The 65309-nt window shown below is 48.2% G+C and overlaps 3 protein-coding genes across 3 annotated transcripts; 1 reads left to right on the forward strand and 2 right to left on the reverse strand.

The window, feature by feature from the left end:
* Positions 1-21620: 21620 nt before the first annotated feature.
* Positions 21621-22076, reverse strand: LOC136471345 (uncharacterized). Its single transcript, XM_066469074.1, has one exon. The coding sequence runs from the start codon at positions 21946-21948 to the stop codon at positions 21679-21681; it is 270 nt and encodes an 89-aa protein (XP_066325171.1). The 5' UTR covers positions 21949-22076; the 3' UTR covers positions 21621-21678.
* Positions 22077-22579: 503 nt separating this feature from the next.
* LOC136468699 (classical arabinogalactan protein 9-like) lies at positions 22580-23590 on the reverse strand. Its single transcript, XM_066467175.1, has 2 exons — positions 23402-23590; positions 22580-22810 (listed from the first exon to the last, which is right to left on the reverse strand). The coding sequence occupies exons 1-2, from the start codon at positions 23588-23590 to the stop codon at positions 22580-22582; spliced, it is 420 nt and encodes a 139-aa protein (XP_066323272.1).
* Positions 23591-38998: 15408 nt separating this feature from the next.
* On the forward strand, positions 38999-44966 carry LOC136468700 (uncharacterized). The gene is made up of 8 exons (XM_066467176.1): positions 38999-39055; positions 39462-39479; positions 40374-40698; positions 40871-41425; positions 42716-42780; positions 43072-43471; positions 43559-43627; positions 44458-44966. The coding sequence occupies exons 1-6, from the start codon at positions 38999-39001 to the stop codon at positions 43144-43146; spliced, it is 1095 nt and encodes a 364-aa protein (XP_066323273.1). The 3' UTR covers positions 43147-43471; positions 43559-43627; positions 44458-44966.
* Positions 44967-65309: the final 20343 nt, after the last annotated feature.

Here is a 65309-nt window from a genome sequence, read left to right on the forward strand (position 1 = left end):
GAAAAAATATTTAGAAAATTCTAAAAAACTATCTAATAAATGAAGCGTGCTCTAAAAACTTTCCATAACGAGACTAGCATGAATGCATTCACCATTAATGTATATTGCATTCATACTTGGAGCATCTCATATTTTTGTTGTGAAATATTTTAAAAATGCATTTAGTCATTGATTAAAATGCATTTAGACATTTTTAAAATGAATTTGATAAATTAGAATTTATAAAATCTTGTAGACATATTTTCATGAATTCTAAACCCTTTATTTGAGTTTCTCATGTCCCAATCTAGAATTTTTCACTAGCTTAGAGATACTTTTAGTGGTTTTAAGTAGTTTATTTGGGTTTCTCATGTTCCAATCTATCTCCAATTTTTTCCCAAAAATTTTACAAGCTTAGAGACTTTTTTATGGTTTAAAACCCTTCTTTAAGTGTTTACCGTTATTTTGTTAAACTAGATATATGCCCGTGCGTTTCATGGGTTCACGAATTTTTGTCTACGCCTACGATGATGCATATGGCATGTGGCTTTGATGCCAATGATGCGTTGGGAGGCACATCCATCAACTGTGGGTGCTCGATGTCCTTCCCCTTCGACGTAGCTGACTCTTCCACTTGGTTTATTTTTTTTTACTCTTTCCGTCTTGAAATATATGGTATTGAAGGGTGTTCGAGGTGAATTAACTCCCCAAAAGGTTTGTCTACAGCTAAAGGATGGTTACATGCATAATTTGTTTTGCCTCTTAATCTATACTAATTTGCTAGAATACTTATTTGATCCATAATCTTTATCATTTATATTGTGCGGATCTATCCTAATAAAATTGGTTTCACTTTTTCCAATTAATACTTGTATGAATTATTATTATGCATTTTACAAGTTTAAGCTGATTTTATTATTTTTTAAAAAAATAGTAAATAGAGGTAATAAACAATTTTGTGTTGAGAACCCTAAAGTAATTTCAAATTTATTCAGGCTTTCTCTATTTTTTTAACAATTGACAAGAGGCAGACCAAAAATTGAAGACGCAAATTTGATCCTAAATTACCTTTTTTTAGGAAATGATCCTAAATTACCTGTACTGCATGCACGTGACTCCACCGAACCAAGGCCTAGCAGGCTAGCAGCCGGTTCGTTTATTTTTTTTTTATTTGGGAGGAGTTGACGCCACAACGTAGAGGGTAACGCCTAGAAGCCATGTACTTCGTAGAAGACCCGTAGAAGATGTGGTTTAACGTACATAGAGGGTAACGCGGCGCGCGCCGGGGGGGGGGGGGGGGGGGGGGGGGGGTGTGTTAAGACGATACGCTTAGTTATTTTGTAGGTGTAAGTGTGTGTAGAATGATAAAACCACCTTTAAACCCACTTATAGGAATTGTAAGGAGGAAGTTTGAACGGTTTTGAAAGTCGAGGGAGGCTGTTTTCTGATTTTAGAGTTCGAGAAGAAAATTTAGACTATAGCAATATTTTAGGGAGACAAAATGACATTTTTCCATTAAAAATGTATCAAAGTTGAGCAAAATTACTATAATCTGTTTAGTATGGGCATGATTGGTTGCTCCGAGGTCGACGGTCCAGGATGGTGGCCCTGTCCAGGCTCTTCTGAGCTGGCATCAAAGCATTCATCCACCTTTGTTTGGTTTGCTTTAGCTTAGCTGTCCTGGATGACAATGATTCTGTTTGGTTGCCCCCATTGATCGTTTTGCTGTATGAAGTGGTGGTAGCGTTTGTGTTTGGTTGGGCGCACGGCCTGGGGTGCGAGCACCTGTGTACCGTTTTGGTGTGGTTACCACCAGGTATTGTAGAATGAAGAAGAATAGAAGGAAACATAGAAATTTTGCCTCAGTTCAACAAGCTTGGCATTGACAATGACCTTGGAGCTTCTAATGACATAAACATGACAATAGTACTCCCAGCAAATCATGAACAAGGGCGTGACTAGTTGCCCAAAAGTCACAGTTCCTCACAAGGTCATTGTCTCCACACGTTTTCATGGCATTTTAAAACATCATAGGCAATATGAAACAATTAGATGCACCTACAACAATGCTTAGCAATGAAGAACTCAAGCATCATCAAAATAAATGACCAAACCAAAGCAATAGCCAGTAACCAAGGTATTTTAGGGCTTCATTTATTGCCCGAAGCACTGTAAGGAGGCATTTTAGGGCATAGACCCCAGGCTCCTTTCCCCGATAGGTAACATACAAAGCCATGGCATTTTGAGCATCACAGACAGTTGTAGCAACGAGCAAGAACGAACTACAGGAGCACCAGCAACAGAAAAGACTGCACCACAGCCACAACAAATAACATCGGTTTCTTTCTGAGCACCTTTGGTGGAGGATTGACAAAAACTTTATCATCTTCACAACCCATAAACTCTAAGTATGATGCTTCTGTCTCTTCTTTGTTAGGGAAGCTCTTGTAGCTGTTGTTTTTAAAACTAGTTACCTGGGCATTACATCTAGCCTAGGTTGCATATACCCCAGAAACTCTGCCATGGTACACAACATACCAACCCATTTGCCCCTTAAAAACACATAAAAGCAAGTATAAGATGTTGATAAGATGAGGGGTAGTTCAATCGATTTGCCTCATATTTAATTGCCTTTTCATTTGACCTTGAACTTGGAGCTTAAGAAACATATACAGCAACAAACCTCAACACAGATAGTAGAAAACCAAGATCATGACAGGCATGAAACCATGAGAGGCATCCAGCCCAGCCATTAGATCATCAAAATTGTCCAGCTGTTGCTTAGGCATGGATGTCTCACATGGTTTGATGACAGCCATGAGAAGCATAAGCAGAAGATAGAAGAAACAATGCTCCAGTACCTCACAAGTCCAAGGTCATCAATGTGCATAACCCATTACTCAAAATGGCATTGTTATCTTCATAGGCATGAAAAGGATCTCATAATTGTATCAGCCTCAGTCAAAAACTGCAATCATCCTAGGTGGCAAATAAGAACACAAATTGCTAAGGCAAGTTCATGACTCCCATGGAACCATGGGACACGTCCATCCTAGCCATCTAGTAGGCATGCCTACAATAGTTGCTTGGGAATGGATGTATCCCACGGTTTGATGAAAGACATAAGAAAACACAAGCAGACAATAAAGCAACAACAGGAATAATACCCACAGCCACCTTAGATTGCTATAGTTTGCATCATCGGCCAAATAGAAACTCCTACAAGAACAATAACATCATCTGAAATGTATTAGGTGAACTAACAATCAAAGGTATTTTAGGGCTCAGATCAACTAAGTGACAATCCATCACCCTTTGTTAATGTCTACACCACACAGATCAACAAAGCCTCACATCCATCACCATGGCTCCTATGCTATTCCAGACTAGGTGCAGCCTTGGTTAGGCGGCAAATGGTTCTTTGTAACATCAGTTGAGGTAAGTGCTACACATCAAAATACTTCCTACAACATAAGACAGTTAGCATGGCTATATGCAAAAGTGGAGAGGCCAGCTAGTATGCATCTAAGCAAAGTAGGTTGTGCTCAGGTAGGTCCTAAGCCACAGGATCCTATGAGCCTCTGTCATCTGAACAAAGCAAAGTCCCTCGGCCTTGTTCTTCAGTAGGTAAACCAGGGCAAACATGAGTGCCTCCTGTGAGTATCTAGGGCAGTCCATAACACAGCCATAAAGATCCTGATGCACCTCATTGTGCTGTGGAGTCTTGAGGGCATCTCCTATAAACTCTACAGCCTTGATCATTCCATTCATGAGGTCTATTTTCTCTAGGGCAAGCTTCCTTCTCTTGCCACCCTTTTCTCCTGGCCCTTGGCATCGGAACCCTTAGAGCCTTCCATACCAGAAGGAGTTCTCTTTCCAGACTCAGCCCCTGTGCCACCTAAGTCAGTGTTGTCCTCAGTGGTATCAATATCACCTTGGCCAATATCGGTTGGAGTACCTAGAGGCTCATTTGAGCCCATTGCATACCTGCTTGTTGCCTGGTTACCACCAAAGATGGCCTCCATCTGAACATAGCTCTCTATTGGTGTGTTTAAGAACTTACCATTAGTAGGATGGTCCTAGTTAGTGAAACAGATATAACTATTAGACATAGGGGAGCAAAACAAAAGAGAAGGGATAGCTGAGGTGTTATCAAAACAAAAGACATAGGGGAGCAAGTCAAAGACCTAGAGGTATGCCCAAGATAGTAGATTATCGGTAGACAGATGCGCAAGCTACAAACAAGATGGTGATACAAGATAGACATGAGGTTTTATCTAGGTTCGGCCGCCGTGAAGGTATAATACCTACGTCCTGTGTCTGATTGTATTGCTGTATGTCAATGAGAGATGTTTTTAAAGGGGTACCCTATCCGCCTTATATAGTCTGGGGGCAGGGTTATAGATCCAAAAACTAATCCTAACCAGTTACAATTGCCATAGATGGCCGGATAAGGATTCCTATTCTAACCGACTAGGATCTTGCTTGATCTCCAAATCTGCCTTGATTTCTTACGTAGGACTCCGAACAGATTGGTTGGGCCACGTGTCATCTTCTAGTGGACCAGACCCCCTGGTCTGAGTCGGCCTAAGCCTAGCCATAAGGGTATAGGGGTTAATACCCCCACAGCTAGTCCCCGAGCACCACGTATTATGCTGTAACACGCCGTTCGATTTCTTTTGGCTAATGCGATCCGTCTTCATGTCATCTCCAACTAGTTGAAACATTGACCAAGCAAATATGCCAGTATTCTAGTCAGAACAGAGAGCAGTAGACCACGATTATAGCCAAAGATTCCGGTTGTCCGAAGAATGCACGGTGCTCTAAAGAAAAAAGAAAAAGATTTGTTTCCTGATCAAGTGTGCCCACTTGTATTTCTGAAAAGAAATATAAGTGACCCTTGTACAATAGTAGTTATGGCCAACAGTTAGAGCGTAGGGGTCGATAAAATAAGCACATTCACCGTAAGGTGAAGTGTGCCCACTTAGTCCTCGAGCCTGGTAGTAGGTGACGTACAAGCAATACGAGATGCACCATCAGGTGCATCGTACCGATATAGTCCCCGAGCTTGCTGGAAGGTGAGGTATCATCCTTGTAGCAAGGTCTAAATAAATGCCTCTCGACTATATGTGAGTACAAATCACATATAGCCGAGGAGAGCGGTCTTTGAGCAATGTTCGGAGAGTGGTTAGGGCAGTCCCCGAGCATGAGAGTGGTTGGAACAGTCCCCGAGCATATTGGTGGTCTGGACAGTCCCCGTGCATGATAGTGGTCTGGATAGTCCCCGTGCACGATAGTGGTCTGGACAGTCCCCGAGCACGATGGTGGTCTAGACAGTCTCCGAGCACAATGGTGGTCTAGACAGTCCCCGAGCACAAGGATAGTCACGACAGTCCCCGAGCACAAGAAGTGTGGCGAAAAACCATATGCCACTTGTACTATTATTTTTTGTATTTATTTATTTACTTGCTCTGTCAAGTCCAATCTGACACGTCTGGTCAAAAAAGTAGACGGGTATAGTATGTCATACTGTCTTTTTGTCTTTTCAAGCAAACAGTTGCGTGGCACCTGTAAGTAGGTGCGTCAGCGTGGGCCCTCACACTGGCAATGAAGAGGCACATATATTGGCATAGATCTCGAGGCTGTGAAAACAACCGTCTGCGACACGTGCGCACGTCACCCAATAATCTTGGGCAGATGAAATGGCATAACTCTTGGGTTAAATACAGTATAGGATAGGTAAGTTACTTTTTACTAAACCCCATTGTCATTCGCAGCCGCAGCCATCTTCTTCCTCTCACCAACCCTAATACCTCTGAAATCACCACCAATCAATCCTCCATGATTTCCTCGTTCGTCAGCAAGGCCAGATTCATGACGAAAAGTGATGCGCAGAAGAAAGCAGGAGTCATGGCGAAGGAGTGGTGGACATCGAGAAGCAACGAGCAGACCATTGAAGACCTCATCACCATGGGTGTACTCCACAACAAGGAGCTCGTAGGATGGCGTGCGCTAGAGAGCGAGGGGTACCCCGATCCACAACCTAGTGAGATCATGGTGTTCGAAGACTTCTTTAAGCGGGGATTTGGGGTTCTGGAACATCCTTTTCTTTAGGGGCTCTGTCTTTACTACGAGATTGGGATTTGCAATCTGCATCCCAACTCGATCCTCCTTGTCGCCACTTTCATACATCTTTGCAAAACATATGGCGGCTTCCAGCCCCATTTTGAATTTTTTCGCCATCTTTTTTGTCTGCAGAAGAAAGGAAGCGGCGGTTCAAAGATAGTCGGGGGTGTGTACCTCAACCTCTGTGATGGCATGAAAGCCCAGTACCTGCACTGCCCATAGAACATGTCGCTAGACGACTGGTACAAGAAATGGTTCTACATCCACGAAGAGCCGAACATGATTACACTGTGCGACGTGGGGTACATTCCAGAGAAGAGGACAAGATGGTCAGAGAAGCCTGAGCACCTAGAACAAATTCCAAAAATATTTGGAATGATCCTGTGGAAAAAACTAGATGGTCCGAGCATGGTCGAGAACTTCATCAGCCGACGGATCCAGCCCTGCTAGAGGAGAGTACATCCTGGCTATGAATATCAAGGTAGCGCGGATCCGATGAGGATGAGGCAGGAGGCGCTTGACAAAATCGAAGTCAAAGCCAAAATTGGAGAGCTATTTAACTTAGCTTATCCAAATTATGCTAGATTGAACGACATCAAGCACGCTTTCAAGCTTACCCGACCTTCCCCAAAGGTAACTGTCTTGCCCTATACCCATGGTTTTATATTGTGGTAGGATAAGTGGAAACTTACTGTGTTCACCCATTTTTGTTACCCAGGTTAATGATCAGGATAGAGCGACAGTGTTTGTGTCGCCACCCCCCTGGAGTGGAGTGGCCATAAGGAGCTGGTCCCACCACCTAGACCAGCGTCGAGATCGAAGATGAGGATGTCGACTGGGCGGTGCTCGGAGCTAGAGAGGAGGCAGTGGCCCTAGCCGCTGGTAAGTGGCCGGCTGCCCCCCAAACAGTCAAAGAAGAGATCAGCAACCACCCTACTCACCGAAGGGGCACTAAGTATCAATGAGCCCAAGGGGGCCTCGAAGGAGAAACCGGCCAGCAAGCATCGACAGACGATTTTTGCCTGGTCGAACGATGACGTAGAGGAGGGAGAGGATATAGACACCTTTCGACTTGTCCCTCAAAAGAGGAGGAAACAACTGGAGTCGATGGAGCAAGGTGTCTCCTCCACGCCTATGGGACCCACATTGCCGATGACAGTGAAGGATGCAGCCGGGTCGACCTCGGGAGTACCTGGGCAAGGAACGCGACCGGCGACGGGAGCGACAACTCGACCGAGAACGCCACCGGCCACTGCAGCGCAAAGGACAAGCGGCGGAGGGGCCGAGCACCAAGGCCTAGCAATAGTGTTGGATGTAGAGGGAGACCAGGAGTCACCCGCATAGCACGTGGAGCAAGCACGGCCGAAGAGACACGCCTTCGCCACATCATTCCGTGCTTCCAACATGTAAGTATTTGTAACCTTGATGTAAGCTAGCAATTTGCGTTGAATATGATTGCCTTCTGAACTTATCTTAGATGTACTAGCTCGATGTCCACCGAAAGTCCGGACCAGCTAGCTGGAAGCAGCGTGGCGCCGCTAATAAGTGCAGAGCAGACTGCCCAGTGGCCGACCATCGAGGAACCCATAGCAGAAGATCTGTCGAGGCCTCAGCAAACAAATAGTCAGACAACAGTCCTCGAGCAGGGGGTCAAGGGAAGAGCCGAGCCAAGCATGAGTGCTTTGAGCGCTAAACCTGTTGAGGGCAACACCTCAGCATCAGGGGTAACGGAACAGACCGAGGAGCAGCGGCTGGAGGTGAGAGCACAGACCATGTTTGTCGATGCTGTAGCCCGTGGGAAGGCCATGGTGATTGCAGAAGCTGCTAACGCCGGACCAGCACCGAGACCCAAAGAAGAGCCCAAAGAGGACGAAGTGGAGGAGGTCCTAGGCCGTCCGCAGGACAAGCGACAACATGTGTATGTGTCGCGTTAGCGGAACGACCAATGGGTTGTCCATGAGGAAATCTCAAAGGTCAAAGAAACCAAGAAAGTTGAATGGGCGGCGAAACGGCTGGTGACGAAAGTGCAGGTAAGCTTCGCTTCACCCCCTGATATCGCTGTCTAGTCGCAGCTGTCTTACTTAGCAATCTGCACACAGGACTTAATGAAGACTGCAAGATACCATAAGAAATACTTCAACTAGATCAAGGGGATCACTGCTAGCAACAAGGAGCTGACGATAGAGGTGGAACGCTTGCACCAGCGACTTGAAGCCGCCAACCATGAAAAGACGGTGCAAGAGTCCCAGAACCAGAACCTGGTCGTCCAGCTCAGTAATAAAGAGCGGGAAAGAACAAGTAAGTAGCCACTTTATCATAATGACTACTAACAAGTGCTGTTGTGTTGTTGGTAGTAACAGCTATAGTGCAGGCTTAGAAGTCGAAGTGGTCCATCTCTGAGAAGAGAACAGTCGTGCGGTCGTAGAGTGTGATCGCTTGAAAGAGGACAACATAAAACTAGCGCAAGACCAGTCGTAGCTCTAGGACCACATGACCAAGATGACAGAGGAGCTAAAAGGTAAGTTTTCCAAACCCCTTTGCTCATTTTTGTTGCCTACCATAGTTTGGCATAGTATAGTGTCTTAACAGCATGTATGGTTTGCAGTTATAAAAATCAATGCGAAGAAGCATCTGGAGGCCGTGATAAAAGACCGTGACGGCTGGAAGGCGCAGTGCCAAGAGATCACCAAGGATCGTGACACCTGGAAAAACCGGTGCTAGAAGGTGGCAACGGGCATTTTGCCGGTCCTTAACCTCATTGATCCGGTGCTAGCAGAGGATGTGCCAAGGACGCCATAGCTGGGATTGATCGAGAGATGCCGAAAGGCATGGGGATAGTTCTAGGAGTTTGTGAAGGAGGCGGGTGAGTACACAGGCGCACATGTGCTAAGCATGGTATGTGCTCACTACCCCTTGATCGATCTCAAGCACTTGGAGGCTAGATACCCGAAGGAGGTAGATCCAGACAAGGCTGAGGAGCTACGGATGACCCAGCTGGACTTATTGGCAAAAATAATTAGCGACATTAACCTGTGTGGAGGCACGACACCACCTATACAGGGAACGCCATCAACAAGTCAGCTGGAAGCGCTGTTATTTTTAAGCCAACCAGCAAAGCCTGCGGTCTCGACCAGCCAGGCATCGGCGGGGCCATCTTCTTCAGCTCCATCAATGCTAGAGTCCCGAGACCCTTGCACGATGTCAGGCCCAGCGAGCGGCAGGGTGCCACGTGCCCCCGACCAACCAATAGTATAGGCTATAGCTATGGAAGAAGATGTAGTTGTTGTGTTTTATTGTTAAACGTAGACCTTTTCAGGCACGTCTTATAATAACGTAACTGTAATATTAGCATAAGATTGTTTGTTTTGTTAGAAGAAAACAGTCTTAAGCTTGGATATCATGTTGGTGTTGTTAACTAGAGTAGCGACTATTGTTTAGCGTTCTGTAGTTGTTACCAGTTTTAAGTCGACACGTTCAATCCTTGTGAAGGGTTGCCTATGGCCCTGCGTTATTCTTGTGGTCGGAGTCTGAGTGTGCGTAGCCTAGTTGTGCACACGTAGACACACATAAGTTCAAACCAAGAGGACCTATCGATCACCCATAGCGTTAGAGAGCACCGGCTCCCTATGCACATTGGGAGGAACCGGGAGGATACCGAGAAGATAGGGCCTGCTCCAAAAACCCGGAAGGAATGGTGGTTCCGTTTTAACTGGTTGAAGTTTGAATAACAATAGACTTCAAAGTGACACATTAAAGTGGTTGGAGAAATCATAATAGCTTTATTGAATTAAATTGAAATTACAAGAGGAGTACATATCTTAGTAGTTAAGCATAGAAATACCTAAGCTTGTCGATGTGCCATGAATTGGGTATGTCTGTACCATCCAGGTGAGCTAACCTGTAAGATGTTGGTCGTATAACCTCCTTGATCATGAAGGGCCCTTCCCATGGGGTTGCAAGTTTGTGGACGCCAGCCTGATTCATCTTCCACTTTAGGACCAGGTCCCCAACCATGAAGAACCGCTCCTTGATGTTCTTGTTGTAGTACCTACGCAAAACAGCAAGGTATTTGACTGTACGTACGCAAGAATTAAGCCACTTCTCTTCTACACTATTCACTTCTAGCTCCCGTACTTCATTGGCCTTGTCTTCATCGAAGTTCTCTACCCATGCTGATCTGAAGGCTATATCTGCTGAGAGCACTGCCTCAGCGCCATAAACCATAAAGTATGGTGATACGCCGGTATTGCGACTGGGCTAGGTTCTGAGACCCTAGGCCATGGCTGGTAACTCTTTGAGCCATTTTTCAGGAGCTTTGTTATTTTCTCTATACATCCTCTTATTAAGTGCGTCCAAGATCATACAATTTGCCCGCTCGACTTATCCATTAGCTCTAGGGTGCGCCATCGAGACGTATTTTACTACTATGCTCCTTTCATCGCAGAAGTCCCAAAAAGCGTTCCCGGTGAACTGAGTACCCAGATCAGTGATGATGCTGTTGGGTATGCCAAAGTGGTGGATGACCTGGTCGATGAACGCAACAACCTTTTCTAAAGATGCCTTGACCAGGGGCATGTACTCTATCCACTTGGAAAATTTGTCGATCAGCACAAAGACGCATGTAAATTTCCCAGGGGCCGGTTTGAAAGGCCTGATCATATCCAGTCCCCAGCATGCGAAGAGCCAAGAGGCTGGTATTGTCTGAACCTTGTGTGCTGGTACATGGATTCTCTTAGCGAAGAACTGACAACCTTCACAATGGCAGACTAGCTTCTCTGCATCGGCTACGGCTGACGGCCAATAGAACCCTGCTCGGAAAGCCTTGCTAACCAGCGTTCTCGAGGCCGCGTGGTTGTCATGGGAGCTAGAGTGGATTTGGTCCAAGAGATGTTCACCATCCTCCTAGGTTATACACTTCATCAAGATTTCCTCCTTCGCGTTCTTGCGCCATAATTTGCCATCGATGAGCAGATACTGCTTACTGCGATGCATCAGGCATTCGTTTCTATCCGATCAGTGTAACCGCTACCATCTATTAGGTACTTGATGAAAGGTACTCTCCAATCAGGCTCCTTAGTGGTTGGAGGTGGTTCGGTGATGTTTGATGCCGGAACCATAGCCACCAATGGCTGGTCTGGAGGCTTGTCGACCGCGGGATCTTCTTCTTCGATGGAAGGCGTGAGCAGGTCTTGAACAAATACGCCATGTGGGATTTTGGCTCGGGATGATCCTAACTTTGACAGCGCATCTGCTGCTTGATTTTTATCCCGGACCACATGTGTGTACTCGATGCCATAGAACTTGCCTTCCAGCTTTCTGATCGATTTGCACTATGCATCCATCTTTTCACTGGTCGTATCCCAGTCCTTATTGAGTTGGTTGATGACCAGAGCTGAGTCTCCATAGACATAGAGACGTTTGACACCGAGCTCGACCGTAATGTGTAGACCATGTAGGTATGCTTTGTACTCGGCGGCGTTATTAGACGCTGGGAAATAAATCCTGAGGACATATCAGAGCTACTCCTTGGATGGTGACACAAAAAGGACTCCTGCTCCTGCACCGTCGATGTTAAGAGAACCGTCGAAGTACATCTTCCAATACTCATTGGGCCCCTGAGAGGCAGGTGTGCTTAAGTCCGATGCGCCCATTTGCATCCTTGTTGCGAATGATGTCTCCTAGAGGGTACTCAGTCATGACCACCACACGATATCTATCGAAGTAGTGTTTCAACTTTCAGGATGTGATTAGTATGGCATAGATCAGTTTTTGAATCTATGGGTACCTGGTCTTGGATTCAATGAGCACCTCACTAACAAAATAAATTGGTCGCTGTACCTTGTAGACATGGCCAGGCTCATCGCGCTCGACCACCATGGCAGTGGAGACCACTCAATTAGTTGCCGCAATGTAAAGCAGGAGGGTTTCATCTTCTCTGGGAGCAGTGAGGACCAGAGGTGATGTAAGGAATTGTTTTAGCTATGTAAAGGCAGTGTCTACTTCCTCCGACCACTCAAACTTCTCAAATGCTTTGAGCAGCTTGAAAAACGGTAGTCTTTTTTCACCTAATCTTGATATGAAACGACTTAGGGCAGCCATGCATCTGGTAAGCTTCTGAACATCCTTCACCTTTTTGGGTGGCTTCATGTCCAAGACAGCTTTTACCTTCTCTGGGTTAGGGCGTATGCCATCGTGACTGACAATGTTGCCGAGCAATATACCAGATGGAACACCAAAGATACACTTCTTTGGGTTTAATTTCCATTGGAATGTGTTAAGAGCTGCAAAGGTACGTTCGAGGTTGTCAACAAGGGTGTAAGCTTCCTTGGTTTTAACAACTACATCATCAACATAAGCCTCGACGAGGTCGTCTTTTATCTCATCTTTGAGGCAGGCCTGTATGGCACGTTGGTAGATAGCCCCGGCGTTCTTGAGCCCGAACGACATGGTCGTGTAGCAGTAAGCGCCAAAGGGCGTGATGAAGGATGTCTTGATCCGGTCGTCCTTTTTTAGAGCAATCTGGTGATAACCAAAGTAGCAATCAAGAAAGGAAAGCAACTCACAACCGGTAGTTGAATCTATGACCTCGTCTATACGAGGTAAGCCGAAGGGGTCTTTAGGACAGTGTTTGTTGAGATCAGTGTAATCAACACACATTCTCCATTCATTATTCTTTTTGCGTACAAGAACCGGGTTGGCTAACCACTTCAGGTGATACACTTCTTTGATAAATTTGGCTGCCAAAAGCCATGTAACTTCTACCCTAATAGCCTCCTTTTTATCGCGAGCGAACCATCGTAGCTTCTGCTTGATAGGTTTGGCCTTGCTGTCGACATTTAAGGAGTGCTCGATCAAGTTCTGAGGTACACCAGGCATGTCAGCGGGTTTCCATGCAAACACACTCACGTTGCTCTTCAAGAACTTGACGAGCGTGTCTTCCTATTTAGGATCCAGGTTGGCCCCGATAAGGGCCGTTTTGCTAGGATCACCGTCGACCAGCTGGATCGCTTTGTGCTCTTTGGACTTGATGTTCTTGCATGGGGCTTCGAGCTCTGGGATCTCTAGGTGGTCGGCTGGGGTCTTCTTAGCGTCGAGCATGGTCTTGGCCATGTGAATAGAGAGGTCATGAGCCTCTGCTATTTTAAAGTTGTCATCCTCATAGGTATAAGCTGCGTATATATTGCCCCTGAGAGTTAGAACCCCTTTCTCGGTAGGCATCTTGAGCACCAAATAACTGTAGTGAGGTATGGCCATGAATTTGGTGAGCGCTGATCGACCAAAGATAGCATGGTAGGTGTCGTCGAAGTCAGCGACCACAAAGTTGACGCAGTCGGTGCGGAAGTGGTCCGGGATACCAAATTGCACAGGTAGCGTGATCTGCCCGAGAGGTGTGGAGCTCTATCCAGGGAGAACACCCCAGAACTGTGCCTCGTATGGTTTGAGATCAGCCTAGGTTATCTTCAGGGCTGGCAAACTGTTCTTGAATAGTATATCGATGGAACTGCCACCGTCAATCAGCACTCTATCGAACTGAACCTTGTTGATACAAGGATCGAGAACCAAAGGAAAATATCCTGGCTCAGGTATTGCAGCCCATTGGTCCTTTCTGCTGAAGGAGATCTTGCGGTGAGACCAAGGAGGGAGCCATGGATCGGCAATGAGGTTGTCGACGTTGGCCATGTTCAAGCAAGCATGGGCGAGCAGCTTGCGTTCTCGTTTGGTCTCGATTGACACTTTGCCTCCAATGATGGTGTGGACGCGATCAGTTGGCTTGACATACTTGTGATAGGGATCTGCGTCTTCATCGTCGTTGTCCTCGTTATGCTGCTCCCCTGCATCGTTAGGCTTGTCGGATGTATCCGGAGCCTGTTGGCGCGTATAGATAGACTTGAGAACATGGCAATTCTCCATGGTATGGTTTGACTTGGGATGGAGCTAGCAAGGTCCTTTCAATGCTTTGGCATAGTCTTCTTCGTAGTTGCGACGTCCGCCACCCTTATTAACGGTGTTGACCTCGCCATCGTCTTCCCAAGCACGCTTGGCCCTGTAATCGTCACGGTGATTATGTCGCTGGTTACGCTGGTCGCGGTGGTCGCGGGAATCGTTGCGCTGGTTACGGTGATCAAAATTGTTGTTCCAACCATGGTTACCACGGTAGTCGTTGCGGTGTGGGGGGTGGTCGGAGCATGGAACCCTTGCTGCTTCTTCGATGATTATCTTTTTAGCATCATCGGCATCCGCATATTTTTTAGCAGTGGCTAGGAGCTCTATGACTGATTTAGGTCTCTTGCGGAGGAGCTTATCCCTTAGGGCATCGTGGAAGCGGAGACCAGTGATGAAAGCCTTGATTGCCTCGTTGTCAGAGATTGACGGGACCTTGATGCGCATCTCCAAGAAGCATCGGACGTACTTGTGCAGTGGCTCATCTTTGCGATCTCGAATCCGCTGCAGATCATATTTGTTGCCAGGTTGCTCGCAAGTAGCAATGAAGTTGTCGATGAATGCTTGCTTGAGCTCTTGCCAAGAATCAAAGTAGTTCACCGGTAAGCTGACCAGCCATTGGTGGCCTGCATGGCCGACAGCGACTGGGAAGTAATTAGACATGACGTGCTTGTCAACCATGGCTGATCTACACGTGGTTTCGTAGAGCATGACCCATAATTCAGGGTTCTCCTTGCTGTCGTACTTCTGAAGTTTTTTGAGCTTAAAGTTCTTGGGCCATATGACTTGGCGAAGGTGTGGAGTAAACTGCTTCAAACCCAGAGGGCCGTGGGTAGTATCATATTCCATACGGCGATAGCTTTCATGGGATGCATGATCGTTGGCTCTTTGGTTAATGCGATCGCGCAGATCATGTTCTCCGAGGTAATGGCGGAGATCGTTATTGCCATCACGGCGATCCCGGTTGCCACCCTAGTTAACCCTACAACCACGGTTATCACGGTGATTGTCGCGGTTGTCTCGGCGGTTGTCGTCCCAGTAGTCACGGTGGTTGTCGTCCCGACCACCATCATGGTCACCGTTTCTTCCTTGACGGTTGTCTGATGGGTCGTTGTTGCGCGAGCCATGTTGGTTGGGTGGCTATGAGCGACTTGAGTACTGGCGGCTGTGGCTTGATTTGACTGAGACGGATGGAGCCCAGGCTTGATTTATAATCTCTGCAGTCTGGGCCATAGCAGCCGTCAGGTAAGCTTATATATCATCACGAACTGCCTGGGTTTCTAGGGTATTAGGTAGTCGTTGCATTGTCACCATAGCAACAACTATGTTGGCGCTTGGAGTCCTGAATACCTGCTTGTCCCCCACCCTGTCAAAGGCATTGTTAAGGTCGCATGGCTGGACCCTTATGCGTCGTGCCTCCTCTTCTGCCTCGGCTTTGATTTGTCGGCGATTAAACCGGTCAATATTGCATGCTTCGCATGCTAGCCTTTCTTGTTCTGTTTTGCCAACTGTCGGTGGTTCGTCATTACTGACAACATTGATCAAGTCTCCTCGCCTTGGTGGGAAGGATGGGAATCGTGGGAATCTCGGGGCGTGGTCTAGGATATCCAGATCGTATTCAACGCCTTCATTGTCATGATGCTGGAGCTCGGTGTGGATGGAGCCATTAGATGCGATGTCGGACGAGGAGCTTGAGCCACCCTCTTGAACTGTGTGGATCGATTCTTCTTGATAATCCTCAATTCGGACCATGTTGATGAAGTTGCGCAGGCCGTAGGGTTGGGCCTGGTAGTTCTCCATCGAGGCTTCGTACTTGGAGAGCCGAAGACCCGTCGCGGGGGCTGGCCAACGACAAACGGAGCGCTCTTTAGGAGTAGATGTGACCACGAGATCCGTATCGAGTCGTGCAGGATGACTGGCCTGAACTGGTTGGATAGATCTATTGTGGGTAGTGGTTACCTACTCATTAGGTTGATTTTGAATCGAACTTACTAGAGCTAGGGTTTCAGCAAGTTTGATGCTGACCCGATCGATGGAGTCGAGCAGGTCGGTGTTGTCGATCTGCCTTCCACTATAGCGAGGAAGCGGACGATGGGTTGTCGGCGTGGCTGAAGACGATGCTGGCGTGGCCAGAGCTAGATCCACCGTGGTCAGAGCCGTAGCCGATGCAGGTGAAGCAGTAGTCGACGTAGATTGAATTCGCGCCTCCTCTGTGGTCATGGCGATGAAGTCGTCGGAGCCGATGGTCTAGGTGATCTAGCCGATGGTGAACGTGAGGCCGTTCGGCGTAGCCATGGAACCAGGGATGATGACCATCTTGTTCGCCTGGAGAGCAGTACGCACACCCCCTACCTGGCGCGCCACTGTCGACGAAATATGGTCGGCAGTCTACCTAGGAGTATGCCCGAGGTAGTAGATTATCGGCAGACAGATGCGCAAGCTACAAACAAGATGGTGACGCAAGACACACATGAGGTTTTATCTAGGTTCGGCCCCCGTGAAGGCGTAATACCTACGTCCTACGTCTGATTATATTGATGTATGTCAATAAGAGATGTTTTTTAGAGGGGTCCCCTGCCCGCTTTATATAGTCCGGGGGCAGGGTTACAGATCCAGAAATTAATCCTAACCAATTACAATTGCCATAGGTGGCCGGATAAGGATTCCTATTCTAACCGACTAGGATCTTGCTTAATCTCCAAATCTGCCTTGATTCCTTGCGCGGGACTCCGAACAGATTGGCCGGGCCACACGTCGTCTTCTAGTGGACTAGACCCCCTGGTCCGGGCCGGCCCAAGCCTAGCCGTAAGGGTATAGGGGTTAATACCCCCACACTCTGTATGTCCCTCTTAGCCAAGGGACCATAGGTGACTGAGCGCGAAACTTCAACTCTCCTCCTAAACCACATGAAAAACCAAGCCGCCACTACAACAACCACAACAACGGCAACCCTTCGTCTAGCTTCAAACGCCATGTCTACCACAATAGGATGGAGGGCAACATTAGAAAGCGAGCATGCAATGTACTGCTTAGCAAGCAAAAAACAGACAAAATGAATAATGAAAGACACTGCTGCCACACCAAAGGGTGGTCCTCCAGCGTATACTATTAACTAATCAACATCATTGACCTTTATGTACTTTGCTTAGTGTGTACAACAAAATAGGCATCAGCATGTACAAGATCTACACAAAACATGAGGTATAAACCAAAAACGAAGCATCATGTACAGATCTGAGCTAGGAACAGGTAAATCAGGTATAGCATCGTACAGATATGAGGATGTCAAACCAAGAACCCTGATTTCTTGGCATTTCAAGCAAAATCCACCAACAAATCAACAAAAAACGATAGTGAAGAAGAGAAGGGGAAGAGCGCAGGTGGCATATATATCGTCCAAGCGCCGGAGGACCGAGAGAAATCTGCCGGCGAGGGTCGCCTTGGTAGGGCTACCGAGGTCGAGGGGGAGCAAGACGGGAGTTCGCACCGGAGCAATGGCAGAAGGAGAGGCGAAGAGTGAGGGTGGTAACCCTAGCCGAGACCCGCGCGCGTGCTTTATGGCCCGGACGACCTCATCTCCCACGCTCGGCGCGAAGGTTCCCGCCAAACACCGAGCGAGCCTGCACCGAGAAGGAAGTGAGGATCGAGAAGACGGCTGTGTCCGGAATAGAGGACCGAATCTGCACGGGAGGAAGCATGGAAAACATGTGAGTAGGGCAAACAAACACAACCGAATGCACCAAAAAATACAGAATGAGCCAAATGACGGCCCGGTTCGAACAACCAATCACAGCCTATGAGTATCAGTATACCCAGCATCCGAGGTATCGCGGGATCAAATTCTTATCGACGATAGGTTCACTTGGCGAGACTTCAAAAGTTAAATATCACGTCATAACGATAATTGTAGATGATGTAAAGTACTATACCGGGCCTTGTATGCAGCTTATTATATTGTATAAAAGACATGTGACTCGGGTCAAAAGAAACCTTAGTGCCGTTTGGATATTTAGAATTAAAATTCATTCTAATAATTACTATTTAGGCACAAATCAAATAAAATAATATGATTCCTGCTATTATTTATATATTACTGTCGGTCACATGAGAAAGATAATTATGTGTTTCACTCTTTGTTAAGCGTGCTATAAGTTGCAAAGCACAGATATAGGATGGGGATGTATAGAATCAGTTTCTATCTCTCACCCATAAATTTAAGATACGTTTATATCTAAACTTGGGAAAGTGAAATACCGTATCCCCAGACAAATAGCCTACTTCATAAGGTAGATTCCAATTGGGGATGAAGATAAGCTACACGAAGAGATTATGATCAATGAATCAGTCATAACTCACTAATCCTACCATAACCACTAGTTCCTTACCATACACTCCGTTATTGTCCATTGTCATAAACAGTACAACATAGAAATTATTCCAAGAGCATCGTTGGTTAGCATGATCACATACAGGGATAGGCTACAGAAAGCGTTGAGTAGTTAGTTGGTGTAAAATAAACCGGAGGTCCACTTATGACCGAGTACGGAGTAGTTGGTCGCGATTCTTGAAGCAATAATAATTATATGAGCCTCAATAATTAGTATTTGGTCTGCCTTGTAATGGTAGTAGGAGTAGCTTGGACGTCCTTGTCATTGCATAAATGATCCATCTAATCGTTTGTTCCGTCCGACTCAAACCGAATCCAAATCACGAGTCACGGGATTATCAGCAGAGCAGTGAGCACATGAAGATAGATAGAAGAAGAAAAGAACAATCCTTCAAGAAAATTAAAAGCGAGCCGTCTCTTCTTTATAAGTATGATGATAAGATAATAATTATAATAATTACAGCACCAAGGAGGTCTCCAACGCCGCTGCCAACACCTCCAAGGAGGTCTCCAACGCCTCCCCCGCCCCCGCCTACCAAGAAGCCTAGCAAGAGGCCAGCCCCTCAAACGAAGAATCAGTCCCCGCCTGCAAAGAAAGCCACCGTGAAACCAAGGGCTATTCCCAAAATAATATCTGAAGAGAAGGAAGAAGGAACTGATGCATATAAAAAAGACATGTCTAGATTCTATGACAAACTTAAAATGAATCAAGAAGCAAGGAGAAACCCAGAGAAACCGTACTTCTTCGTAGCTCCGGATATTTTAAGAAAAAAGGTGACTTCTTACCAGAATCTCGTAAGCCGTCCAAATCAACGTTATCAGACTATGACCGCACTCTCACCAAGTCAATTGAGGCGGCACAGAAAAAGAAGCGGGCAGGGAAAGGAGTTGCCCAACTCGGACAACAAGCGCACCAATCAATCCCCCCGCTAGTTGTTGGTAATGAATATGGTTCGAATTTAGGATTAATGCATCAGGCAAACATACCTCCGGATGTCGATTTGGATCACCTTGGTGAATTTCTTGATGAGACTGGTCTCGACCTTTACCAGATGTTTGGTGATGGAAAAATTGAGAGTGCGGCGGAGGTTGATATTTGGAAGAAAAAATTTGTACTAGGCCAGAGTCTATACAACCCTCAAGCCTTATCTGATCTGGGGACGCAAATGTACCTGCTAAACAAGTGGTACATGCAGGCGTCTACCAGTGGAGACTTCTGCGTTGGTGTCAGAATTAGAGACGAACATTGGTTCCGTGGCGATGATGTTATGTATGTTGACTTTGCAGAATTTCATCAACTATGCCACCTTACCTCTCTGGACAAAGTTATCATTAGCTGCTATTGCCTGTAAGTAATAATTCTTTCGATCTATTATTAAACTCATCATATGTGTGCATATGCATATAAATTATCCTAACAAGTACTATATATATGCAGATTTACAATGACAGAGCTCAGAAAGGAAGGCTGCAATGAAATTGGTTTTGTTGATCCGCATATAGTATTCAAAGACCCAATTACTCCAATGACTAATTGGAAGTCTGAGTCAGAGAGTAACATCATGAACTTCTTAGTGAACCAACGCCACAAGAAGGATATACTCTTTCCCTATAACTTCAAGTGAGTGTTAATCATGTCGATCATAGCCTTAATGGCTCATATGTTGATTCTAGTTAATTAATGAGTGTTATGCGTTATATCCTATAAACACATGCAGCAATCACTGGATATTGATGGACATCGATCTGGTGAAAAGTCACTTGATAATCTATGACTCGATGAGAAAACCACAACAAGACTACCAAGATATGATAGATATTATCCAGAGGTAATTTCGGGATCTCTAGCAACTATATATACACACAAACATGATGATTAACTATATCTGATGACGTGGCAAATTTTTTATTGGGCAGTGTTTGGAAAACCTTTATTGAGAAGCAACACATGGAAAAATGCAAAGCGCCACTGAATGTAATCCCATTGAAAGTAAGTCCCCTGAATCGCATCATCTTTATTAATTAAACATATAGCTTTCACCGGATCACCAGATTGGATGACAAATCTTTTTCTCGTAAAGTGGTGTCTGAGGCAGGAACAGGGGAACAACTACTGTGGTTACTATGTTTGCAAGTTTATCAAGGTGCTCTCCCAAAGAACTCCTACAGAGAGACTCAAAGTACGTTAAAAATACACTATATATTCATTTAATTATTATTATTGATTGTGTTACTATGTCTTTATATATATATATATATGTACATATATTAATTTATTTTCCTTTAATTCAAACCTGTAGACTCGATGGTTGGAGGAAAAGGTCATACGGCAAGACCAAATCAAAGCAATTCAAGAGTCTATAGCCGGATTTTTTAATGAGCAGGTCATCGATTCCAAGGGCGAGTTCTACTTCGACCCAACACTGCCATTGAAGCCAAGCTAGAGGATGAGAAGAAACTTGTTATGTCACAACAACTATAATGCAATCTTTTGTAATATATGCACATGAAATAATATAATGTAAAATACACATATGCATGCATGCATGTAAATATATATATGATGCATGCATATATATATATATATATATATATTTCTATGCTTGAATTGTGTGATTTAATACGTTCATTGTGCTTGAACCGAAACATACTATATGCGCATATAAATGTATAATTAGCAGCGTACAATACGACTTCGAAAACCTATTTTGAAAAGAAAACAAAAAAATGAAAAGAAAAGAAAAAAGAAAAAAACCTTTAGTCCCGGTTCGTATTACCAACCGGGACTAAAGGTGCCGGCCATCGTGGCATGTCAGGAGGCACCTTTAGTCCCGGTTGGTGTTACCCACCGGGACTAAAGGTCCTCCTTTAGTCCCGGTTCCTGACCCGGGACTAAAGGACCCCCCTTTAGTCCCGGATGCTTGCTCCCGGGTGGGGAACCGGGACTAGAGGGGGTTCCCCACCGGGAGTAAAGCTCGGTTCTCTACCAGTGCATGATGTTTAGTAGTAGGAGTAAACACTGAAATGAAAAGAAAATTAAAGGGAAATTAAGCGCAGCAGCCATGCCCCTGGACTACTCAGTGAAGTGAAGCAAAGGCTTGAGCTTCTTATTACGACATGCCCTGCCGTGCGGCGTATGCGAGATTGCGAGTATGTACAGCGCGTGCGTGCACGCCGCCGATGAGGCGAGTCCACCCGGTCGATCGGTCGACGCGGCGGGTGCTCTGGCCCGGGGCCGTGGGCGGTCAGGAGAGGTAGGTGCCGCAGACGCCGGCGCCGGCGCTGCAGCCGCCACAGCCGCAGCCCCAGCCGCCCACGAACACCGGCCCGTTGGCGCGCCGCCGCGGCTTCCCTGCTTCGTCCCCGGCGGCGCCTGAGGAGGAGGAGCCGGCCGCCGCGAAGATGACCATGGACAGGAGCGACAGGCACACGATGGCCGCGCAGAACACGACGTCGCCGCCGGCCACCGCGCCCGCGTGGGGCTCGAACACCATGCCGCCGCCGCCGCCGGCCATACCGCCCGCTCGCTCGCTCGCACGCGCCTCTCCGGGAGAATTGTTGCTGCTGCCTGCTGGGTGGGATGCGGTGGTGCGCACAAGGCAAGGCAAGCGCGAGCGAGCGGATGGAGGCGAGAGCTGCGCGCGGCTTATAAAGGCGAATTGACCGCCTGCCGCGCTGATTAATGCCGTCGGCGGCGACAGGTGACGCACGCGGAAGCTTCCACGCGTGCCGGCCTGCCCCGGTCGGATAAAACCAGGTGCTCCTCCCTCGCGCACTGCGGCACTGGCGATGATTTTCATTCCGGTTTTTAAAAAGATATATACTCTATTGTTATAATGTGGTATGAGTATATGCATTTATCTATATAACAATATAAATAAAAAGATATATTATAATAGGGTGTAATATACTGCGTGCAGTGGGCCCGCCTGAACCAATAATGGGGTGGCAGGTTCCGTTTAGCTGAATGATAAAGATCGATTTAACCCTTATATTGTATAAACGGCCGTTGATTTACTTTTTTTAGTAATCTCTTTGATTTATTGATCTTGCTAATTCCGCGCGCAGGTCTTTACCGCGCAACAGTCCAGTCCAGTCCAGCACACAGAATTGGTTGAGGCTGCTGGACTCTCCGTCACGGTCAAGCTAGTGCCGGACCACGTAAAACTTGGCGGGGCGTCCAGTCCAGCGTCCTCGCTTTGACGTGTTCCGCTTCCGCGCGCCCGGCCGGTCCAGATTCCCGAGCACCGCGCGCGCAGGCGAGGGGACGGAGCAAGTCTCTGGTGGGCTGCTGGCACGGATGGGTTGGCCGGCGGGCGCCAGGACGGACGGACGTTGCCTCCAGATCAGGTCACTCAGCGCGCGGTCTTTGGTTGACTACGCAAACTAGAGCAATGTGGGCAACTGCTGGCTGAGGACGGCGGCAACGGGCAACCATACGCCGCCGCATGATGCCACGATATGGTTGATTGCAGATTGGCAGGGCAGCCGAACGGATGGTCTTTGGTTGACTTGTGCCTGCACTGGGACTGGGAGAGGGACGGGCGGGGCGACAGCGACACGTTTTTCTCCTATCCGACGCTCCTGCAGTCCTGCAGGAACGCTACGGCTTTTGGTTTTGGATGACCTCGGGCGTCAAGGTCAATGATGTGTTCTTTCCACACAGCACAAAGGCAGTGCACTAGCTAGTGCGCAACTTTGATTTCAGAACACGATTTTTAAGATGTTACGTGCACGAAAGAGAGAACAATTTAAAAACACCGTGCTACGTACAATTTCTTCAGGCTATACAACCCAGCATCTCAGATCGGTAGTTCCTTTTTTTTTTAAGTAGAGTACACTGGCGGTGCTCAAACTTGTGTGGCTGTGTCATTTTGGTCCCCACACTCTCAAAACGGTCATTTAAATTCCTAAACTTTGTTCGGGTGTAAAAAAAAATAGTCCAAACAGGTCTAGATAGTGACTAACGGGCTCGCTGACATGTGAGCCCCACATGTCAGCTCCATCTTCCACTTCTCTCCTCTCCATCTCAGGGCAGGGCGCAGCCGGGGGTGGGCTCTCCATCTCAAAGCAGGGCGTGGCCAGGGGTGGGGGCGCCGTGGCAGCGGGGAAGCGCGGCGGCGGCGGCCTGACAGAGGGCGCGCGCGACAGCGGCATGCCGACACGGAGGACGCGTGCGGCATGGAGGCGGCCTTCGCGCGGAGAGAGAGAGGAAGAGAAAGTGGGAACCGGAAAAGTTCTAAACCGCTAACTTTGCGTTGGACATTTCCGACCAAAACAGAAGGTTCAATTTTAAATGTTCAACTTAAGTAAGGGCATGTTTGGATGAGTTTCATATTTTTAAAAACTAGTTTTTGTCTCTAGTCTTCAAAATTTGGATTCTAAGCAAAAATTGATGGGGGTATTTGATTCCCATGCATGCGATGCGAGATGCATTCACGGAGAGACGGACTTGAACGGAAGCTCCGTGCAGCCTCCAGGCCACCCGCATGTCGTCCGCTCCTCTGCCTGGTCCGCTGAGGCGCTGACGCCGCAAAGCCACGCATGTTGTCTGCTCCGCTGCCGTGTCCGCTTGCCTCCTCTCCGTCGTCGGCGATGGCGTTGGCTTTTTGCGAGGAGTTCGCGTTGGCTTCTTGGCCTGCACGAAGCCACGCATGTTGGCTTCGGCAGCCGGCTGGACGGTGCGTAGTTCCGCTGTGAAGTTGTGCGATGTTGGGTCATCGTGAGCTTAGTGCCGGGTGGATTATTTAAAGGCATACTGTGACGGGAAGATGGGCAGGTGGTGCCGTCGAGCGAGATTTTTTTTTTAATTTTAACATTTTTTTAAACTAATTTTAAATCTAACACGGTTTGTTTTTTATTTTCAAATCTAATATTTTTGGTCGCGCCTATTGCTATGTCGTGGCGAAGGCGCGGTGGGAGAAATGACGTGGCAACGACCGGAGCGCTGACCGGTGACGTGACTGGGTCTGCCGCGCCACCGATGTTGGCGCGGTAGTGACACGCCACGCCTCATGGCGTGGCAATGAGGGGTTAATTCGCGGGCGGTGCAGCAGGCCTTCCCTGTGCCGTGCGTGCGCAGAAGCGTCTTTTCAGAAACTGGCGTGCATTATTTGATGTGCTATTGTCACCTCACTGGATTCATGGCCTTACTCCATCCACGTCGTGTGGTGCATCCTATGATTCCCTGCTGCCATGGATTCTCCTGTCCTGTGGGTTTATCATGCGTGTTCTTCGTGTTGCTGCAAACCCTATGTCAAATATTTATCCTCTTCAAAAAATAGAGGGAAAAAGTCGTTTGAAATTAACAAAAAGTTTGTAGTACTACTTTATCCATGGATTAAAAAGAAATATAGTACTCCCTCTGTCAAAGAGAGTGTCGCTACGAGATTCGAGCCAGTGAAACTTTCTTAAATTTTACTAAATTTATAGAAAATATTAGCAACATTTATATCTCTAAATAAGTTTACAGTAAACTTATTCAGTGGTTTATCGAATGATACAATACTATAAATAATAATATTATATATTTGATCAAAGTTAAAAATACGTGACTGCTCTGAGAGTGAGAATCACACTGTTTATGGGATGGAAGGAGCAAGTGATACCGGTATTTTTCTTAAACAATGGAACTAGTAATATAAACCTATAAAAATGTGAAACGAAAACTGTTTATATATATCCTGTCAATGCATGGATGTATGCATAGTTTATTTACAATTTATAATAACTATTATAAAAGCATGGCCTGGGGAAAGGTCTTGTCATGGCGCATGGCTAGCTGCAAAGTGAAACGAAACATTTGTGCGGCATGCCAAATTGCCAATAATTGGAGCCCTAAAAACATTCGGAGCTACAGGAAGAAGGAGATCGCTAGCTCACGAGACGGATGGAGGACGCATGGCCGGAGACGACGCGTCAAATCGTCCCTTCTTCTCCATCAAAAGTTGCGTCCAGTCCAGCAGATCGATGCGCGCGCGCGGCGGGCATCCAGATCACTGGTCCATTTCGCGCCGGCGCTTTTGCCGGCCGGTCGATATGCGTCGGCTTCATGGCGAAACCCAGGTCGTGTTTTAATAGTTTATCTGGCAAACACTTCTCGGTTAAGCTGCACAAATATAATAAAAATGACGGTCAAAATAAGCTGATCTGATTTAACATCTACTTTTTAGTTTAAATGGAAGCTGTAAAAATAAGTGTGGCTAGAATAAATTATTAAAAACGTGACGTTTAGCTGTTGATTTTAGCGTATCTTGACCATAAACATCTTATAAGTTATACCGAACAGCCCGTGGACTAGCCGTGGAAGCTAGCTCTGGGCTCTGGCTGGCCGCCATGGACGAGCTGTGCTAGCGGTGTGCACTGGATGCTAGCTGACTGCATGTGCCGATTATGGAAACACGTGCATTGCATATTTGCATGCTAAGGACATTTTTAGATTGCTTGTATATTGGTCTTTTATTTAAGGTGTACTCCCTCCGTCACATGTTATTAGTTGCATCTTTGCTCTAGACAAGAGAATTAAGAATGAGTAAAAAAACTTGCGGTGCATAGAAAACAAGAAGTACTCCGTATAGTGTGTCGGTGTTTCGGACCGGAGGGTCCTCAACCGACTAGTGAATTTGTTCTGCGTGCTCCCGATTCCGGATGGTGATACAAAGAGACACAAGGTTTATACTGGTTCAGGCAATCGGCGCCCTACGTTCAGTCTGAGGGATAGAACTTGTATTCCTTGCACCGAAGTGCTCGTGGTAGGGGGTTACAAGCTAAGGGAGAGAGGGAACTTGTCCCAGGTCTTGGCAGGGTGTCGTGGGGCCGCCTGAGACGTTGCTCTCAAGCGGCTGGAAGGTGTGCGTGTGTGTGTTCTCCCGCGTCCCCCTTCTAAATGGCCCAAGTCCTCTCCTTTTATAGTTGAAGGGGGGACAAGGGCAGTACATATATTACTATGCGGCGTCGTGCCACCAGGGACGGCATGTCCAAGCCCTGTGGCCTGTTTCTGTGGCGGCGTGGTCGTCGGAGTGGCCCATCCTTGGAGTACTGGGACGGCGTGGTCGTCCCATCAGATCCTGTGCGTCGTGGGAGCCCCAGGAATGCCTCGGAGTGGACGTGGCGGCGACCATAAGCCGCTGGGGACGGACTGTGCACGAGGCCGAAACTTGGTCGGGGCCGAGGCTGGTACTGTGGTGGGGGGTCTCGGTAGGCGCGGACCCCAATATTGCCGAGGCCCTGATGTACAGTGCCGAGGCCTTGGTGTACAGCGCCGAGGCCTTGAGCGGGCGGCTGATCGTGGACACAGTGGTAGGACACAGTGGCCAGTAACCCCCGCCATATCCTGTCCCAGGCGCTGACGGCGGCTGATCGTGGTCACAGTGTTTGGACACAGTGGCCGGTAACCCCCGCCGTGCCCTGTCCTGGCCGGTATGGTGCTGATGCGACTTTGGGTCGCGTCGGTCTTTCTGTGACGTTGAGCCGCTGTCCGGCTGAGATCATGGGGGTGGTTGAAAGCATTAATGGGACGTGACCGGCTGTCGGGAGGGTCGGCCGAGGCGGGGGCGACGGACCGCGGGTGAGCCGGCCTCGAGCGACACGAAGAATGGGGCCTCGCGCGAGACGGGGATCAGGCTCCTTGCCGAGGCTTCGCGCGAGAGGCCTCGCGCGATACGGAGAACGCGCCTCCTGCCGAGGCCTTCTGTGGAGAGCCTCGGGCGAGGCGGAGACGGCGTTCCCTGCCGAAGCCTTCCCTGGGGAGCCTCGCCAGGATGTCGAGACCTCCTTCTCGGGGCTCGAGGCGAGGAGGAGGAGGACCCAGTGGGCCTGGTCGCGACGGGGAGGGGCCCACGACTTTCCTTTTTGCTTTTATCATCGTTATTCTTTAGATGGGACTGGGGCAACCCATTTGATGTTTTGCTTGGGGTACCCCATTCTAAGGTACCCGACAGTAGCCCCCGAGCCTCGGGGGGAGTGCGCGCACTCCCCCTGAGGGTTTACCGAGGCTTGGTTCATACCTGCCCCGTAGGAATCGGGGGCTTGTTTTTTGAGGTTCTGGTGGGTGCGCGCGAGCGCACCCGCCGGGTGTGGCCCCCGAGCCCCTAGGGGAGTGGAGTTACTCCTCCAGGGGCTTTCTTCATTTCCGTGTCTGAACGAGTAGTTCTTATTGCATTTGCCAAGCCCCCAAGCGTAAGTTCGGGTTGCAGGGGTCTCGGCGAGGCTACAGGGAAAAGGCCTCTAGCCTCTGCGCGGAGCAAGAGGTTCGTCAGGGGCCCCCTGACTTTGGGTATGATCCTCATGCTTCCTTTCACTCAGAAGGAGGGGTGGAACATGCCATGCTACCCTCGATGGGCACGAGCGTGGACACTTCCGGTGAGCTGTTAGCGGGTAGTCCGAGTGGAGGCCCGAGCCCCGTTCGCTGGGGGACGGCTAGTGGTCCAGGGACGCACTCCAAGAGTACCAGGGGGTTTCTCTAGTGGGTGTCGAGGCCGTTCGCGGGCCTCGGTGGCTCGGTGCCTCCCTACGGTGGGATCCCATTCGGATACTTCCCCGCCGGTCTCGGACACGACTTAGGACGCCCCGAGCGACCGTTCGCTCGGGTCTGGGCCATTCATAGGCTCGCCCCGATGTCGTCCCTGACTCTGTTGCCCTGGGGCGGCTGTTGAAACCTTTTGGAGGCCTAGCCTTCGAACCCCTGGACCGTAACGGGCTCGGCGCCCTTTTATCGTGTTTGTAGCGAAACCTCTAGCGCGGTTTTGGACTGTTTGTCTTTGCCTTGGGTGTTCTGGCCCTTTTATCTGGTCTTCACGTGTCCTTTTCGTTCGGGCGGAGGGTTAGTTTGCCGAGCCCATTCTGGTCTCAGCAAGGTTGCAGGAAGAGCCCCTAGCCTCTGCGTGGGAGGGCCGTCAGGAGTTCTCCTGACTTTTTATACGCCCCTCGCGCGTGAGGGTTTGTTTGCCGAGGCCCCTTTGGGTGCGAGCCTGGGCCGTGAGGTCTCGGCATATTTGCAGGAGGAGCCCCCTAGCCTCCGCATAGGGCGAGAAGGCCATCAGAGGTTCCCCTGACTTTTTATGCGACCCTCGCGCTTCCTTTTCGCTCGGAAGGAGGGGTGGAACGTGCCTCGCTACCCTCGATAGGCACGAGTGGTGGCACTTCCGGTGAGCTGTTATCGGGTAGTCCGAGTGGAGGTCCGAACCCCGTTCGTTAGGGGACGGCTAGCGGTCCAGAGACACACTCCAAGAGTACCAGAGGATTTCTCTAGTGGGTGCCGAGGCCGTTCGTTGGGCCTCGGTGGCTCGGTGCCTCCCTACGGTGGGATCCCATTCGGATACTTTCCTGCTGGTCTCGGACACAATTTTGGGCGTCCCAGGTGTTTCGCTCGCTTGGGTCTCGGCCCCGTATAGGCTCGCCCGTAGTTGCCCCTGACTCTGTTATCCTGGGGCGGCTGTCGAAACCCTTTGGGGTCCAGCCTTCAAACCCCTGGATTGTAACGGGCTCAGAGCCCGATTCCTTCCTATGAAAGGAACAGGCCGCGGGATATGTCCTCCCTATTGGTTCGGCCGTGGGTGGCGCGCCTTTTGAGGCGGTTTCACGGGGATGCGAAATGACGCCCGCTGCCATAGTGGGCGAGCGTGACGTGATGGACGGGACGTAACTGTTCACGCATTTAATGCGGGAGACATGGGCGCGTGGGCCGCCGAAATCGGCTTGTGGTTAACCGCGCCGGACGGGGAAAACCTCCCTGATTTCATCGCCCGTTCGTTTCACCTCCTCCCTGCATAAATACCTGAAGAGTCTCGCCCCTCCTTATCTTACCTTGCCTGCCACCTCCGTCGAGCCGTCGCCAGAGCAGCGGGTGCCGGGAAGAAGAAGAGAGAAGAGCGAGTCTAGGGAGAAAGCGAGAAAAAAATGAGAGCGTGGAGGGGGAGAGAAAAACTCACCGCCGCGCCCGATTCCTCCATCACATTCATGGCCGGCAACGTCGTCGTTGTCGAGGCGGACCCCTGGGATCCGTCGGATGTCACTGAGGAGATGCTCCAGTCACTTGTTGATGGTGGACTCCTCCGCCCGGTGACAGACCCTAGCAGGCCAGAGTGGATTGCTTCGTACGGCGAGCTGTAGCCGAGGCCCCGCGATGGCTACGTCGTGAGCTTCATCTCCTTCCACGAGCGCGGCCTCGACATTCCGGCGGACCGGTTCATGCGGGCGCTCCCGCATTACTACGGAGTGGAGCTCCACAATTTTAATCCCAACTCCATCGCTCAGGCGGCTATCTTTGTGGCCATCTGCGAGGGGTATTTGGGGATCGCTCCCCATTGGGATTTGTGGCTCCACCTGTTCCGGGCGGGGCATACTACCAAGCCGACGGGCACATCGGGCAAGAGGAAGGCATCGAGGGCCGAAGGCTGCACTCTCCAAGTGCGTCAGGACCGCCTGCACCTCTACATCCCGACCCAACTCGCGTCCTCCAACCGCCGGTGGTACACGAGTTGGTTCTACCTCCACAACGATGACGGGGGACTTCCCCCTTATACTGGGCGGATTATGGGGAGTTGCCCGGAGAAATGGAAATGGGGCATCCCGAAGGTCGACCAGCCCAAGCTGGAGCCGCTCCTGGAGGGGCTGGCGAGGCTGTGGAACCATGGCCTCACCGTCGCTGTGGTCGTGGCCGCCTTCCACCGCCAGAGGGTGCTGCCGCTGATGGCTCGGCGGCGGCGGCTGTTCGAGATGAGGCCGAGTGAGCCCGTCGAAGGCACCCGGATGTCTTCCTCTGCCCTCTCCGACGAGGAAATTCACCGTCGGGTGGGGGAGACGGTAGATGTGAAGTTGAGGGGCGGCAACCTGACCCCCTTCGCGATGCGATCGTCGCGGGGGTTTCTTTCGCTGGTAAGTCGAGTGCCGCTGCAGCCTCTGAGCCTCCTCAATCTCCCTTTATCCCTTGTTTCCTTATGCGTGTTTGTGGTTTGTTCAGGGGATGAGGGACGTGCGCTCCTCCCCGCTGCCCGTTCCCGAGGACGCGGGGCAGCGGGCGATTAACCGCGCTCACGCCGACACGCAGAAGAAGCGGAAGGATGCTAAGGCGGCGAAGCGCACGAAGCACATCCTTACGCGCGAGGCGTTGGATAAGCGCCGCCGTCGGCAACGGAAGGAAGGTCTCCCGTTGGAGGAGTCCCCGTCGACGTCGTTGTCGACGGAGGCCTTGGACGGGAATGACAAGGGTGAGGTGGGGCGAGGCCCCCTAGACCACCTTTCAGACGTCGAGGAGGTGGCACCCGGGGCGTCGGTAAGCAGCCCGGCACCCCCGGGAAGGGGAGAGGAAGCAGACCCGGGGTCGGCGGTGGCCCCCTCCGGGGCCGTGGCCGACACGCCCGAGGCGCGGGCGTTAGGCAAACGCGCCGTCAGCCCGGTAAGCTCGACGGTCGCGGTAGAGCTGGTGGCGGTGGAGGCGACGCCACCAGCCCCGTAGGGGATCGAAGGGGCGCCGGGGTCCGCCAAGGACCGACCGGCACCGGTGGATACGGATGCGACGCCACTGCCGCCACCTCCGCCGTTGCGGAGGAGGTTTGCTGTGGCGAAGCTGGGGCTGCCCCGTTCAAAGTAAGTGTGTTTTTGGCGGGGTTATGGTGTCTTCCATTCGCTTTTTTGGTCTCATGCTGACCCTGTAGGTTGATTTTCTTTAGTCGGAAGCGGCCTGCGGATGACCTCCCCTTGGCACCCCTTAAAGCGCTTAAGGCGAGCCCCGGCTCCTCTGCCCACTGGGTGGCGGAGGCACAAGCCGCCATCCAGCGCGGCGCGACGTCGGCGAGGGTCGACCCACAGGAACCGGCTGCCCAAGGAAGGGTTGCCGAGGCAGCCCCTACACGGTCGGATGGGGCCGTCGTGCCCTTTGTTGCCGAGGCTCCCGGGGCCTCCGGGGCTGAGGCGATGGGGGCCCCGGCGCCCATGACCGCCGAGACCGCAGTGTCCGCGGCCGGCGCTTCTGCGTCTGCCGAGGCCATAATGACGGAGGCCGGAGCCCCCGAGGCCGCCGAGGCCGTGACTACAGAGGCCGGAGCCCCCGAGGTCACCACGGCCGTCGTGATGGTAGCGAGGCCGTCTGTGCAGGAGGCGGAGATGTCGGCGGCGGAGGCCTCGGCCGTGCCCTTGGCTCAGGGCCCGCCGTTGTTGCGGGAGAGTGCCCGGGAGACGGAGGTCTATCCGATCTCCTCCGACGATACCTCCCGGGCACGGGAGGTGGTTGGCGCCGAGGAGACCGACGCCGTGGAGCAGTCGGCGCCGCTCTTAGACGAGGGAAGCTTGGCCCTTGTGCGGGTACGACCCGAGCCCCGTGGGTGGGATCACCCGCGGGTACTGTGGCGGAGCCGGGACGACCCTGAGGGGGAGCCTTTGTTCGCCCTCGAGGACACAGCTGAGGGCGGGCGCTGGAGTACCTTCGAGCAGTACCACGAGCTGGCGGAACGGTCGCTACGGACGGCGCTGTCCGTGGTGGCCGACGAACTGCCCGGAGTCGCTCAGGTTCGTGTTTTCCTTTCTCGTGCGACGTTGTTCTTTCATTGGTTTTGTCACAATCGACGACCTCTGCTCTGCCTCTTCAGGAGCTCGAGACCCGGTCCCTCGGGAAGTTGGTCTTCCTCCGGCGGGAGAGGGGAATCTGGGACCAGCTTCAGAGGCAGAGGGGCCTTCTTGCCGATGCTAACGAGCTTCTGTCGGCCCAAAGCGCGAAGGTGGAGGACCTCCGCCTTCGCTGTGCCGACGCGAAGGTCAAGGCGGCCACGGCCCAGACACAGCTCGCCCCCTTGGCGGCGCGGACCAAGGAGCTAGAGGAGGAGCTTACCCGCGCCATCAGTGACCGGGATGCCTTGCAGGTCCTGGGCTGAAGAAGCGACGACCTCGGGCAAGGCCCTCGCTGAGCAGCTGGGGGTAGAGGAGAGTGCGCACCGGCTGACCAAAGGCACTCTGAACGAGGCCCTTGCTGTGGCTGAGGCCTCGCAAATCGAGGCTGTGGTTTTGAGGGGGATGGTCGAGGGTGAGTTCGAGTCCCCTTGTTTTGTTTTCTTCCCCTTATGTTCGCTTCCTAACTTCCTCGTATGACACAGAGCTGGGGAGTGAAGCCTCCAGGGTGGCCGAGGCCTCTCGAGTCAAGGCCCAGCGGTTGAAGGCGAAAGCCGAGGCCTGCCAGGCCGAGGCCCAACGCTAGGAGCTAAAGGCCAAGGGTGAGCTCCGTGGGCTCCCATCCCTAACTTAGGTTGTTTTTTCTCTGGCTCGACCTTATTTCATTTTTCGTGGTGCAGAGTCAGAGGCGGAGGTCGTTCGGGCCGCCGAGGCTTCCAGCGCGGTGCAGACGGTGCTCGAGACCGAGATCGGGGAGCATGAGGCGCTAAGGCGTGCTGCCCTTTCCGCCTGCGAGGCCCTAGAAGTCGAGGGGGTTTAGTCGGGCAGCTCCCTGGGGAGCCGCTTGATTGCGCCGAGCAACCAGATGCGCGAGCGGCTCCGAGGGGCGCTGCACACGGGTGTCAAGCGGGCGATGGCCGTCATCTCCTCTCACTACCTTGGCGTCAACCTCCCAGCCATCAGTGATGGCTATGTTCTGCCTGATGATGACGAGGAGGCCCACGCGGCGGTTGTGAAGCTACTGGAGGCGGCGGAAGGCCCTGGCACGGCGCTGGCGACGCTCTTTGAAGATGAAGTGGTTCCTCCCCTACCCTCTGCCGGTGCTGGGGGCCCTGAGCCTTAATCTGGGCCCCGGGGGCTATGTAAAGATAGAATAGGGGTTATTTTTGTATCACAACGTTTGTGGCCGTCGAGGCTTTTATTTCTGACGTATCTGTGTTTCTTAGTTGTTTTTCTCATGTTTCCGAGCCTTTGCCCTCTGTTGCTCCTGATCCGATTTTGTTTGCGGAACACCCCTTTGGGGCCTAAGCCGTCCTTTGAGCGAGAGGTAGTGAGGGAGTGCCGTGGCCCGGGGGTGTAGGCCGTCTCGCAACTCAGCCGGCCTCTTGCTTAGGAAACAGACCTTGGTCCGAGGAGTCTCCACAAATGATTCGTCAGAGCCTGCTAGAGACTTGGCGTAGGAATTTTTTCGAAAAGCAACTAAAAAAATGGTGCGTGGGACCTAGGGGAAGTCCCCCATCTAGCCCCCGAGGGAGGCTTGGTTCTGCCAAGGCAGAGCCGAGTCTCCCTTATTGTGTTTATTGTACTGCCGAGACCTACTGTGGGCTCGGGGGGTTTCTCGAAAAGTAAAGACCAACTAAAGAGCGCTTTTTAATTGCATTTCGAGAAACGATATATACAATGCTTGGAAATTTAGGGATAAAAGCGACGTAGCTGTTCTATGTTCCAAGCGTTGGTGAAGATTTCGCCCTTCTCGTTGGCCAGCTTGTAGGTCCCGGGCTTCAGGACTTGGGCAATGATGTACGGTCCTTCCCATGGCGGGGTCAGCTTGTGGCGACCCTTGTTGCTCTGTGCTAGCCTCAGCACCAGGTCGCCTACCTTCAGGTCTCGGCCTCGGACGTGTCGGGCCTGATAGCGCCGCAGGCTCTGCTGATACTTGGCTGAGTGTAGTAGCGCGACGTCTCGGGCTTCCTCCAGCTGATCGAGGGTGTCCTCTCGGGTTGTGCGGTTGTTTTGTTCGTTATAGGCTTGTAGCCTCGGGGAACCATATTCCAGGTCGGTGGGGAGGATGGCCTTGGCCCCATAGACTAGGAAGAAAGGCGTGAACCCCGTGGCTCAGCTTGGAGTGTTCCTCAGGCTCCAGATGACCGATGGGAGCTCAGCGAGCCATTTCTTACCATACTTTTTCAACCGGTTGTGGATTCTTGGCTTGAGGCCTTATAGGATCATGCCGTTGGCACGCTCTACTTGGCCGTTGGTCCTTGGGTGTCCTACGGCCGACCAGGCCACACGGATGTGGTGGTCGTCGCAAAACGTCAGGAACTTTTTGCCGGTGAACTGCGTCCCGTTGTCGGTGATGATGGTGTTGGGGATCCCGAACCGGTGGATAATGTCAGTGAAGAACAGCACTGCCTACTTGGATTTGATTCGATTGATCGGACGGGCCTCGATCCATTTGGAGAACTTGTCGATTGATACCAGTAGATGGGTGTAGCCCCCGGGGGCCTTTTGCAGAGGCCCGACCATGTCGAGCCCCCACACGGCGAACGGCCATGTGATGGGGATGGTTTGCAAGGCCAGGGCCGGGAGATGTGTCTACCGAGCGTAGTACTGGCATCCTTCGCAGGAGCGTATTAGCTTGGTAGCGTCGGCGACCGCCGTCGGCCAGTAGAACCCTTGGCCGGTTCTTTAGGGAGTGGTGGAGCGGAGCTTGACGACTGGGCATCACCGCGAGCCACCGGTGATTTCCCTTTGTCCAAGCTCAGGCCAGACAGGTCCCCAGCCAGGGACCCCGTACCAACAGCTGGTCATAGGATATCGGCGGGGAGTGGCGTGCCGCCCCGGGTTCACGTAGCGTCGGGGTGGTCTTGCTCGTGTCGTGCCTGGCGAGCGCAGCGAGAGCGGCCGCTCGGGCGCCGCCTGCGCCTGGGCTGCCGATGCGTAACTTCATCGTCGAGCGATGGGGCTCGAGGAGCGAGGAGTACCATGTCGTACTCATGCCCTAGAGACATGAACTCTAGGCTCCCGAACCAAACTACGGTGCCGAGACGCAGTGGTCGCACGGGGTCTGCCATCCGAAACCTGCTGGGATGACGAAACTGACACGCAGACCTCCCCTACCTAGCGCGCCAACTGTCGGTGTTTCGGACCGAGGGGTCCTCAACCGACTAGTGAATTTGTTCTGCGTGCTCCCGATTCCGGATGGTGATGCAAAGAGACAAGGTTTATACTGGTTCAGGCAATCGGCGCCCTACATCCAGTCTGAGGGATAGAACTTGTATTCCTTGCACCGAAGTGCTCGTGGTAGGGGGTTACAAGCTAAGGGAGAGAGGGAACTTGTCCCAGGTCTTGGCAGGGTGTCGTGGGGCCGCCTGAGACGTTGCTCTCAAGCGGCTGGAAGGTGTGCGTGTGTGTGTTCTCCCGCGTCCCCCTTCTAAATGGCCCAAGTCCTCTCCTTTTATAGTTGAAGGGGGGACAAGGGCAGTACATATATTACTATGCGGCGTCGTGCCACCAGGGACGGCATGTCCAAGCCCTGTGGCCTGTTCCTGTGGCGGCGTGGTCGTCGGAGTGGCCCATCCTTGGAGTACTGGGACGGCGTGGTCGTCCCATCAGATCCTGTGCGTCGTGGGAGCCCCAGGAATGCCTCGGAGTGGACGTGGCGGCGACCATAAGCCGCTGGGGACGGACTGTGCACGAGGCCGAAACTTGGTCGGGGCCGAGGCTGGTACTGCGGTGGGGGGTCTCGGCAGGCGCGGACCCCAATATTGCCGAGGCCCTGATGTACAGTGCCGAGGCCTTGGTGTACAGCGCCGAGGCCTTGAGCGGGCGGCTGATCGTGGACACAGTGGTAGGACACAGTGGCCAGTAACCCCCGCCATATCCTATCCCAGGCGCTGACGGTGGCTGATCGTGGTCACAGTGTTTGGACACAGTGGCCGGTAACCCCCGCCGTGCCCTGTCCTGGCCGGTATGGTGCTGATGCGACTTCGGGTCGCGTCGGTCTTTCTGTGACGTTGAGCCGCTGTCCGGCTGAGATCACGAGGGTGGTTGAAAGCATTAATGGGACGTGACCGGCTGTCGGGAGGGTCGGCCGAGGCGGGGGGCGACGGACCGCGGGCGAGCCGGCCTCGAGCGACACGGAGAATGGGGCCTCGTGCGAGACGGGGATCAGGCTCCTTGCCGAGGCTTCGCGCGAGAGGCCTCGCGCGATACGGAGAACGCGCCTCCTGCCAAGGCCTTCTGTGGAGAGCCTCGGGCGAGGCGGGGACGGCGTTCCCTGCCGAAGCCTTCCCTGGGGAGCCTCGCCAGGATGTCGAGACCTCCTTCTCGGGGCTCGAGGCGAGGAGGAGGACCCAGTGGGCCTGGTCACGACGGGGAGGGGCCCACGACTTTCCTTTTTGCTTTTATCATCGTTATTTTTTAGATGGGACTGGAGCAACCTATTTGATGTTTTGCTTGGGGTACCCCATTCTAAGGTACCCGACAAGTGTAAGATAGAAATGTCTTGAAAAAAACAAAATATGCATTGAGAAGTACAAATGACAAATAATTTAGGACAAAAGTAGAAGATTAAAATGACTTTTATTATATGATAGAGGGAGTAGTTTTTTTTAGAATGGGGAGTAGGTTTTATTTTGGGAGATAGGTTGTAATGGGTTCTGCCTATGCAATTGGCCACGTGGGCCAAAGTCAAGACACACCTCTAGGAGGCACCATGTCTAAAAATAAAGACTCCTAGAGGTTATTGTTTAAATTGTCAGTCTCTAATAACGATCTATTTCGAGAGACGAGTGGTTTAAGTGACTACCCTCTAGAAAGAAATAGTACCCCTTCTTTCCTGGACTGCTCCATTTAGAGTAGCGAGGGATCGGGAAGGTAAAATTGTGTCATTAATTATATGTGTGTGTCCTATCTTTGAATTTGCTTCTTAATTTATGGCTTTGGTTGGTGCTTTTGACTAAAAGAGAGTTAAATGTTGCTAATATTTTCTATAAATTTAGTAAAATTTAAGAAAGTTTCACTGGCTCGAATCTCATAGCGACACTCTCTTTGACAGAGAGAGTACTATATTTCTTTTTAATCTATGGATAAAGTAGTACTGCTAACTTTTTGTTAATTTAAAACGACCTTTTCCCTGTATTTTCTGAAGAGGATAGATGTTTCACGTAGGGTTTGCAGCACATGAAGAACACGCATGGTAGACCCAAGGGACAAGAGAATCCATGGGAGCAGGAAATCATATGATGCACCACACGACGTGGATGGAGTAAGGCCATGAATCCAGTGAGGTGACAAGAGCACATCAAATAATGCACGTCAGACTCTGAAAAGGCGCTTCTGCGCACGCACGGCACAGGAAAGGCCTGCTGCACCGCCCGCGAATTAATCCCTCCTAAAGATGGCAACGGGCACAGAATATCCGCATGCCCGCGGGCATGGAACCCGATGGGCAAGGATACGGGCATCACTTCTTGCCCGCGGGCATGGGCGCGGGCACCATCCTGAACCCAGAGGATAGTTCTTCGCGGGCAAAGAAATTTGCTATCCTTGCCCGCTTATCCGCCAGACCCGCTCCACAGGTCTGACATGTCGGACCTACAAGTAAATATATGTATATATACACGATTTGTTGTGAATATGTATCTTCGTATCTCTTGTAATGCACTATGATTTATGTATATACTCAAATTGGCGGGCACACGGGCATGCCCGCGGATGGAGGGCGCGGGTGTGGTTTGTTGCCCGTGGCGGGTCGCGGGCGAGAGATTTAGCTGGCGGGCGCGGGCGTAAGAAGATGGTATCCGCGGGCACCACGCCCGTTGCCATCTTTAATCCCTCCTTGCCGTGGCATGAGGCATGGCGCGTCACTGCCGCGCCAAGATCGGTGGCGCGGCAGACCTAGCCACGTCGCCGATCAGCGCTCCGGTCGTTGCCACGTTATCCCTCCCGTCGTGCCACCATGCATGGCGCGGCACAGGCGTTTCGTCGCACCATAGCAATAGGCGCGGCCAAAAATATTAAATTTGGAAATAAAAACAAACAGTGTTAGATTTAGAATGAGTTTAAACAAGTGTTAAAAGTTTAAAAAAAATCTCGAACGAGACCTGCAGACTTTCCTCATTCAATTCACGCACCAGGATAGGAAACGGAGGGTCTCCTGAGTTACTAACGCGGAGACGCTTTGGTTCTGTAGCTGCACTTGCTTAATTGAAAGTGATGTACTATTGTGATGACGTGGCTCTACCAAATTGCATAGAAATCTGCTGGTGGGGTGCTTAATTGAAAGTGATGTACTATTGTGATGACGTGGCTTCACCAAATTGCACATAAATCTGCTGGTGGGGTGCTTAATTGAAAGTGATGTACTATTGTGATGACGTGGCTTCACCAAATTGCACAGAAATCTGCTAGCGGGGTTCTCCTATTTAGGTATAGGAGATAGGAGATTGCCAAAACGGCTCTTATAGTGGCCGGCATTGTTTTAAGGTGTGGTACAGTAGGATCCCCACGGCTGGCGCCAACTGTGGGGTTACTACTAGCCTCTCACCCTCGCTAGGGGCCACACGGGGAGAGGCCGAAGGTTTCCCACAGGGAGAGTAACGAAAGAGAGTATGTGAAGCGTGGGTATCCCATAGGGAGAGTGAGAAATAAGTGCAGATTAATTGCTCATTAAATTGCTAAAACGGCCCTGTCCATACATGAGCGCTCCCGGGTATTTTATAGCTCACTGCCGGGGCTATAATGAAATTACAAAAGGGGCGGCATAAGACCATCAATGGAGATACAACCCTAATTGGAGGAGCGGGGCCGGCGGCGACTCCCCTTGAGGGCACTCTCGCGATCTTTTGGCGAACCCTCGCTCCATGGCGCGAGGGTTCTTCCCCCCACCAATAGCCTTGTGCCCTTTCCTCCGGTTGGTGGGCCTTGAGCTGAATCTTGCCGGGGGCACCTGAAAAGGGAAGAATGGGGGAAAACACCTTCGCCGCGGGGGTTATGGCTCGCCTTGAGGCTGGATATCAGGTCCGTAGCGAAGGTCGGGAGACGGGCGGGGGGTCAAGCTAGGGTCGCCTTCTCCCAACATAGCAGACAGCAAGCAGACATGCCCTTAGTCCTGGTTTTAATACCTTGGAGCGAAGGGTCTAGTTCTGACCTTTGCGTTGGGTTTTCATATATACCAGTTTATATGTTGTGCGTTTTTAATACTTTGGAGTGAAGGGTCTAGTTCTGACCTTTGTATTGGGTTTTCATATATACCAGTTTATATGTTGTGCGTTTTTAATACTTTGGAGTGAAGGGTCTAGTTCTGACCTTTGCATTGGGTTTTCATATCTGCCAGTTTACATGTTGTGGAGCGAAGGTTCTGCTTTTCACCTTCGCATTGGCTGCACACAACTGATTTTTTTTTCTTTGTTTTCCTTTTATGCAGTATCATCATCAGCAATTGGTATTTTTCCTCACCTTAAGCTCAAAGGATCCTCCGGGATATTATCAGCCAAACAACGCTGGTCATCGGTCCAGCAACTCGGATTAATCCAAAGCAATGGTGAAACAAAACCTGGTGTAGTGGTGTGCGATGTGAGGCCAACGTCAGTAACGGGCTCACTTCCATGACAATCCAATTCGCTTGGCTCAGGTGAAGTAATCAGAAATTCTTTCTTTCTTTCTTTGAATCTTTTTGTGGAGATTGGGAAACTCAGAACTTGAAGGGTCACTCTCTAGTTATCCCACCACCACACCATAACTCAGGAGAAGTTCGTCACAGGGGACTTTCAGAAGTACTCGATCGGTTTTCTGGACTCCATCGAACTACTGTGTTTTGCCTCTGGGTCATGGGATTTTTTTGTCAGCTCACTAAGCTAGCGAAGGTAAATTATCTACCTAGGGAGATTGATCTTATGCTCCAGTTTTCATCTCACGAAGGCTTGGGTTTCACGTTGTGTCTGTCACTTACTGGCACAAACAAATTTGATAACCAAACGTGCAAGCAGTTCTTACGGTGGTCAATTATTTTAGTTTTAATATCGCGTAGTTAATTTACACAAGTAGAGAACTAATGTCATAGTCAGGTTACCGGTGCTTTGCCAGCAGGTACATTTTGACATATATATAGAGAGATCTTTTACTATGGTTGGGATCGTTTTTTATCGCCTCCGCAAAATAGTTATTTCTGTTGATTTTATTAGTCGAAGAGCAATATGGTAGTTGCACACGGCCCTCTCACCCCCACCCCCCCCACTTGCCCCCCCCCCCCCCCCCTCCCCTGACGGCCCGACACCACGCCAAACTCGCTCTCGTCCTCGCCAAAGCGGCTGCCGCCCTGCTCTCTACCTCCCTCTAGCCGCCGCCGCCATCGCACAGCGTCGCGCCAAAGGCCCTGTTTCATCGCTGCCTCGCCCTCGCCATCGCGCGGCGCCGCCGTCGCCGCCGGCCTGCTCTCGCCCTTGCTCGTTGCTGGGATCCCGTCGCTCCTCCCTCCTCCCCGACGCCCCCGGCTGACGCGAGCGGCCCAGCAGAGAGCTCGCCCACTGCTAATATCCTCACATCGCTGCACATTGGCCTCGTCCTCATCCTCCTGCACGCCGTGCTGCACAAGGCCGAGGACAACGCCGACGCCGAGGTCGCCCGCTGGATACGCTGGTGTCACAAAAGTCGTCACACTAGGTGTGAGATCCTACCTCTCCCTAATTGTCACGGTCGCTATAGTGCTTCCTGATCTCTGATTTGTTAATGTGTTCCTGTTGGCTCAAGCAGAGCCCCTACTTAGCTCTCATCCTGTCTCTGAGGGCTGAGAAGAAAAAAAAAAAACTCACTCTTCCGGCTCTCAAGTTTGAGGAGGCCCTCACATCCCCCCTCTAGATCTCATTCTGAGGGGCTGGGAGCCCCTCCTCTTCCGTTTCTACCGTTGCTGTCGCGCGTTGCTTCGCATCTGCCCCTCTCGCCGCACCCTGACGCCCTTCCTCTGCCCGACTCGACGGAGAAAAAGCCCCCGCGGCCGGAGCTCCTCACCGGAGAAGAAGCTTCCGCGACCGTCATCACCGTCAGAGAAGAAGCCACCACTGGCGTACCTCCTCCATGGCTGCTCGTCCGCCTGCGGCACGGCTCCCCACCCCTCGCCCGTGGCCGGAGAAGAAGCCCCTAGGCCGCTCCTCCCCAACGCCCGCGGCACAGCGCGGCTGCCTGCTCGCCGCCCGCGTGGCTGCTCGTCCACCCGCGGCCGCCCGTGTGGCTGCTTGCTCGCCGCATCCTCGTCCGTCTCCGGCGTGGCTCTACACCCCTCGCCCGTGGCCGGAGAAGAAGGCCCTATGCTGCTCCTCCCCGACGCCCGCGGCACATCCCTCTCGTCACCCGGAGTCCCCTCCCTCCTGTCACTACTCGACTTCTTTTGGCCGAGTAAGTCTATGACAATCAGGGCCTACATGTCATTCCCTATTAGAATAAATTTGAGGGCCATAATTTGAGGACCACTGCTGGAGGGCATCTAAACAAACATGGCCCTCAAAAGTAGGGAAAACTATCAAATAAAAAGTAGGGGCCCTGTTTTAAGAGCCATTGCTGGAGTTGCTTTCAGGGGTGATGTTAACTTGGTAGAAAGATGAATATAGTTGTCTTTGGCTTAGCTAGATCTTGAATAATAGCATCTTTGAACATTAGTGAAGTAGATTTAAACTTCCTTTTTTAAATGTTCAGCGATGCTTTCCTGTACTGAAATCTTTGCCTTGGACTTGGTTAGAAAAATATGACAACTCTATTCACTTGCATTAGCTCATAACAAGATCTATACCTGAATATTCCGTGCTGCTAGCTATGTGCTTGCTTCTGGTAAATGCAGGGAGAAATTGTTATTGTGGGTTAATGTTCACTAACTAAAAACAGGCTGCATTATTTGTTTCTTTGCATTTGTAACACTAAGATTTTCTTGTATAAGGATTACTACTAGAGTTTCATTGATTACTAGCTTCTATTCTTCTTTCCCCATGTCAGTAGCTTCTGTCGTTCCCTTTCACAGCCCATTCCAACAATCTATTCGTCGTAAGCCCTTCTAGCAGGCTTGACCTACTATACTTGATTGTTTGCATGCCGAAAGAATATTCTATGAGCCTATATTCAAGCAATGTGTGCACTTATTAGAGAGTAATAGGCTATCAGCATGGCAGCTTCTAAAAGTGTCTCTTACATTACTCCAGTTGTTGGCAGAAGGCGGCAGTGCCATGCCTTGTGCAGCTCTTAACTGAATAAAAAGAAAAAGATGATATATGTGTTACAGTTTCTAAGTCTAATACTTGGAATGGTATCATATTTCTTAGTTGCTGGTTATCATCTTCGATGTCTTGATGTTTGTCGCTGAAGTTCCCATTTAATTTTTAAAGAACACATACCAATGATTGGCAGGAAGCATTGCAGTAATGCATATATACAGTCCTATTGCAGAGCAAAAAGCATGTTCTTATATCCCAGTCTGGAGATAACTAGTTAAATAACATGCATCTTCGTGATCATGGAAAGAGCTGGGCATAACCATTCAATCTGATAACTAAGCTTATACAATATAATCTTTGTTGGGATTGCAGTAATTTTTTGATCCTTCTTACTATTTGTACTGGTTTATAGTCAGCACTAGTACTGTGACTTGAGTCTTGGACCTTGATTATTTAAGCTGCATTGATTTTTTTTTTTGTGTAGGCTTGGTTGGGAAAATTTTCCTTGCTACTGTGATGACGCTCTTTGTGATGGAGTTGTTAACTGGGGTCGGTCATTTCTTTTTCTGTACTGATGATTGCTTGTAGGCAAAGAACCTGTTCAGCGTCGAAATAAATTGCAAGCAAAAAGAGTAAAAAAAACTTTCAACATTTATGCATGAGATATCTTGTAGGATGATGCAACTATTTCCGCGTGGCATGCTTATGTATTTTTTTTTAATTGAAAATGTTAACATGGACATGAGGCTTTCTGCTGGGCCGCTACGGCCATGTCTTTCTTCAATTTCTCTAATTTGTTCTGTGGAATTTTAATTTGTTTATTGTTGCTGATTGATGCAGGAGGAAATACCGGATGTTGTTTCTTTGCTGGAGTACAATGAAATTGTTAGGAAGATGTTTGGTAATGAAGAATGATTTCAGTTTTATAACAACTATGCTAAGGAGAAAGGATTTAGTGTGAGGAGAAGCTACTGTGAGTGGGACAATGGCCACAATGAGATGACCCTTCGGAAGTTTGTTTGTAGTCATGAAGGTTTCCGCGAAGAAAAGGAGCTGAAGAGGGAGATTAAGAAGCGGAAGCAGCGGAATATTTCTCGTGTTGGATCCCATGCATGTGCCTGGCAGAGGGGCCCCGAAGAAAAAGTTGAAGTCAGTTTCAAATAAGAAGAAATCAAAGGTGAAATGTACCCTGTGTAAGGGTGAGGGTCACAATCGGCGAACATGCTCCATGAGAAAAGAGGTAGTTAAGAGTAATGTTCATCAAAGCTGAAAACTGGTTGTCTGTGAGGCATGTGTAGTTATTACTAATGTTACTCTTCATTTGTAGGAAACAAAGCTCCCTAAGGATGTGCTGAATATATGATTTGCCAAGGATCTGTTTGCTGTTGCATAATAGGTACGTTGGTGCATAACTCATTTAAAGTGATGCTTGTGTTGTTAACTATTTCATTAGATAACAGGCAGATAACTTGTATGAAACCAAAGGATTATGCCGTATGAGTAGCTTTGGAAATTCTTGTTTATTTTATTCTATTTCAAATGATTTTATGTCCATCAGGCCGTGGCATTCTTTTTTTTTATTACTTCCAGCATGCATGCTTCATTCTTTCGTGGTAATTTTTTATAATTTATTCATTTAGCCAAAAACTCAAAGAATCTTCTGATTAATAATTGAATAAAAGTCTTGCTGAAGTATGCCGCAGAAGTCAGAATTTGTGTCCTTCTGGGAAAGCTCTTCTGCTAAGTTTGTTATTTGGATGCATGAACCACAACAATGGCAGATGACCTCTTATATCAGTCCACTGTTTTAGAATTTATTACTAGTTTATGCTATTGGGCTGTTGATAAAATTATATGGTCTGATCTTCTCCTGCATATTTCTCTCCCATGGTCCCACCAACTAATTTTCTCAGTTTAGTTAATAAACTAATGACTCATTAAATGTGGAGAGTATCTTTCAAGCGGCACTACTATTTATTTTGATAACCAGGTCATCTGACATGTCCCATGCATAATGTTGGGTCTTATAAGGTCTAAGAATAAAAATAGCTGTCGCTATATGCTTTTCCATTGAGAATTCATCAGTGTCAAAATCTAGATTCTGTTATTTTTATTTTTCCCTTTACTGAACCAGAACCTGCAGGCAAGTCCCCACATTTAGTTTTCAATCTTATTTACAGTGCTTGTTAGCTGTCTTTAACTGATGGGTAGTGCTTGTTTCCTCAGCTTGAGTGCTCTGCCGATGGACACAAATTCTGTGGCTTGCATAAAAGTCTTGCTGAAGTATGCCGATGGCCTGCTTGAATAAAAGTCTTGCTGAAGTATGCCGATTGCTGAAGTATGCCGCAGAAGTCAGAGAACAACCAGATAGCAGTGGGCACTGCCTTTCTGCATTTTAGCAAAATTTTGATCGTTTATTCAGTAGCTTGCAGTAGTTGATTTCATTAGAACAATATCCTCTTTGAGAAAATGCAGAAGATGTAGGAAGTAGGGGCAGCTGTTCTTTTTTTTTTGTTAGTTTCCTGTTAGAGTTGACTGAAAGAAACTAGAAGATTCAGGGAGAGGTGGTCTATGTGTTTCATTTTTATTTATGCCGATGGAACCCTTTAATATTCTTTGTGCCTCTGTAATCGTTAAAAGAGTCGTGTAAGAGAGGAGAAGCAACTTTTGTCAAACCAAATTCTGTTTCCTAAACTAAGAAGAACTCCTCCGTCGTCTTACTGTTCCTCTTCTTCCTCCGGCTACTCTGCTTCGATTCCTCCCAATTCTATCCAATCCCCTCTGCTATCTCTCACAGAAGCACACCACGACGAAGGTGGTGAGGTTGCTATGAGGCAGTGATGAAAACGGTACGGATATTTTCCGACCGTATTCGAAACCGAATTCGTTTAGAGGGGTTGAGATCTGTTCGTATCCGAGTCCGGATATCCAACATCCGATACCGTATCCGTATCCGAATACTCAAATCACATATTTATGATGTCGATATCCAATCGTATCCTATTCGACATAGTTGACACTATTCGTATTCGAATCCAAATCCGGACAGAAATATAAAAACAAATATAATATCGGTGATATTCGTTTGTATCCGATCCGTTTTCTGGACAGCAAGCATGTGTAGTTATTACTAATGTTACTCTTCATTTGTAGGAAACAAAGCTCCCCAAGGATGTGCTGGATATATGATTTGCCAAGGATATATGTGTAGTTATCCGTCCGTATCCGATCCGATCCGTCCGTATCCGAGTTCGGATATCCAACATCCGATACCGTATCCGTATCCGAATACTCAAATCATATATTTATGATGTCGATATCCAATCGTATCCTATCCGACATAATTAACACTATCCGTATTCGAATCCGAATCCAGACAGAAATATAAAAACAAATATAATATAGGTGTGAGAGGCATCAAGGTGAAGCACACCACTAGGAAGGTCGCGACTCGCGAGGTCACCGCCGTGCCCGGCAACGTGCTCGAGCCCTTAGGCCTTGACGACCTCCATAAGGCGGTCGACCTCCACGCTATAGGCGCCCAAGGGAGGCCCTTGAGGCCAGCGACGCACCTCCAGCTCGAAGCACATGGAGCCAGGTGGAGAGCGCACCAATTTTCAGCACTGGCGTGGAGAGAGGAGAGTTCAGTGCAGGGAGATAGATGATTTTCAGTGCAAATAGTTTCTCGGAAACCCAAAAAACTAAGAAAAATACATCTTCAAGGAATTGAACCTGTGACCTACTGTTTAGTACTAGCACCTCTCTATCACTACACAACACACTTATTACTAGTATATAAAAGATTTTTAGGAACGGCTCTCTTTTCTATCAGAGACAGTTAAACTAGCATGCCATCTCTAACGTCGTTGGAGAGCATTGTAGCTCCGTGACCGTCGTTAAAGATCTATTTTCAGGAGCGGTTCCATTAAGAAATCCGCCTTAGAGGCGGTTCTGTTAAGAGAACCGACTCTGAAAATGCTATTTTCAAGGACGGTTGCTTATGTCAACCGTCTCTAAAAATATGTGATTTTTAGAGGCGGTTTTATTAAGTTAACCGCCTCTAAAGATTAATTTTTAAGGTCATTGACTAAGTCAACTATTCGTAAAATAGTTGTAGCACAAATAAATTCATATCTTTTTTCAATGAAGTCGGATGAAGACAAAATTTATATCAAAATTATAGAGCCCGATGAAATCTAAAACTTTGTAGTTGACCAAAAAAAAGATCTTTTAGGGTTCCAAATATATAAATTAAGTCTTAGATTTTGAATTTTAAATTTTTGAAATTTTTCAAATGACCTTGATGGAGAAATGTCCTATATGAAAGTTGTAGTGCTCAACGAGAACTAAAACTTTGTAGTTGAGAGTTTTCTCATTTAAGATTGTTTCCGAGTTAAAATATTAATTAAAATATTCGTACATATTAGTATAAGGGAAATTTGGTTTCATATATAGCGCCGAAGGATCGTAAGAATCGAAAAATACCACTGAAAAAACACCGTTACGTAAAATACCAAGATAGAAAGGTGAGTTGCGCATGCACCGGCGGCCACGATGCCGAGAGCTCTGCTGCGCTAGCACCCTGCCTCCACCGATGCTGGCTGGCTCCACCCTGCCTCCGCCCACGATGGCTGGCGTGCTCTGCTCCGTCGCGCCTCGCCGGTGACGATGCATGTCCCCGTCCGTGCTAGTCGACAATTGGGCGATCTCTCCAGGCATGGGCCATGCCCGAAGGCGGCGACGGAAGCAGCAGCACCTGGCCTCGTCGATGACAACACCTCTGCACGCCCGCGCTAGTTGGCGACAACGCCATCTCCCTCAGCGCAGGGGCCATGACCGACAACGGCGGCGGCGGCTGCCTCGCCCTCTTAGGGGCCGTGCTCGGCAACAGCGATAGCGCCATCTTCGCAGAGCAGTGGCCACGCCCGGCGGCGGCGGCGGCGGCTGTTACCTCACCCTCGCACGGGCCGCGCTCGGCAACAACGACAGCGCCATCTCCTCAACGCAGTGGCCAGGCCCGGCGGTGGCGGCTGCCTTGCCCTCGCAGGGGCCGCACTTGGCAATAGCGATAGCGCCATCTTCGCAGCGCAGTGGCCACGCCCGGCGAAGGCGGCGGCTGCTGCTGCCTTGCCCTCGCACGGGCCGCGCTCGGCAACAACGACAGCGCCATCTCCTCAACGCCGTGGCCACGCCTGCCGCCGGCAGCTGCCTCGCCCTCGCGGGAGCCACGCTCTATAATGGCGGCAGCGCTTGGCCGCGCGGGATGGTGGCAGGTCCTGACCTCGCCGCAGCGCTTCATTCATTCATCGTGCGAAGGAGAAAGAAGCAGCTAGACGCTGTTGATTCACGTCGTTAACTCAAACCGTGACATAATGCTAGTTTCAGGCAACGGAGTGACATTTAAATGGTATTTCACGTGACCTGCATCTTTCAGTGGTATTTTTCAATTCCCATGATCTTTCGGTGCTATAAAACTAATTTTCCCTTAGTATAAATAGACAACATCGTAGAACAAGTCACAAGTGACCGTGTGGTGTAATGGAAGGGGATGGAGCACGCAAAATATGGTGAAAATTAAATTCTGCAAGTGGTTGGTTGTACCTCTAGCTGCACTAAATTTTTTTCTTATTTTTATGTCTTCTAAATGATTTTTAAAAAATCTGAAAATTATTTTTAGAAATAGTTGACTTAAGTCAACCATCTCTAAAAAAACCGCATCTGAAAATCGATTTTTAGTTGCGGTTGTCTTAAGAGAACCGCCTCTAAAAATCAATTTTTAGAGGCGGTTCTAAAACTGCCTCTAAAAATTACTTATTTTACAATCGGTAGTATTATAACGGTTTTTCAAACCGTCTCTAAACACTGATTTTAACCACCTCTAAAAATTTATGTACTAGCGTATTTGTAACTATGTACAAGATGTTGTCTTTTTATATCAATATTTTGTTATCTTATATTGAATATTTTGGCTACTAAATGAACTCAAATTTAAAAAAAAAAATAACTACGAAGTTTTAAATCTTGTCAAGCACCACAACTTTGGTATGGGATGTCTCTCCATCCGAGATTGTTTAAAAAATTTAAAAATTTGATTATCAAAATATGTAATTTAAAAAATATATATTTGAGACTCTAAAGACTTTAAATAAAAAAACGTATCAACAACAAATATGTAGATCAGGTCGGCTACAATAACTTTGGTATTAACTATGTGAACACTCGATGTCGCTTAGGAATTTTAAAATTTATAAACTTAGAACACATATTTGAGACGGTAAACAACTTTAAATAAAATATATTTGAACTACAAAGTTGTAGATTATATTGAGAACTACAACTTTCGTCTACACCATGTCAACATCCCTGATTGTTTAAAGGTTTTAAACTTCAAAATATGTGAGCTTACAACAATATTTTAGGGCCCTAATCAGTTTCCAATAAAAAACTTTTTAACTACAAAGTTGTAAATCGTGCTGAGGCCTACAATTTTGATATAAAGTTTGTCTTCGCCCAAGTTCATACAAAAAAGTTATAATTTTTTTATGTAACTATATTTATAAAGGTGGACATCTTAAGATGTCTGTATCTGAAAATCGATTTACGACGGCGGTCGTCCTAAGACGTCTGTCTTCGTTATTCGATGATTTTGGAGATGGATATTTTCCTAGAGGTCCTTAACCATTTACAAGAGTGGTCACTAAGTGTGTCCGCCTCCGTTAATCAAGAGTGTCTTCTAAAATTATGTTTTTAATAGTGGAACAGATGACGACCGATGGACGCATCCTTGGGAGATCATGAAACTTATGTCTTAAGAACCCTGACGGACTGTCTGTCCGCCTCCGTTAATCAAGAGTGTCTTCTAAAATTATGTTTTTAATAGTGGAACAGATGACGACCGATGGACGCATCCACAAGGGTTCTGGGAGATCATGAAACTTATGTCTTAAGAACCCTGACGGAATGTCATAATCTATCGTTATCTTATATTACTCAACTCAACTCATGCGTCTTGTATTACTGATGGCAGTAGAAAAAATACATGTAACATCTAAAGCTCCGTATATATTGTTTGTACAAACCGAAACTACTGTGTATATCCACGTGGTGCTATTTGTGTTTGTTTATGAGGTACTATATCTATATGTATATTTCTATACTATGCGTCCAATAACGTTGCAGAGTTTAATTCCAAGACATATTAAAATAGATGCCGATCATTGAGCCACAAATCATCTAGCAAACTAGGCTCGCCAGGTTTTTGAACTAGCTTAGCCGCTTACGTAAGCAATTAGGCTATCAGCAATACTCAAAGGATGCGCTAATCCGCGCCTCTGGCTGTCATCGTTACACGGGGGTTCAATGCTTCCATCTTTGACATGATAAGCTCCAATCTGCTCTTTGCCCACGCTTCTCTCGTCGCAATGCAGGCCCAGGTAGATTGTATCTGCGCGGAGGAACGGAAACACCCGAGGGGACACCGAGAGCCCACCGTGAAGGTCAATGAACATGGCACGACCTCCAAGATTGCGACGGCCACGGGTCGTCGTCTTCCCTGTGCTGAAGTTAACCCTGTACACCCTATACATCCTCTTGTAAGTGTAGTAATCGTCAGAACCTCGGACCGGGCGTAGCATACGATGCACAAGCCGGAGATCCCCATCATCATTATCCACCAGGTGCACGGTGTCCGTCATCGAGCTGAACGTAAACGGTTTGGGCCGCTCGGCTGCCACCACTAGGCGGGGACCTCTGTCGTCTCCGGCCATGTCTACTGTCACGAGGATGCCACTGGCGGTGACGCCGTAGAAGCGGCCAGCAAAAAACACCGTGCACTCGATTAGCTCTCACTTGCAGAGAACAGACTCTGATTCTCGACCATAATAGGCTCTAGTCTTAAAATTTTTTTTACGCTCGGAACTAGAGATACCTTTAGTTCTGGTTGGTGGCTCTAATCGGGACTACAGGTCCCTGCCCAACGGCTACTGCGCCAGACAGAGGTGGCAGGGACCATTAGTCCCGGTTGGAGCCACCAACCGAGACTAAAGGTATACTTTTACTCTCGGTTAGTGGCTCCAACCGGAAGTAAAGGTCTACTCCTAGGCCGTGGCTACGCCCGGGGTTGGAAAGTTACCTTTAGTCCCGGTTGGAGCCACCAATCAGGACTAAAGGTCCCTCCTTTATATCCTGGCCGTCTTCTTCCTCCCCGAGCCCGAGCTCAGCACATTTTGAAGCTCACTGTAGTAGTGTTCTTGCTTCCTCCCTTCCTCCATTGTTCCTCCATCCATTCTTCGATTCCTCCGTCGATTTCTTCGATTTCTCCGTCGATTCTTCAGTTGTAAAGGTTACCAATCTCGTACTCTCATTTTTTATCATTGTCTTATCTCATTTTGTTCACTATATATATATGGTTCTTTATTGTGGTTTTTTTCATTTGTAAGCAATTTGAGCTCAAAATCACTTCAAGCTTGCATATTTACATGAAAGAAGGTTAAAGTAGCTAGTTGAACTTGCGGATCGTGTTCATCTCGACGACCGTACTTTTTATTTTAACTTTTTATGAAATGAAAAACTTAGAAAATAGTTAGAAAATTATAGAAAATCCGTACTAGTTGAACTTGCGGACCGTGTTCAGCTCAGCGGGCATGTTCTCTGTCGAGCGGTAACGGACATCAAGGAGGAGCTTTGATTCTACGAGGGAGAGCGACAACGGTCGTGGAAGACCGTGTTCCCTTCCTCGTAGAATCGGAGCTCTTCCTTGAACAAGTACGGTGCCGTCCGATGGTGAAATGCTCGCCGAGATGATCACGTAAGCAAGTTCAACTAGTACAGATAGTTATTTATTCACATGTCCCGATATCGTCGCAGTAGTCTGTCAATCACCGTACTTTTTATTTTAACTTTTTATGAAATGAAAAACTTAGAAAATAGTTAGAAAATTATAGAAAATCCGTACTAGTTGAACTAGCGGACCGTGTTCATTTTGACGAGCATGTTCTCTGCCGAGCGGTAACGAACGTCAAGGAGGAGCTTTGATTCTATGAGGAAGAGCGGCAACGGTCGTGGAAGACCGTGTTCCCTTCCTCGTAGAATTGGAGCTCTTTCGTGGTCAAGTACGGTGCCGTCCGGTGGAGAAATGCTCGCCGAGATGATCACGTAAGTAAGGTCAACTAGTACGGATGGTTATTTATTCACACGTCCCGATATCGTCGCAGTAGTCTGTCAATCACCGTACCCAAACGTAGTATATATATAAATATAAACGATAATCGATTGTTATGTGTGTACACTCCCATTCTTCTGTTAATTTACGAAAATATCATGTGAATTACTTACCTGCCGCAGTAAAAGACGAGAACACAATGACCATTAAAAATATCATTGTTTAGAGATATAGATAATTTTATAGTTTGTTAATTTTATTTGTTTATAAAATGAGAAATTTATAGTGTATTAAAAAAATGAGTTTAGAGAGTAGATGGCAACTGCTTTCGGGTCCTCGGCCTCTCATGGGTTTCCAAAGCGACTTAGGTCGGGCCTCTCTCTCATTCCATGCGGCAAGTGTCGTGATGAGACGAAGATTGTGATAGAGTACCGAGTGAAGAAGGAGGGTCCCAACAAGGATCGTATCTTCTACAAGTGTCCGGATCGCAATATGAGTTATTTTATCGTATTTAATGATTATGGTTAGTTTATACCTATTTTCATGATGGTTGTGATTAAAGTTCTAATTTTTTATTTTAATTTCAGTGGGATGGCAGTGGACGATGTTCAGGCTTCTACTAGGAGGAAGAGTATGTTGAACTCGTGCAAAAATATCTTGCACAACAGGCAGATACAGCGGCTAATGAGGCAGTGATCCAGCCGAAGAAGCCCAAAGATGTTGCACAATCGGAGGATCTGTCTGTTTTAGTTGAGATTGGTCGCGAAATCCTTGTGCTCCTGAAATGTATTTTAGCTTTAGTTCTTTTAGTGGTAGTTGGGATTGTCTACATTGTAGCGATGCTTTCATAAATTTGTATCTTTTGTGGTGGCACGCATGTTGTATAAATAATTAATTATGATCTAGATTTTAATATGGTATTTATGTCATGTAATGCAGATGAGCCGGCATTGGATGTACAATGCTGATCGCCGCACCCAAGAGTTTATTGACGGCGTGCATTCTTTGTTACGTGCGGCCGAGGCAAACAAACGCAACGGTTTTATGTGTTGTCCATGTGCCATATGTAAGAATATGGTGGAATATCCTTGCTCAAAGACTCTTCATTCACACTTGTTTAAGTCGGGTTTCATGTCAAACTATATTTGTTGGACAAAGCACGGAAAAACCGGTGTTGTAATGGAAGAAGGTGAAGAAGAACAATGGGACGACAATGATATTATTCTCGATGGTGCATGCTTCAATGATACTGCAATGGGAGAAGCTGAAGAAGAGGTAGCCACAGAAGATGATCCGGCTGATGATCTTTGTCAGGTCATTCGTGATGCACAAAGAGAATGTGAAAGTGAAAAGGAGAAGATCAAGTTCGAGCGGATGCTAGAAGATCACAAGAAATTGTTGTACCCAACTTGTGATACAGGACAGAAAAAGTTGGGAACCACACTAGAATTGCTGCAATGGAAGGCAAAGAATGGTGTATTTAACAAAGGATTTGGAGAGTTACTAAAAATCCAAAAGAAGATGCTTTCGAAGGACAATGAATTGCCCGCCACTACCTACGAAGCAAAACAAGTTGTCTATCCTATAGGGCTAGAAATCGAGAAGATACATGCATGTCCTAATGACTGCATCCTGTACCATGGCAAAGAGTACAAGAAATTGGATGCATACCCGGTATGCCATGCATCACGGTATAAGATCAGGCGAGATGACCCTGGTGATGTTAAGGGTGAACGTCCGCGGAAGAAAATCTCTGCCAAGGTTGAAAGGATCAAGATGCCCAAGAGGGGGGGGTGAATTGGACTAATTCTAAATTTTCTTGCAATAATCAAATCCTACGAATAGCCCAATTAACCCCTTGTGCCTAGAAAAGTGTTTCTATCAAATCAATGCACAAAAGACTTGCACCCTATGTTCCAAACTTACTCTAGCATAGCAATTCTATGAATGTAAAACAAGTATTGAATTGCTCAAAGTAAATACTCAAAGTAAGTGCTCAAAGTAAATAGGGAGAGAAAGTAACGCGGCGATGTTTTGCCGAGGTATCGGAGAGTCGCCACTCCCCACTAGTCCTCGTTGGAGCACCCGCGCAAGGGTGTATCTCCCCCTTGATCCGCACAAGGATCAAGTGCTCTCTACGGGTTGATTCTTCGACACTCCATCGCGGCGAATCATCTAAAACCGCTCACAACTTGAGTTGGGTCACCCACAAGCTCCGCCGGGTGATCACCAAGCTCCCAACCACCACCAAGCCGTCTAGGTGATGGCGATCACCAAGAGTAACAAGCACGAACTCTCACTAGACCATGCGAAGCCTAATGAGAAGATGGATGCACACTTGTCTACTCTTGATTCACTAATGAGGTTTCACTCTTGGATTCTCGAATCACAAACACCTCACTAGGACCTCGCTCTTCTTGACACTCACAAACGTGTTTCTCAGCTGTTGGAATGAGCAAAAGTGACTCCACTCACGAGTGGAGCATCTATTTATAAGGCAGCCTGAAAAATGAACCGTTATGAGCTTCTACGGGGTGACCGGACGCTCTGATCGTTTTGACCGGACGCTCCGGTCAGTTCAACCCGCGAACAGTTTTCAAGTGATGACCGGACGCTATCAGGGTTCGGTCAGTACCGACCGGACGCGTCTGGTCGCTCTTGGATGCTTACTGTAAATGACCGAACGCTGGATACTCAGGGTCCGGTCACCACTGACCAGACACGTCTGGTCGCACTTTCTCAAGTCTAGACCCTTACTGGAGTCGACCGGACGCTGGCCCTCAGCGTCCGGTCACATGACCTTCCAACGTCCAGTCACACCAGACTTGTTCTTCATGGTCAAATGAACTGACCGGACCCTGCGGCCAGCGTCCGGTCGCACCGGAGCCAGCGTCCGGTCAGTATTTGACCATCCATTCACTTCCAACTCTCGATCATATGTGAATGAAGTTTGCTCCAAAGGATCTTAGGCATTCATAGGAGCTACCTAGAGCTAGTTTTAACAAGTGTGCACCACACCTAACTCACTAGACTCAACTAGGTCAAGCTACCCGTTTATACCCCCCTTAATAGTACGGCCAAAGGAAAAAACAAAGTCCTAAACTACTCTAAGGGTCTCTCTAACTTCAATTGACACTTAGAACTAGTTATCCTTAACCTTGTCGTCCATTCTTTGAAAACCGAAACGATTTCCATCGTAGGGGCATGACAACCTCGATTGCCCAATCGATCTCCATTACCATGACCTAACTTAATTGCCTCTGCAAAACACATGTTAGTCATAGTAATCTTATATTGACATTAATCACCGAAATCCACTTAGGGGCCTAGATGCTTTCAATCTCCCCCTTTTTGGTGATTGATGATAATACCACCTCGAGTATGTTAAAGAGTGAGGTTTTTGAAGGGCTTGGTTCATATAAGCTTTTGTCGATGAGAACAAAAGAGTTAGGCAAGCTTATATGACCCAAACCAATACAATGTACTCAAAGAATATGAATTAAGCATGAGTACGAGTAACAAAGCTCATTTGCTTCGAAGTATAAACGCGGAAGCAAAAGCAAATGAGCATCACAAGTGATATGACATATAGATAATGCAAAGTAGAAATCACACATGTCAAATATCACAATCACGTAGATAGCACTATCACATATATATAATAGTATGCATGAAAGTAAACACACGAATGCACAAAAATAATAGTGTATCACACAAATAAAACTCCAAATGTATATAATAAGCTAATACTAGATAACTAGCTCCCCCTAAAACTCGCTCCCCCTGAGACTATATACTCAAACCCTCTCCCCCTTTGGCGTTAAACACCAAAACCTAAGGGTCAGTCGGCGGGGCTGCAGCGGACGAGTCGAGCACTGAAGTACGTGGAGCAAGCTAGAACTGGGCACCATCATCATCTGACCCGGAGCTCTAAACTGACTGACCCTCTATGGCAGGAAGTGTCGCTAAAGCGGTCTGGGTCTGAGCCGGGGCTGGTGCTACCTATGAAGCTGCTAGTATGTCTGTCGTAGGATCTGATGAGGCAATAGACGAGGGGAGCCTCTGAGTAGTCACTACGACTGGAGCTGCTGTAGATGGACCGACGGTGTGCATATGAGGCGGAGTAGGCATGCCGGTCAACTCGCTAAAGGATGCTCCAAGACTCCTGGAGACTGACATCTCAGGTACGAATAGCGAGGAACACTACTCTGGTGTGAAGCCCGTCTGAAGTGGAGTGAACTACAGGGCTACCATGGGTGAGGCTAACCACTGGGACACCTGTACAAGAGGTGAAGCAAACTGAGCTGGAGGCTGTCCCTGACTCTGGAGCCCACTGGGCTATATTGCTAGAGTCGTTGAAGTGGTAGGAGGCTGTGCAAGCTGGGGCGAAGGCTATGGCAGTGGGACCCCAATGGCTGTCACTACATGCTGCATGAATCTCATGAGCTGCTGCTGCATAAGTAACTGCTAGTGCTGAAGGAGCTGCTGCTGCCGCTGAAACTCATCCTGACGAGCCTGAAACTGTGCGTAGTTGGTAGCTGTCTCCTGTGCCTGTCGTGTCTGATCCTGCTGCATTCGCTCAAGAATAGCAATGAGAGCGGGGTCTGTCTGCGGAGCAGATGGAGCAGAACTAGAGCTACCAGCCTCTGCATCGTGTCTGTGTGGAGGCATCTGAGGTATAGGCTGGTAGTCGTCGTTAGAGCTGTCACTGTACTCGCTCACCTCCTACTGTGCCTCTAGCTCCTCCTCCTCAGTGGCTGCAATCCCTCTGATGATCTCATCCTACTGAGCTGCGGACTCTAGCACGTCGGGACGATGGCTAGGCTGTCTGGGTGCCTGAGGAGTGGTGTGTCTGATCCTCTATGATAGGTTATAAGCTGGGAACTCCGTGGTGGCACCTGTATACTCATCCATCATGCCAGGGGGCTTATCAAGCACTACTCTACGGATGAGGAACATGATCCAGTGAGCATAGGGAAGCTGCCTACGACCCTTGAATCCCTCAGCTATTGTGTCCTCCATCTCTAAAAGCAGGAGATCCTAGATATCAAATACTGTCTGCTGCATGATGGCATTGAGAAGCCAGAGCTGTAAGCGAGTTAGGCCCTCCCTGTATCCCAACCTGGGAAGCAGTGTCCTCTTGATGATGGCCTCTAGTACCCTCGCTGTAGGAGTCAAGTCACTGGGGTTCCTGCTTGACCTCTCTCTAAACGGCTCCTTGAAGCAATGTCGCACTAAATCTATAGGGGGCACCAACCCTCTATGAGGACGGCTAGGAGGCTCCTGCTATCTATAATAGACCTCATGCATCTTAACAGGCTACTCCTGTAGCCTCAGTATCTCTCTAGCTCTGCCACTCGTTACTCTGTAGTCTTTGCCTTTAAAGGCAAAGTGAATGAATCTATGATGTGGATCGATGTAGAGCGAAGCATAAAACTGACGGACCCAAGATGGTACATATATGCCCATCTGTCTAATCAAATCTGTCAGTCCTGGCAAATATGATAAGTATGGCCGAATGCTCTCTCCGGCTACTACCACAATAGACTCTATCTGACATACTCTCTGAGATCTGAACACTACCCCACTGTTGAGATAAGCATTGTAGAAATCCTCCTACAGTGGCGTGTAGAACCCCTCAGCTGCTCTCTCATCCCTCCTTAGAGGAAACCAAACCTCAAACTCAACAAAACGCAACTGCTGAACCTGCCTAGCGGTAGCGGCCCTCAAGTCGAGGTGTACCACTAGAGGTGGACCCTGTGGTCTAGGTGGAGGACATGATCCCCTCCGCTGTGTCGACGGCCTCGGCGAGACTGGTACATGGGTCCGTCCAGAGCGGCGAAGCTAGGGTGCCGGCTCTGTCTCCTCGGCCTCCTGGGTCTGCTGAGCCTGCTCGCTCTCCTAAGTCTGCTGAACTACTCCTACGCTGCTGACGGACTCTCCTCAATGGCAACTTGTCGTCCTACAAACGTGGCAGTCCCAGCTGGACTACCGTGACGACGCTCAACATCCTCAATCGTAGCTCTTAGTGCTAGTGAAACCAGCTGATCTGCAATGATAACTCCGCTACGGGCACCACCTCTCTCGGCACGCTCTGCAGCCTCTGCAACAGCTGCTGCTCTTGCTGTCTTTGCGTCGGGGTACTTTCGCTTCTTAGATGTCACCTGCTTGGTTGACTTGCTCTTAGATCCGGCTGGCTGGCGAGGTGGGGGCCTCTAATCATCATCACCTAGGCCACCACCAATGTTCTTGGTGCGAGCCATCTGAACTGACAAGATGGTGAACTGCCACTGATGAAGATCAACTGTCAAACTACTGCTTTCGAGGCTTGGCCTCGATCCTTACTCACGAGCTTGGCTCCGAGTTGACTGCCAACTACCAGAAGAACCACAACGGAACCGACTCGCTGCACGATAGAATAGATGGATGTACAAATAAATACCATATGTCTAATAGATGTGAAACCCTAATAGAGAAAGCAATGTAGATACGAAATTGAATCGAATGGCTTTCTACCTGACGAACAGCGATCCGAGAAAAGATGAGATGTCACGCGGGGGAACCTCGGAACCGGCTAGGGTTAGGTCAAAAGTCCTGAATGTAATGTGGAATCAGTGTACTGCAATTCGATTTAGGTCACAACAGATCACGATTGAAGATGCCAGGCCTTACCAACGATGGAGGAGGTAGGATTAGGGCACAATGACTCTTGATGACCCTAGAAGACTGGAGGCACGCAGTGAGACTTGGCAGCAGGCTTACGGTGCAGAGGGCACGGTGGCGCGTGGGGAGGCACGGCGGCGTGGCAAGCTGCGGTGGCATGCGACTAGTGAGGGGGCTGGGCAAGCGCGGGCAAGGGAGGCGTGGGTTGTGCTAGCGTGGTGGTGCTGGCGTGGTGCGGCGGCACATGGCACGGCTGCGGCGGTGAGTTGGCAGCGGCGTAGGCTAGGGCTCGGAGGCAGGTCATGGCTGGATACGAAAAAGGATGCGGTGGTATGGTTAAATAGTCCGCCAAATGCGATAGAAAAGGAAACGGAAAAGAGTCCTGAATACACGCGAGATCCACTGACCGGACGCTTTGGTGGTAGCGACCGGACGCTAGGTCCAAATCCTCTGGAATCAGGACCGGACGCGTCTGATGGTCCATGACCGGACACAGGTAGGGTCCGGTCAGTACAACTTGGTCTTCCTTTGATCGACCGGACGCAGAACCCTTCCTGACTGGACGCACAGATGCAGCGTCCGATCACTCCTTCGATAGCAGTTCACCTCCTATGAACTGACCGGACGCTGGACAGCAGTGTCCGATGCAGCGTCCGGTGCACCTTTTCTAGCAAATCTTCAAACTCCCTTCGCGCTGCCTGTTCCCAATCAAGTCCCAACTTGAATAAGATCCAAATAAACACCAATTGGGACTGATATGAGTGACCTCTCTCAAGCCCTCATATTTTTCAAAATATTTTGCCTTAGGCTATAATTCTTTTTAAGAAAATAGGCAACAAGAGGGCAAATGGAACAAAACGACAAAACAACATTCATGCATATGTAATACTTGTAAGTAAATCTAGTTGCTTGTCAAGTTTGATCCAAGGTTAAGCTTCTTCACACGCTTTTGGGCGGTTATCTTAACCATGTTAGACAAGCCCTATATGCATTGCCATAAATTAAACATGTTGTATATTACAATGAATGCAAGGGACAACACAAGCTCAATTTTTAGTGAAGTTACTAAAATCAAGTACATTGAGCTCATTCCGCAATCTACAAAATGTAGCCTCATCTAGCGGTTTAGTGAAGATATCCGCTAATTGATCTTCGGATCTTACACCTTCTAGTGATATATCATTTTTAGCCACATGATCTCTTAGAAAGTGATGGCGGATATCTATATGCTTGGTGCGAGAGTGTTGAACCAGATTATTTGCAAGTTTTACCGCACTTTTATTATCACACAAAAGAGGTATTTTCTCTAGAACTACTCCATAGTCTAGCAAAGTTTGTTTCATGTATAATATTTGTGCACAACAAGCACCCGCGGCAATATATTCCGCTTCGGCGGTGGACAAAGCCACACTATTTTGTTTCTTGGAGGACCAAGACACAAGTAATCTACCAAGCAAATGGCACCCTCCGGTTGTGCTCTTTCTATCAACTTTGCATTCGGCGTAGTCCGAATCAAAATAGCCAATTAATTTAAATAAAGCTCCTTTGGGATACCAAAGACCAATGCTTGGTGTGTGCTTAAGATACCTAAGGATTCTTTTTACGGCAATTAAATGTGTTTCCTTAGGACTAACTTGAAATCTAGCACACATACACACACTAAACATGATGTCGGGCCTAGATACGGTTAAATATAACAAGCTACCAATCATAGAATGGTAGAGAGTCGAGATGTCCATTTATAGGCATTGGTGTCTTGATTGGCTTACATTCATCCATCTTGAATCTCTTGAGAAGATCTTTTGTGTATTTCTCTTGAGAGATAAAGATGCCTTCTTTCATTTGCTTGACTTGAAAACCAAGAAAGAATGTAAGCTCACCAATCATTGACATCTCAAACTCCTTCGATATCAATTCACCAAATTCTTTGCATGAGTCTTCATTTGATGATTCAAAGATGATATCATCAACATATACTTGACAAATGAAGATATGCCCATCAAGCTTCTTGATGAATAGTGTGGTGTCGACCTTCCCAATGGTGAAGCCTTTCTCAATGAGGAAGTACCAAAGGCGCTCATACCAAGCTCTTGGGGCTTGCTTAAGTCCATATAGTGCCTTAGACAACCTATAAACATGATTAGGATATCTAGTATCTTCAAACCTAGGAGGTTGATCAACATAGACTAGTTCATTTATAAAGCCATTTAAAAAAGCACTTTTCACATCCATTTGATATAGTTTTATTTCATGATGTGATGCATATGCAAAAAGGATACAGATGGCTTCTAATCTTGCAACCGGTGCAAAGGTCTCTCCAAAATCCAAACCTTCAACTTGAGAGAACCCCTTTGCAACTAGTCTTGCCTTGTTCCTCACAACAACACCTTGATCATCTTGCTTGTTGCAGAACACCCACTTCGTTCTAATGACTCTTGCACCTTTTGATCGCTCTTCAAGAGTCCAAACTTCATTGCGAGTGAAGTTGTTCAACTCTTCATGCATGGCATTGATCCAATCTGGATCTTTAAGAGCTTCTTCTACCTTAGTAGGCTCATAGCAAGAGACAAAAAGAGTGGTGAGCAATAAATGAAGTAAGTTTTTGAGATCGAGTCATCACACCCTTTGATGGACTCCCTATGATGAGATCTTATGGATGATTTTGTAGGAGAGGTGTGTTTCTTTTATTGACCACTTGAGAAGGAGGTTGTGGAGCATCAACATCTTGTGCTTGTACCATCATTTGTTTATGAGAGATATGAGTATCTTCATTTTCTACTCTTCCATTTTTTTCACCATCTTGTGGTACATTTGATGATGAAGGTTGGTCAATGACTTGTACATCATCTTCATTATCTTTTGGCTTGATGTCTCCCACCGAGATATTCTTCATAGCCTCCCTCAATGGTTCATCACCTACATCATCAACATTCTCATGTGCTCCTTGGGAGCCGTTAGATTCATCAAATTCCACATCATATGTTTCTTCAACCAAGCCGGTGGCATGATTAAATACTCTATATGCTTTGGACTTCAATGAGTAACCAACAAGAAAACCTATATCACAATGTCTTTGAAACTTCCCTAGGTGTTGCCGCTTCTTATAGATGTAGCACTTGCAACCAAACACCCTAAAGAAGGAGACGTCCGGCTTCTTCCCATTGAGCAACTCATACGGTGTCTTGACAAGGAATTTTTGAAGAAATAGGCGGTTGGATGCATAACATGTGGTATTGATTGCTTCTGCCCATAGAGCTTTGGGGGTGTTGTACTCATGTAGCATTGTCCTTGCAAGGGTGATCAAAGTCCGATTCTTCCTCTCAACTACACTATTTTGTTGAGGAGTATAGGTTGCGGAGACTTCATGTTTGATTCCAACTTCATCACAATAGGATTCAATATTTGTGTTGTCAAACTCTTTGCCATTGTCACTTCTTATCTTCTTGAGCTTCACTTCAAATTCATTTTGAGCTCTCTTGGCAAACTTCTTGAAACAAGATGCAACTTCGGATTTGTCATGAAGGAAGAACACCCATGTATACCTTGAATAGTCATCCACAATCACAAGACAATAGAGATTTCCTCCCAAACTCTTATATGTTGTTGGTCCAAATAAATCCATATGTAGGAGTTCTAGCACTCTTGTGGTTGACATGAAAGCTTTGGTTGGATGAGTGTTTACAACTTGCTTGCCGCCTTGACATGCACTATAAAGCTTGTCCTTCTCAAACTTCACATCCTTCAACCCTCTCACCAAATTATTCTTCATATGCTTCTTGAGTGAGCTCATCCCAACATAAGCAAGTCTTCTATGCCATAGCCACCCAAGTATTGTTTTGGTGAATAGGTAAGTCTTCAAGTTTGCATCTTCGGAGGTGAAGTCAACTAGATATAAGTTGTTGTATCTAAATCCATTAAATATCACTTGTTTGTTATCTACTTTGGATACAACAATCTCCTTCTCGGTGAATAAGCATTGGAAACCAAGATCACACAATTGCCCAATGGATAGCAAGTTGAAACTCAATGAGGCAACATAGAGCACATTGGAGATGGAATGATCATTTGATATTGCCACTTTGCCCAACCCTTTAACCTTGCCCTTTGAATTATCTCCAAATGTTATTTTCTCTTGTCCATCTACCTCTTCATCTAGTGAGGTGAACATACAAGGATCACCGGTCATATGTTGAGTGCAACCACTATCAATAACCCAATGACTTCCACCGGTCTTGTAGTTCACCTACACACAAGAGATTCAAGCTTTAGGGATCCAAACTTGTTGAGGGCCCTTCACCTTCTCAACAAGTGACTTAGCCACCCAAATCTTCTTAGGCCTACTCTTGTTGGGGGTCCTAAGAACATGACTTTCATCTTTCCACTAGAATCTTTTCTAAGCATGTAGTGAGCATTGAAAGCAAAGGGTCTAGCATGCTTGGGCAAGGGTTGTGGTGGTGGAGTTTGACACTCATGAACAAAGTGGCCTTCTTGTCCACACTCAAAACATCTCTTTGGCTTTAGCTTTGGCTTTGATTGTTGGTGTTGAGCTTGAGCCTTCTTCTTCTCTACACTTGCCATATATTCAATGCCACTTCTATCCATCTTTATGACGGTATTCATGAGTAGCTCATTTTGGAGATGCTTGCCTCTAGCAAACTTGCTTAATCTCACCTTGAGATGCTCTTTCTCCATCTTGAGCTTCTTATTTTCTTCCATGAGAATATCATTGTTCTTCTCTTCCTTGAGTTTCTTGTTTTCTTCTTTAAGCTTCTCATTCTTAAGGATCAACTCTTTGTCATGATCAAGAGTTTCTAGCACAATGGTGTTGTGACTTTTCATCTCTTCAAGATCTTTCATGAGCTTCTCATAGTCACTCTTGAGCTTGACATACTCATCATAGTCATTGCACTCAACCACTTGCTTGCCTTTGCTACTAGATCCATGCTCAATGCTCTCATCAATTAAATCATCACATGAGGTAGCTATATCAATCTTAACAACATGGTTAGTAGCAACATGTGGCTCATTTAGTAAGAATTCTTATGCAATAACAAGGGTATCATAATTGATCTTTAGAGTTGTATATTCATCTTTTAGCTTGTTGTGACTAATGATAAGCTCATTGTGCACCCACTCAAGTTTATCATGTTTATCTTTATGCTCTTTCTTGGAAGATTTGAGCTCCTTGAGTTTGGATGATATAGAGTCATTTGTTTCTTTGAGCTCATCATTAGCCTTTTCTAATGTATCACACTTAGCTAAGAGTGAATCATTTTTAGCATCAAGTTTTTCATTTGTAGCTCTACTCTTTCTAATGATCTTAGTGTATTTTCTTAATATTTTGACAAGATCATCATATGTGGGTGAATCATCATCGCTATCACTATCATCATCACTAGCTTGCTCATCATCACTACTATCATCACTCTTAGTTACCTTGTGTTCACCCTTGGCCATAAGGCATAGGTGTGTAGAGGATGATGGCGATGGTGGTGGTGAGGATTCAAGATCAATAGCAATGGCGGCCACCTTCTCATTATCACTCTCATCATCGGATGATCCACTTGATGAATCAATGTCCATGAGCCAATTACCGACAATGTAGGCCTTGCCACTCTTCTTCTTCTTCTTCTTGTAGAAGTCCCTCTTTTTGCTATCTCTCTTCTTGTATGGCTTGTTCTTTTTCTTTTCATCTTCATTGCTTGAATCATCTTTCTTGCCCTTGTTCTTGAACTTGTCTTTCTTGGGCTTTGTGCATTGATGAGCTAGGTGGCCAAGTTCACCACAATTGTAGCAATCCATCTCAGAGATTGGCTTTCTTCTTAAGCTAGTGAAGAACTTCTTCTTCTTGCCGTCAAACTTGATGCCACTCTTGTTTAGCTTCTTTAGCATCTTGGTGGTCTTCTTCACCCTGAGAGCAAGACTTTCTTCATCATCTTCATCACTTGAGCTTTCATACTCAAGTCTTGCCTTGCCCTTATCTTGGCTAGCTTTGAATGCTAAGTCTTTCTCTTTCTTCTTTGTAGAGGATGAGCCATTTTGTGGTGTGATGTGCATATACATCTCATGAGCATTGATCTTTCCCAAGATTTGTGTCGGTGTAGTGGCGGAAAGATCACCTTGATGTAGCACGGTCACAATGTGCCCATACTTGTCAATGGGGAGGACACTCAAGATCTTTCTCACAATGTCGGATGGTGACATTTGAGTAAGTCCAAGCCCATTGACTTCCTCTATAAGAACATTTAAACGAGAATACATTTCATTAGCACTTTCTTTGGGAAGCATCTCAAAAGAATTTAGCTTTTTAATCACAAGATGATAGCGTTCCTCACGCTCACTCTTGGTTCCCTCATGGAGCGCACAAACGTCCAACCATAGTGCATGGGCGTCTTTGTGGTTCCTTACACGATTGAACACATCTTTGCAAAGGCCTCTAAAGATGGTGTTGCGAGCCTTTGCATTCCATTTTTCATAGTTTACTTCATCGCCTTGAAGTTGTGCGGCATTCTTAGGTGTTGGGAACCCTTGAGAGGTGGCTCTAAGAATTCCAACATCTTGAGCTTCTAGGTAAGCCTCCATGCGAATTTTCCAATATGGAAAATCATCCCCCTCGAAGATAGGAGGAGGTCCATCCCTGTGAGACATCTTGCTCTAAGCGGTTAGGCTTAAAAACATGAGCATGAGGCTCTGATACCAATTGAAAGGATCAAGATGCCCAAGAGGGGGGGGGGTGAATTGGGCTAATTCTAAATTTTCTTGCAATAATCAAATCCTACGGATAGCCCAATTAACCCCTTGTGCCTAGAAAAGTGTTTCTATCAAATCAACGCACAAAAGACTTGCATCCTATGTTCCAAACTTACTCTAGCATAGCAATTCTATGAATGTAAAACAAGTATTGAATTGCTCAAAGTAAATACTCAAAGTAAGTGCTCAAAGTAAATAGGGAGAGAAAGGAACGCGGCGATGTTTTGCCGAGGTATCGGAGAGTCGCCACTCCCCACTAGTCCTCGTTGGAGCACCCGCGCAAGGGTGTAGCTCCCCCTTGATCCGCACAAGGATCAAGTGCTCTCTACGGGTTGATTCTTCGACACTCCGTCACGGCGAATCACCCAAAACCACTCACAACTTGAGTTGGGTCACCCACAAGCTCCGCCGGGTGATCACCAAGCTCCCAACCACCACCAAGCCATCTAGGTGATGGCGATCACCAAGAGTAACAAGCACGAACTCTCACTAGACCACGCGAAGC

Source organism: Miscanthus floridulus, chromosome 8 (assembly GCF_019320115.1).
Source record: "Miscanthus floridulus cultivar M001 chromosome 8, ASM1932011v1, whole genome shotgun sequence".
Classification (NCBI taxonomy): Eukaryota; Viridiplantae; Streptophyta; class Magnoliopsida; order Poales; family Poaceae; genus Miscanthus; species Miscanthus floridulus.

Coding starts and splice junctions, on each gene's coding strand:
- LOC136471345 (XM_066469074.1), bottom strand. CDS start 21,948: ATGGCCGGCGGCGGCGGCGGCATGGTGTTCGAGCCCCACGCGGGCGCG.
- LOC136468699 (XM_066467175.1), bottom strand. CDS start 23,590: ATGCCGCTGTCGCGCGCGCCCTCTGTCAGGCCGCCGCCGCCGCGCTTC. Junction 22,811..23,401: donor GCTCACATGTCAGCGAGCCC/GTTAGTCACTAT, acceptor TAGTTTGCGTAG/TCAACCAAAGACCGCGCGCT.
- LOC136468700 (XM_066467176.1), top strand. CDS start 38,999: ATGGGGGAAAACACCTTCGCCGCGGGGGTTATGGCTCGCCTTGAGGCT. Junction 40,699..40,870: donor CAAAAGTCGTCACACTAGGT/GTGAGATCCTAC, acceptor AAGTTTGAGGAG/GCCCTCACATCCCCCCTCTA. Junction 41,426..42,715: donor ACTCGACTTCTTTTGGCCGA/GTAAGTCTATGA, acceptor TTTTTTGTGTAG/GCTTGGTTGGGAAAATTTTC.